The sequence below is a fragment of the Tiliqua scincoides genome, chromosome 1 (genome assembly GCF_035046505.1).
Source record: "Tiliqua scincoides isolate rTilSci1 chromosome 1, rTilSci1.hap2, whole genome shotgun sequence".
In the NCBI taxonomy this organism is placed as follows: domain Eukaryota; kingdom Metazoa; phylum Chordata; class Lepidosauria; order Squamata; family Scincidae; genus Tiliqua; species Tiliqua scincoides.
This window is the reverse complement of record NC_089821.1, coordinates 82,010,018-82,072,281: the sequence shown is the minus strand read 5'-3', so window position 1 is coordinate 82,072,281 and position 62,264 is coordinate 82,010,018. Positions and strand designations below refer to the sequence as shown.

General features: G+C 42.7%; 1 protein-coding gene across 1 annotated transcript; it reads left to right on the top strand.

The window, feature by feature from the left end:
• The first annotated feature begins 11,741 nt into the window (after positions 1-11,741).
• ESYT3 (extended synaptotagmin 3) lies at positions 11,742-61,600 on the top strand. The gene is made up of 23 exons (XM_066621469.1): positions 11,742-12,068; positions 24,951-24,992; positions 26,277-26,411; positions 27,762-27,838; positions 37,865-37,931; positions 38,046-38,135; positions 39,227-39,282; positions 40,976-41,096; positions 42,341-42,514; positions 43,009-43,091; positions 45,145-45,193; positions 46,459-46,548; positions 47,005-47,067; positions 47,909-47,977; positions 50,008-50,073; positions 54,294-54,380; positions 54,627-54,776; positions 56,423-56,880; positions 58,089-58,187; positions 58,963-59,094; positions 59,915-60,020; positions 60,470-60,519; positions 61,564-61,600. The coding sequence occupies exons 1-23, from the start codon at positions 11,742-11,744 to the stop codon at positions 61,598-61,600; spliced, it is 2,628 nt and encodes an 875-aa protein (XP_066477566.1).
• Positions 61,601-62,264: the final 664 nt, after the last annotated feature.

Sequence of the window (62,264 nt, the reverse complement as noted above, 5' to 3'; positions counted from 1 at the left end):
TCTGGGATCAGTTTTGCCCGTAAGCATAGAAAAAAGCATAGAAAAGGGGGTCCTCTGCCCAGGGGACAACAAGTGACGTTTATTACATGTAATGTTTACAGCCCCAAGAACATTTCTGTGCACCATTTGACTATTATAATTTTATTTTAAAATAATTATATACTACCTAAGTTGATGTGTGTGCGTATATAGATATAGATTTTTTAAATCCATGTACATGTTTTTATTTCCTAGGCCACTCATCCCTCACATCCAAATGCAATGCATTTTATTGGATTATTTCTTACTATATATATACACAGTATTGTGCATTTTGTGTGATTTTTCTGTTGCTTTCAAACAATATATGGAGAAATTGATTTATTCTATGTGTTTCTTGCTTTCAGCTATATTATGACAGCTGTAAATTGAGTCACTGTCCTTGAAAGGCCACTCAAAGTCTTTGGGCTCTCTGAGGTCTAAGAGTCAGAGCATTAATTGTTTCCTTCTGCAGTCCCGTATGGTTACCCCCACCACCACCAAACCAGGAGGCAGATAGGGCCCGAGAGGGGGTGGGACCGGCCATGGCAGTGCAAGCCAGATCCTAACCCCCATCCACAGCCCAACCAGCATTACATAGGCTGCTCAGATTTGCACCTGTGAAATTGCAGGCACAGATCCAATTACCCCCATAGCATGCAACATGGGATAAGAAGAATAAAATCCCCTTACTCCAAGTTGCACCCAAACCTGCTCCTACCTTGTGCTGGATTCAGTGCGGGCCAGTCGATCTTCCTGTTCCAGCATGAATTAAGATTGTGTCCATAATAAGAGAGGGTTCTCAAATAAAGGATGTTATAACTTTCCAATCTCATTTAGCTATTGTTAGAAGAAAGCACAAAGGGAAGCACAAGTGGTGGTGATGACAAGTATTGCAGGGTTAGTTCTGTGGGACTATTTGTGGTGATTTCCAGAATCCAACAATGTATGTGCTTTATGATATGGAATCCTGAAACATCTTACACTACCATCACATTCTTTGAGATTATTACTATGAATATTTATATACCACTTTTCAACAGACGTTGTTCACAGAGTGGTTTACATAGTAAAATAAATCAATAAATGGTTCCCTTTCCCCAAAGAGCTCACAATCTAAAGAAAGAGAGAGAGAAAAGAAGAGACATCAGCAACAGTCACTGGAAAAAACACCATGCTGGGGTGAAGTTGCCCTCCTGCTGCTAAATATGACATAACTTTGAAAGGTGCCTCTTCGCCTTGTTAGAAGGGAAATTAGCTTATTGTTCAGCGATTACTGCCTAAAAATTGAATATGACAGGTTATCACCATTTTATTGTATTGAGGATCTTATCTAAATTCAACAAATTAACAGAAGGCTTGCAGGAGTCAATCTGCCATATAGCTGTCTTTCTTGAGAATCCAGGATGTGGTGAACCAGAATACAGAAGAGGAATTTACAACAGGGCGTGGCAGACACCTGTACTTCTTTCCCAGTTTCCATACTGCTGAAATACTACTGAAACATTTCAAAGAAATCAACAGCATGAGTAATGATGACTTGCTGAATTTATTATACAGTTCTCTGAAATGTATATTGATAGTAATCCAGTCTGAACAAGGCATACTAGTATCTTGGTCTGACCTTTCCTCTCAGTATAGTTTTGAATTACACCTATGCATTTGCGAGTCGGGCATGATCAAAGACTTTCTACACAACCTGCAGAAAGGGGCTGTAGCCCAGTGGATCAGGGTCTACTGTGCATTCAAAAGGTCCTAAATTCAATCCCTACCATCTCTAGCAAGGACAAAGAAAGTTCCCTGTCTGATGTCTCTGAGAGCCATTGCCAGTCAATGTTGACAGTACTAAGCGCGATGGACTGCGCTGAGTCAGTACTAAAGCAGCTTCCTATGCTTGATTATCCAGTTTATGCCATAACAAGGAACAATGCATTGGTAAGACGAGCCTTCTTTTTAGTTCGTTTCACAATGTGCTGCAGCCATTGTGGATGTGCTGTAGCCATTGTGGATGTGCTGTAAGGGATTTATGGTCGAATCCTAGTGGGCCATAGTGCCAGTGCTGAGCTCCAGTGCTGTAGCTAGGTGTCATAAATGTGCCATAAAGCACATTTACCATACTGTGGGAAAAAGGAGTGCTGGCACTGGGTCAACACCAGTCAGCACTAGGCCTGGTGCTGGGTGGAGGATGCCACATGTCTGCTGGGAAAGGTAAGAGCACTGGGCAGCGGTGCGGCCTTTCAGGGTGGGCGGAGGCATCCAGTAGCAAGGAGGAGGGAGGAATGGGGGAGGGGGTCCTCTGCCGAATCCTATCCTCCATGTCAGTCTGAGAAGCCCAACACAGAGATTCTCAAAACCGCGCAGGCAAAATAGCCTCATTGCAAGCCTGTACCCTTACTCAGGGGAAGGGTACAAAATTCCCCTTCCCCCAAGGAGGCCTTTTTGGCGCCACTGTTCCTCCGGGTGCTGGGAAGCTTAGGTTTGGGCTGTCCAGTGGCAAACAAACAGCACACAATGTTGTGTAAATATATCCAGATTTTGCATCTTTTGTCACACAATTCTGCTCCAGTGTTGTGGAGACAGCACTTCCATGAGCGGAACGACTCTCTGCTGGCGGAAGAGCACTTTGATCCCAAGTTTATGTGTTTAATTCCTTTGCTCTTGCAGTGAGATTAACTAGAGCTCAGTTCATAAAGGTTAATTTGTAACTTGTGAATATTGAATTTATTCTCATTATATTGGAATAATAATAATAATAATAACTTTATTTTTACCCCGCCTTTCTCCCCGAAGGGACTCAAGGCGGCTTACAAAATATTAAAAACATAATTTAAAAACAAATAAAAACATATTAACACATCATAAAAAACAGCAGTCAGAGTAAAAAAAATAGGTAAAAAGAGCATAGAGCAGCAGCAAGTCATAAAAGAATCAGGCCTGTAAAAAATATTAAAAGATGTTAAAAAGATGTTAAAAGGCCGAGAACTCAGAAGGCCTGTTTAAACAGAAGGGTCTTCAGGCCTCGCCGAAAGGTCTCAAGAGAGGGAGCCATTCTCAAGTCAAGGGGAAGGGAGTTCCATAGCATTGGTGCCACTACTGAGAAGGCCCTATTTCTTGCAGCCGCCCCACGTACCTCCCTAGGCGGCGGCACTTGTAAAAAGGCCTTCTCTGATGACCTGAGAGGACGAGCCGGATTGTACGGGAGCAGGCGATCTCTAAGATACCCTGGTCCAGAGCAGTATAGGGCTTTAAAGGTCAATACCAGCACCTTGAATTGGGCCTGGAAACAAATGGGCAGCCAGTGCAGCCGCTGGAGAAGCGGACTGACAGAGTCAAACCGCCTACCTCCAGTAACCACACAGGCCGCCGCATTCTGCACTAGTTGCAGTTTCCGAACCGTCTTCAAGGGCAGCCCCACATAGAGCGCGGAATTGTATTCTATTTATATTTTCAGGTAGTGGCACTGTGCCCAAAGTACACTAGCTTTGTCTTATATATTCTGTCCTTTGAGTTGGTCAGATGGTACATCATTCAGTTTATAAGCCTTCAACCTATATCCTGATACTGATTGCCAAAGTCAATTTCCAGTATCTTTCTTTTTCAAATAAATTAACTGCTCTAAGTTACCACACATCTCAAAGCTCCTTTTAGAGCTATCTTTGCTGTGAATAACAGCTGCCACAATAAAACCATGTTTTGTCCAAAATGTTTGTTTTTGTTCATGATTTATATATTGCAGGAATGAGCGGATACAAAGTGCGTTGCCCCCCTGAACATTTTTTCCAAGTATATGAGAGTAGCATGTGAGCAAGGAATGACTTCGAATTTAGCTGTGTTCGCTCAGACATCAGCCATGATATATCAGTTGGACTCTTGAACTAAAACAAGGGACACTTGGCTTCAAATCCCCCCTCAACTATGGAGCTTCCTGGGTAATCCTGCACCAGCTGCTATCTTTCAGCCTAACCAACATTATAGGATTGTTGTGGGGATAAAAGGAAGTCATGGATTGCCCATGGATGCTACTCTGAGCTTTTTAGAGGATGAATGGAATATAAATGTGTAAAGCAGCAATAATGGAAAATGGAATAGAGGTGATACATCAGATGCTGATGGGGCCAAGCAACTGGGAGCAGTCATTAGCTTCATACCCTTGACTATGACTGTCAGAGGAATCTGGTTCACAGCACAAAAGTAGAGGTTGGTTTGATTCATCAAATCAGTCTTGTTCTTACTCCAAGGAGTTTAAACAATTCCTGTTTAAAATGCACATTTATTTACAAGCTTTAGCTATGCATTTTTTTCTGCAACTAAGAGCTAACTTGAAATTGTGAAATGCATAGTCAAAATCACACAAACATTCATTTTGGAACTGCCTGTGTTCTTCAAATAACAGAAAACCAGATAGCAGACTTTTAGAATCTCCGTAATTTAAACTACAAGTGGGGGGACACTTGGGGAATGCAACTTACAATCCAATCCTATGGTTTGCTAGTGTTTGCACAGTGGCTGCTGCACCAACTCTAGCTGTTGTAAAAGCACTGCAGAGCACTTTTTGATGACCCAGTTGTATGGAGCGCCAGCTGGATTTGATCCTGTGGCTGCAGAGGCAGGTATGTTCTGCACTGGGTGGGTGTGGGGAGAGTGGGGAAAGGGAGTGCAGAACAGGGGTTGATCAAACCTGGGAGGGGAGCTCAGTTATCATCAGAGGCCTTTGCCATATTCTCTCCCAGGCCTGAAAGCTCAACGTGGGGCTTCTCAGACTTCCATCAGCGATTTCGCTAGTGCAAATCCAAGTATCCCCACTGAGCAGGCTTGGGCTAGAAACAGAGGAGAATAATATTTGCTTTATGCAGTGCAAGCATTTTGGCATTCATATAAATGCAATATTTGTTTCACACAGCAGATGGCAGTAACAGAACACTAATTCTACAGTATTGCACTAGTGTGCAACAGTACACCAACTCTGTGTGTGTATGTATGTTTGTGTGTGTGTGTGTGTGTGTGTGTGTGTGTGAAAATGATAGGAGTCACATTAAGTACTGTATATACATTTCTATGGTTGAATCTGTTTGTAGCCAAGTACAGTTGATGTGAAAGTCTAACATCCTCATATAACACCTGCTGAATTTTTTTTTGTTATTGCAATGGAAGTATGCGTGGGCACTAGCCCAAATGGTTGGGTAGAACAAAATGATGGAACAAAATGTCAAATGTACAAATTCTAACTATATAAATAATAACACTGGAAAAGTCCTGCTGCTTCAGGCTGAAGATTCATCTAGTCCAGTATCCTGTGTCCCATCCATTGCTTCAGAAAAGCCTATGCATAGATGAGAAAGACATGATTAGCAGCCACTGATAGGCATATTCTCCGTGAGGCTGTCCAATCCTTTTTGAAAGCCACCAAAGGTAGTGACCATCACCACACTGTGGCAATCAATTCCATAAACTAAATATACATCCTATATACCTCCTTCTGTCCATCCGAAATTTGCCAATCAGTTTCACTGAATGACCCCAAGGTCTTGTGGTGTGACAGAGGAGAAAAACTTCTCTCTATCCACATGATGCATAATCTTCTAGGTCTCAGTCATGTCTCCATTAATCACTTTTTTCCAAATTAAAAATTCCCAAACACTGTAGCCTTATTTCATAAGGAAGGTGCTCCAGCCCTTTCTTCATTTTGGTTGCCCTCTTTTGCACCTTTTCCAGCTCTTCAATTTCCTTCCTGGGGTGTGACATGTAGAATAGACAATATTCCAAATGTGATCACAGCATAGATTTACACAGGGGGAATATAATAGTAGCAGTTTTACTCTTCATTGCTTTCCTAACGACTCCTAGAAAAGGAATTGTGAACAGTTTCTTTATCCAGTGTGTAATCAGTTTGTGGAACTCTTTGCCACAGGAAGTAGTGATGGCATCTTGCCTGAATGCCTTTAAGAAGGGATTGGACAAATTTCTGGAGGAAAAGTTCATTAGGGGTTACAAGTCATAGTAGGTATGTGCAAGCTCTTGGTTTCAGAGGCAGGCTGCCTCTGATTGCCAGATGCAGGGGAGGGCACCGGGACACAGATTATGTCTGTTGTCTTGAGTGCTCCCTGGGGCGTTTGGTGGGCCACTGTGAGATACAGGAAGCTGGACTAGATGGGCCTTTGGCCTGATCCAGCAGGGCTCTTCTTATGTTCTTAACAAGACTGCAAATTTTATATTTATATAAAGATATATTTTTGTATCACCTTTCCAACCAATGGGCACTCAATGAAAAAATAGTGCAACTTCATTATCAGTAAAAAGAAAACATCAGGAAATACAGTAAAAACAATCAATTAGAAAAGAACAAACAGCAAAAACAATTCAGCGCAGCAGATAGCATTAGCAGTAGCATATTGCCCCCTATATATGACGTGGCCAGCTTTGGAATAACATGTACAGAGCCCGAATCTGTAGGAAGGATCCAATTCTTTTCGAGTACTCCAAATGTGTCAAGACATTGGACAGTATTTCAGTGATGGAGTAGATGTCATTACAGGTTGGGCCTCATTATTCGCTCAAAAAAGGCAAAAAACGAACTATAGCAAATCAATTTAAAAAGCAAAGTTTCTGTGATTTAAAAACAGCCTTGCTGACCTTTGTGATGTAAGATAAGAATCATTAAGAAGACAATCCATCAATCAATCATCCTCCAAGAGCTTAGAAAGGAGCTACACTCAGCCCCTCCCTTCACCAATGCAAGGTGATCACCTTTCTTTCATGTGCTCAAGGGGAAGGGAGGGGTCCACTGGGGAGAGAAGGATTGATGGATTGTCAGCCAGCTGCCCTCCCTCCCTCACACACACATTAAGGAAGCCATTGTTAAAGGACTGTTCAGTTTTTTAAACTGATTTTAAAGGGATGCATTTTTCCCCTTCCCCAGGGATCAGCACATTCCTTCTCATTTGCAGGGCCATTCGTGTTGAGTTAAATCCTTGTATAAAAAATCTGTGTATAAATAGGCTGGACCTGTATTTATTTGCAAATTTATATCCAGCTTTATTTCCCCGAAAAATTCAAAGCAGCTTACAAATATAAAATCACATAAAAACAATCAAAATATTGAAATATAAAACAATGATGTTTGTCAAACTCTGCACACTAACATTACCACCTGACTAGTTTGTTCACAATGCAGGCATGTCAGTCTATGTTCTGCCATTCCCCAACCACTAAGCTTTCCATGTTACTTTTACCTCTCCATACTATATCCTTAAAAATGCATACGGAGAAGTGAGTAGGAAATGGACTAAGAATCCTGTGTTGGTAACATTCATGTAGACATACTCCCCACATGCAGAGACGAACATTGTCTTAGAGCTGAAAGTAGGTTTCAATACCATCCAGTTCTTCTAGATTGTCTTAAGTCAGATTTGGGGGCTGGAGTCATAGCTTTGCAGCGGTTCCATTCTTGTCTTCAGAGATCTTCAGAAGGGACAGAGTTGAGTGAATTCAGGTCTATCTGTGATTCAGTATGAGAGTACTTTAAGTTCCACTCTGTTTCTGATTCTGCTTATCTTCTGTGTACAGCAGCTGGGTGTGACTGTTTGTCTAACCCAGAAGCTGCAGTAAGTTCTCTGAATGTGTCTGGATGCTCTTCTAAATAGGAGGGCAAATAGACTCCATGCAAAAATTGAGTGATATTGGTGGGCAGTGTGGTTGTTTCTACACAGTTGGTTTCACTTCCACTAGGTGGGGTCCTGTGTCCCCTGCTGGCTGTCCCATTTTTGCTCCTCTTCCTGACTTTGCTTCTTCATTCTCAGGTGAATGTGGTGCTCCTATGTACTTTTTACCAGGGTGCATCAGGCAAGCCAGTTGTAACTTGTCCTGGAAGACAGGGATCTGGCAAAAGTAATCCATCCTCTTGAACTGATTGCTATAACACCGGGGTGCCCAAACTTTTTGGCAGGAGAGACAGATCATCTCTCTGTGACACTGTGTTGGGTGCCGGGGGTGGGGGGAAAGAATTAACTAACATTTAAAATTTGAATAAATTTACATAAATGAATACATTAGATAGAACCTATGTGAATGAATGCATTTTACTGAGGCAATGATGCACATGGGATAATCAGGGATGTACTTTTACCAAACATACAGACCAAGCCAGAAAAGGGGAGGGGGTTTGCGTAACTCCTGATCACACACCTCTAGTGAAGAAATAAAACACAGGGAGACATAAATTGTTCAGAGGCAATGATGCACATGGGACATGAGAGTAGTTGAAATAACACCAATCGGGACAATCAGGGATGTGTTTCGAGACTAGCGACACTCACGGTTCTTCTCCGTAGGTAGGGTTAAGGGTGGTGAGCATGTGGGTGACCCCAGAGAATCCAAAGTGGCAGCTGTGGAGCGCATGAGGCAGCAGCCGTGGTGGAGGGCTCACCCTTGCTGCTCTTGCACTCCTGTTCCCCTACTCATGGCACAAGGCAGCAATGAGCGGGAATCTGCAGCTGAAGGTCTGTGAAGCAGCAGTGGCAGCGAAGAAAAACTAGGCCTCACTTTGCACAAGGCCTTTTATAGGCCTTGAGCTATTGTAAGACCTGAAGGTGTATCACAGATGTGAAGCAGCAAGCAGCAAAGAGAAAACTTGGCCTGCAGCTAGCATCAAGTAGTTGCATCAGGCCAGTGCAGGCTCCAGCAAGTCTCCAACAATCCAGAGGTTCGGTGGGAGCTCCTGTGGGCAGGATTTGGGGTCCCTGAGAGCCGCAAATGGCCTCTGGGCCAGGTTTTGGGCACCCCTGCTATAACACACTCTACAAGGGGCTACACTTGAAGACAGCTTGAAAGTCCAGTTAAGACAAATTCCAGAGGTTACATATAGCACTGCAATCTTATACACACACATGTGGGAGTACTCCATTCAACTCAATTGGGTTTACTTCTGAGTAGATATGCATAGCATGGGCTTGTGCTAGAGGTATTTGAAAACTGTTGTTTATTTTACTCGGAAGTAAGCCCACTGTGTTCAGTAAGACTAAAGCTGTAATCTGATCTTATTCACCAGAAACAAACACCTCCAGCTATGTCTGAATGCAGGAAAATCAACAAAGATTATGTGGCACCTGAGAGCTTACTATGCAACATAAGGTTTTGTGGGCCACATTCCTATTTCATCAGATGTGTCACCTGGTTCCTGACTACTTATGGATGAATTCAGTTAATTGCCAGTGGAAGTCTTGCAATGCTATAGGCTTCTGACTCACAACTAGTTCCTGATGACTTCTTAAGTGGATCATAGGAACCATTTTCTCTTCTCTTAAAAGATTTTTAAGAAGGGAATGAGAGAAAACTATTAAATGCAGACAAGGTAAATTAAAAGGCAAGGTTTTAAAGCAGTGATTTTCAACTAGTGTGCCATGGTAAACAGTCCGTAAGTGTACTGTGGAAGTATGGGGGAGGGTCAGTTATTATTAGGGCCAGTGGGAGATGGGTACTCCCACTAGCAGTGTGGTGTGCCTTGAAGTACTGCAGGGGCTGTAATGCACAGTGTAAGCAGCCCCTCCCACTCACTGTCAGAACCATTCAGGGTAGCAGTAGCAACCTGCAGGAGAGGCTGTTTTGTTCAGTGAACACCTGCATGTTGCCATCATGGCTTAGAATGGCTCTGGTGGTGGGTGGGAGGGGCCACTTACATGGTGCATTGTAGCGCCTGCAGTACTTGTTGTTTTGCCCCCTCCTCTAGCTACGCTACTGAATCACAAACATATTGAACATTAGAAATCTTAGCCCATAATAAAACAGGGAAACAAGATCCTTCAAGAAGCCATATAGTAGGCTAGTAGTCCTCTACCTCATATACAAAACACTCTTGCCTTAGTTTACAATAAAGGCAAGAAAAACATTTATAGATAAATACTTATGACTATTTATACCCAAGAGGTCCTATATACCATCTCAGTTTTGTTGATGCCTTGAAAACATGCAGTCTCATGTCACTCACCTTTTCTTTTGCTAAACTTCCTTGGCTAAAGCAGGCACAAGGTTATAGTTCCCTAAGAGGTTTCATCATGGCTCATTCCATCACTCCCAAGCAAGACCTGTGATTATGGCTGATCCCCTTGTCTAGGAAGATGGTTTTCCAGTGCCTTCTTTCAGAATACCAATTCAAAAATTTGGAATCCTTTTGTAACTCGTATCAGTCCTATATTATGACAATATTATACATAGCATATCATTTTTTTAAAGTTGGTGTTCTGTCACCTTTCCCAGGAAACGGTTTATCAGCCAGACTGCATAGTACAATGTAGAATTTAAGTTTTGTGGTTTCCCAGATCATTTCCAGTTAGTCCAATAGGACTGATAATTTTGGTAGATCTCACAAATAGCTTGGAATTGGCATTTTCACCCCCCCCCCAAATACCTTCTTTTTTGTAGCCTAGAACACATAGCAGAAGATGGAATTAGAGTTTGAGGTTGTTATATTAGACTAGTTAGTTCAATTTTTGTTGCTCTGCCTAGCTCAGAAGTGACTTTTCCATAAAATATTTTACAGCCCAGTATGGATACTACTGGAACCCTGGACCCATGGGGGTGTCTATGACTTCCTTTATCAGTCCAAATTATTCCTACTTTGAAAGCTCATGATCATGTCTCTTTTATTGAAAAAGTGTTACTGACCAGATCAGGTATGGGAATGTGGGGTCTTATTCTGTCCCTTCCACCCAGTGTGTGGTGGTATGTGAGTCTTGCTTTGTGTGGTGCTTGAAGATGAGTCATTCACAGCTCTTGTTTGCTTAAAAAAATACATACACACAGGTGTTGGCTGCGAAGGGATTAATGCTATTTCCATTCTGCATAGACGTCATTTCCAAAAGACTGTTCTCATGTATCTCTAATTCACATATTCTACTATGTCTTGTATTATCCTGAGTTAGGAAAAGTCCACTCTGGCTTGTTCCGTCCTGTTCTGGAAAGGGTTTTGGCCTGGAAGAGGTTCATAAGAACTACTGGAACGGTTTCAGGTTGAAAATAGTGCTCTCAAGTGGAGGGGCAGGCGGTGGGTGGTGAGGCAGAGCCTCCCCACTGGAGTCCTTCAACAAGTGCAGCCACCCTGTGAGGTGCCCAAGGGTTTTGACCTGGAAAGGATTCATAAGAGCTATTGGAACAGTTTCATGTCGAAAATAGTGCTCTCAAGTGGAGAGACGTGCGATGGCTGGGGAGGCAGGAGAGGCAGAGCCTCCCCACCGGAGCCCTTCGAAAAGCGCCGCAGCCGAGTGAGGCGCTGAGCGTGCGGGTTGTGGGTGCTGAGTTGGGCACCGCACACGGCTGCAGCGCTTTTGGAAGGACTCCGGTGGGGAGGCTCTGCCTCACCTGCCTCCCTGCCCGCGGCACGTCCCTGCTCAAGCGCACCTCGAGCACTTTCACACCGTGCCACAAGAAGTCCTGCTGCTCGCATTCAACACGCGAGGCAACCGGGACAGGACTTCTGCCTCCTTGCCAGCCAGCAGGCGTGCGCTCCGGTCTCCGCCCACCAGCCCACACCCTATCCCGTCCCTCGAAGGAAGCCGAGGAGGGCGGAGCCGAGAGCCACAACAACATCTCAGCCTGTGCCCGGCGAGCCCAGTGGTCAGTCGGAGCAGTGGGGCTGCGGGAGGAAGGGTCGCCTTTTGGAACGCACCGCGGGGACCCAGGCAGGCAGAGCTCAGACCTGAGTTCGAGAGAGAAGCTGCCCAGCCACCCGGGCGATGCCTGCCCGTGGGGAGCAGCCCGGCGCCGGTCAAGTAGAGCCCAGCGAGGAGGAGCGCGCCCAGGCGCAGCTGAAGCCCGCGTCGCCTCTGCTCCGAGAGCTGGGCTCCTTCGTGGCGCGGGCGCTGCTGTGCCTGGCGCCGGTGTACCTGGCGGGCTACCTGGGGCTGAGCACCAGCTGGGTGCTGATCGGCTTGCTGCTCTGGATGTGGTGGAGGAGGAACCGGCGAGATAAGCGCTCCCGGCTCTTGGCCGCCTTCGGGCTCGTCGAGGATGAGAAGCAAGCCATCGCGCAGGGCATCGCCTTGCAGCAGCTGCCTGCCTGGGTAAGTGCGGGCGGGGCGGCGGGGACCCACCGCTGGCCCGATCGCGCTGCCACTTTTGTTGGCCCGACGAGGGAGCTTGCTTGGATGCTAGCACGCTTCTACCCCGGGTGAAAGGAAAGACTGCGGGTGGTCCCCTGGGAATCCTATCCAACAAGGATGATTCTCAGCGCCCTCTCCGAGAATGAGGTGCTTGAGCAGCCCTGGGGTCCAACTGAAGCTTGCACGCCTCTGTGGCTAAGAAATGTCACCTCAAACCAAACCACACACACCTCTTTTCACCACTGAGGAACCGATTTTGGAATGAACAAGGTGATGGCTTGTATGACTGTTGGAGTTATGCAACTCCAGCAGCTCTTCGATTTGTGGACTGAGGCATCACATTTAAAACAGTGGTATTAAATCCAGAGGAATAAATTGTAGCTAAACTGAAAGATGCAAATTAAGCTTGTTGTAAAGCAGTGTTTCTCAACCTGTGGTATGGGTACCCCCAGTGGTACTTGAGGTGGTGTCTGGTGGTACTCACAGGACACCTGGCAGCAACACCAGGAACGTGACACAACAAACAGCGGTAGGAGGTCCAAAGCATGCTTTTCCATTCTCAGAAAAGCCCTCCTGTCCACCCTGAGCCTTGTACTGGTATTGGTTGTGTCACACCTGGCCTCCCAACCCTGAATTAACTGGTGAAATGTCATCACCAGTTACAGTGGTAACTGGTAAATAAATAGACCATGTAAAGTGGTACAGTGGAGGACAAACACTGTGGAAAGACACTGTTGTAAGCAAAACAAAACCTCTTAGCATCAAACTAAAAAATGTCATAAGAAATTTTTTTCTCAGCAGCTAAATCAAAGTTCCTTGTTCGCTTTTTATTTTAACATCTCTTGTAAGTTTCCAAGATTTGATTTTAAAGGATCGCTACTTCTGTAGTTGAATGTAGATTTTTGACATCTTGATTCATAGGGCCCTTTTATTTGTGTCACCCAGATTATGGGATGCTCTGTCCTGGCCTCCTCTTTGTTATCTGTTTGCTGCCTGGTGAAAACTTCTTTTCATTCTGATAGGCATTTAATTTAGGGTGCTGGTTTTACCCCTTCACTGGCACTCGTTTTTGAATCTGTAGTTGTTTTGATTTATTGTCTGAGTTTTCAAGTCACCTTGGGGCTTGCTATGGCCAAAGGTTGTAATAAACCTATAATATAAACACCTTTTCCCCCCAATTCATCCACTGAAGCTGTTCTCTGGATTCCAGTTCAATAGGAAGTTGTGTCTGGAGCAATGTGTCGATTGTAGCAACACCAGGAACGTGACACAACAAACAGCGGTAGGAGGTCCAAAGCATGCTTTTCCATTCTCAGAAAAGCCCTCCTGTCCACCCTGAGCCTTGTACTGGTATTGGTTGTGTCACACCTGGCCTCCCAACCCTGAATTAACTGGTGAAATGTCATCACCAGTTACAGTGGTAACTGGTAAATAAATAGACCATGTAAAGTGGTACAGTGGAGGACAAACACTGTGGAAAGACACTGTTGTAAGCAAAACAAAACCTCTTAGCATCAAACTAAAAAATGTCATAAGAAATTTTTTTCTCAGCAGCTAAATCAAAGTTCCTTGTTCGCTTTTTATTTTAACATCTCTTGTAAGTTTCCAAGATTTGATTTTAAAGGATCGCTACTTCTGTAGTTGAATGTAGATTTTTGACATCTTGATTCATAGGGCCCTTTTATTTGTGTCACCCAGATTATGGGATGCTCTGTCCTGGCCTCCTCTTTGTTATCTGTTTGCTGCCTGGTGAAAACTTCTTTTCATTCTGATAGGCATTTAATTTAGGGTGCTGGTTTTACCCCTTCACTGGCACTCGTTTTTGAATCTGTAGTTGTTTTGATTTATTGTCTGAGTTTTCAAGTCACCTTGGGGCTTGCTATGGCCAAAGGTTGTAATAAACCTATAATATAAACACCTTTTCCCCCCAATTCATCCACTGAAGCTGTTCTCTGGATTCCAGTTCAATAGGAAGTTGTGTCTGGAGCAATGTGTCGATTGTAGCAACACCAGGAACGTGACACAACAAACAGCGGTAGGAGGTCCAAAGCATGCTTTTCCATTCTCAGAAAAGCCCTCCTGTCCACCCTGAGCCTTGTACTGGTATTGGTTGTGTCACACCTGGCCTCCCAACCCTGAATTAACTGGTGAAATGTCATCACCAGTTACAGTGGTAACTGGTAAATAAATAGACCATGTAAAGTGGTACAGTGGAGGACAAACACTGTGGAAAGACACTGTTGTAAGCAAAACAAAACCTCTTAGCATCAAACTAAAAAATGTCATAAGAAATTTTTTTCTCAGCAGCTAAATCAAAGTTCCTTGTTCGCTTTTTATTTTAACATCTCTTGTAAGTTTCCAAGATTTGATTTTAAAGGATCGCTACTTCTGTAGTTGAATGTAGATTTTTGACATCTTGATTCATAGGGCCCTTTTATTTGTGTCACCCAGATTATGGGATGCTCTGTCCTGGCCTCCTCTTTGTTATCTGTTTGCTGCCTGGTGAAAACTTCTTTTCATTCTGATAGGCATTTAATTTAGGGTGCTGGTTTTACCCCTTCACTGGCACTCGTTTTTGAATCTGTAGTTGTTTTGATTTATTGTCTGAGTTTTCAAGTCACCTTGGGGCTTGCTATGGCCAAAGGTTGTAATAAACCTATAATATAAACACCTTTTCCCCCCAATTCATCCACTGAAGCTGTTCTCTGGATTCCAGTTCAATAGGAAGTTGTGTCTGGAGCAATGTGTCGATTGTAGTGGAGCTACTGCACTAGAAATCCCTTCCTGATGAGACCCTCCCAAGTTGAATCTGTACCTAGCTTTAGGGTTTGCGTCTTGTATGGCTATCTTATATGGTTAAACTGGTTGAGGTTAAATGTCTTCTGAAACATTTGTCCTATTTAAAACATTTAGAGCCCAATCTTATGTGTGTCTACTCAGAAGTAAGTCCCATTAGAGTCAATGGGGCTTACTCCCAGGAAATTGGTTAGGATTGGGCTGTCATATGTCATCTTTCCAAGATGAGATTGTTAAAACATATTTAACTATGATATACAAATACTGTATTAAAATGCAAAGGAACAAGAGGTTGTGCCTTGTTACCTACTGGGGTTCTGTTCTGGAACCCTCAGTGGATTAAAAAAAAATAAGTGGCTACCAAATCAGTGCAAAAATGGCTTTAAAGACCCACTTCCAGGTTTCTTGCAACTCTATTGTCGCCCCACACTATACTGCCTTTAGGTACTAGTTGGGATGAGTAATAGAATCTAATGGAATGAAATTATAGTTATTTAACAGCAAAAAGGTAGGAAGTAGGATTTTGATGCTTTTTTCCTTGTTACAAGGCATTTAAAGGTGGACCCCAGTATCAGTGGTGAGTCAAATCAGTGGATACTGTAGTAATCTAGCAAGAAAACTAACAACACTTTGCTGCTGCCTATAACAGGCTGTGATCCTGAGAGACAGGATGGTACAGTGGTTCTGGGGTTGGACTTAGACCAAGTTCAAAACTTCACTTGCCCATGAAGCTGGGTGACCTTGGGCCGGTCACTATCTCTCAGCCTTACCTACCTCACAGCGATGTTGTGAGGCCAGATGGAGGGAAGAAACTCTGTATATCACCCTGAGCTCCTTGAAGGATGAGTGCCATAAAAATGTGAAAAATAAATGCCTTCTTGTATACTTTTTTAAAATTTTTCCTTTTTTTATGAACTGCCTTGGGTTCACTTATAACACAAAGATGATACAGAAAACTCAAACTGTCCTGTGGGAAAGGAAATCTATGATGTACAGACTAAATGAGATTTTAAAGTATGGCAACAATAATTACTATGAACTACATGCAATTAAAGGCTTCAGGAACAATGCAAGTAAATTAATATGTTAATAAGAAATGCCAATAAAGTAACTATGCGATGTCAGAAGGTTTTAAAAAGGCCTCTGATGCAGATTCAGTTTAAAGTCTTATTTCACTTTGATGGCTGCTCTGATGGCTGGCTGTGTTGGAAACAGAATACTTGGATAGATGGATGGACTTTGTCTTATCAAGCAAGACAATGTTTATATTCTTATGTCTTCAGTTTATTCACTTGACCTGACCTTACTATATGAGCTGACTGATGCATTTCAATGAACAATTGGATTAGCTGAACTGAGAAGTTAATTTTATCTGTACCTTTACTACAAGATGAGTGAAAGTTCCTTGTTCACTTAAAAAAAAAAATACTGTAAGTGTCCCACTGTATGTGTTCCACACTGTATTGTGTATCAAAGGATTTTCAGTTCTATAACCAGATACAAATTTTCAGCTGGATTATACAGTATCTGTAAGAATAGAATTACTTTTGGGTAAGAGTTTAAGACACTCTGGCCTTTAGAAGGAACTCTGGGCGTTGGAGCTGGTTTAAACCAGTATGAAAACATTTTCTTTGCTTTTATTCATTTATTACAGTCTATCTATATACCATCTTTCTTATAGACTCAGAGTGGTTTACATAGGTGGGTTGAACATAAACTCCATTTTTCAGTGAGATTTTTACAAGTATAGTTCCCTGAGAAATCTCGTTGTTGTTGTTAATTATTAAGTAGTGTCTGACTCCTCGTGACCCATTTGACCACAGCATGCCAGGCCTCCCTGTCTACCACTAACTTCTGAAATTTGTTCAAATTCATGTTCATTACCTCGGTGATACAACAACAACAACAACAACAACAACAACAGTATTTATATACTGCTTTTCAACAAAATGTTCACAAAGCGGTTTACAGAGAAAATCAAATATCTAATGGCTCCCTGTCCCCAAAGGGCTCACAATCTAAAAAGATGCAACACCAGCAGACAGCCACTAGAAAAGACACTGCTGGGGTGAGGTGGGCCCATCCTATCTAACCATCTCATCCTTTGATGTCCCCTTCTTCTTTTGCCTTCAATTTTTCCCAGCATCAGGGTCTTTTCTAAAGAGTCCTCATGAGATGACCAAAGTATTTAATCTTTAGCTTCATCATCTGTCCTTCAATGAACAGTCAGTGTTGATTTCTTGTAGGATTAACTGATTTGATCTCCTTGCAGTCCAGGGGACTCTCAAAAGTCTTCTCCAGCACCATAATTCAAAAGCATCTATTCGGCGCTCAGCCCTCCTTATGGTCCAGCTCTCATAGCCGTACATTACTACTGGGAAAACCATAACTTTGACTCTACAGACCTTTGTCGACAAGGTGATATAGAAATCTCATAGAACCCTCCATTTCTCCTTATCTTTCCCTTCACCCTCCATTTCTCCAGATCTTTCCCTTCACAGTGCAGTCATCATCCTAGTTGCTAAATCTTGTGCCCTTTGAGCTCTCTCAGGCAGCTGCAAACCAAGCCTCAGATAGGTTCTCAAGATGTAATTTGTTTTTTGCCTACTGACCTCTATACTTCCCACAGAGACATTGCTAGGTCTTTGGGACAAAGTCATGCACTGAGCCCCCCATGGCACTCTCAATCAGCTCCTGTAGTGCATTGGATGCTACTGCTGCCATCAGTACTGAACATTCAGGGGTTGTCCTGGCCGGATTGGCCCTCTGATGGGCATGGGCCCTTGAGAAGTACCCAACCTGGTAAGCCCCTGATACTACCTTGATAAAGAGTTCTGAATTCATATTTATCGTATTCAGTGCGTGAGTCTGTTCCATGCTTTTTTTGTAAATTCAGTGAGTTCATTTTTTGTTTCAAAAGTGTCCGAACAGTACTTTTGTTCAAGACTTATCTTCAGAAATGAACTTCTCTTTAGTTTAGTACAGTCCATTATTTTTGGTGACTACAAGTGCCATTTCCACTATGATTTCCCTTTTTGGTTATCCCAAGTGTATTATTTGTAAACTGCTTTGTGAACTTTCCATTGAAAAGCGGTATATAAATACCAGTGGCCACGTGACCAATTTACCACCTGACCAGTGATCAATTTTCAGTGACCACCTGAAAATTGCTAGTAGAATGCATGTTGTCCTGTTTAGCTTGAAGAGATTGGGAGATATAAAGCCGATGTAAGTTTTTTGGGGTGAATGTCTGGTAGTCATTTTAAAAGGGTCTGCTTTGGTAAACCTTTTATTGTATGTTAACAAGCTACAAGTGAATTTTAATTTTACAATTGTATGTGCTGTTCTCTTTCTCTATCTCAAAGTCAGTCTCTCTCTCTCTCTCTCTTTCTCTCTCTTTGGAAGTCATTCACTGTAAAAGGACAGTTACAACCAGGAAGAGCACTTATAACTTGCCACACCTGCCTCTGAGGAATTCTGACATTTGAACTGCATTGCAGAATCTTGAGCTATGAGAAAATTGCTACCTGCAGGGAGTCCTCCTGGCATCTAAGCATTTGTGTTGGCATACCTACCCTCTTGTAACCCTTTAATGATGCCCTAGCAATGTCAACTTGGCAGCATGGTTTGAAGCTGCATAGATGTAACAGCTAGTACATTATCCCCTAAGCTTTCGTTTTTAACGCCATGGTGGAAAAGCAAGAATACTCATTGGCGCAAATATCACATATTTAGGGGCCAGCTTTACCTAGAACAACCCCACCCCCTATGTATTTTGATGTTTCATATTTTTGGGTCCCTGACTCTCCAGTTTTACAAGTGTTCTTTTTTTACAATTGAAAGCAGTGTGCTCTGTTTCTGGTTGGAAGACATGCCAAATCCTCTGAGATGTTACTAATTCAATCACAGCTTTGACTACCTAAATATCAAAATACAAGGGGCTGCTAGTAAATATATATCTGCATGGTGATTCCTACTGATGAATCCTATGTTTATGACCACCGCACTGTGACCTGATTTGTAACAACTGTACCCAGTGTCAGGGCCATTCCTCACACAAAGAAAAACAAACCTATTGAGGAAATTTGAGGCCTATCAAGCCCTGAATGTGAAATGCATTATAAGCTGCCACTGACAGGGCATAAACTGAGTAAGAGTTGAGTACTGAAACTTGTTTTTAGTGCTGAGACTTCTTGGAAAGTATAGCATAAAACAGCCGCTTTGGGCCCATGTGGAGTGTGTTTTCTTAACTTTTGAGTAAGTTAAAACAAAGACACAAAGCATCAAGGAATGGGGCAAGGGGCTCTTAAAGGATTAATTACTTTCAGGGCCTAGTTTTCTCTCAACATGAAGTAGTGAGCACTGGGCAGCTTGCAACTGGCATTTAAAATGCGTTGTTCTAGGTCTCACAAAATTGGAAATGCAGCATTCAAGCCTGAAAAAATATCTCCAGTTTCTTTCCTTCCCAAATGTCCTTCAAACCTTCCTTTGTTTCTGTGAGCACAATGGTGGAAGGTTAAGGAACAGGTTTTTGGTTTTCTTCACTGAAAAATCTCTTGTGTAGTAAAGATTGAAAAATCTTGTCAGAGATAAACAACTGAGAACAAGATCATAGGAATGTTATATTTTGAGGAAAGAGCATTTAAAATGACTTTGTCAACCTTTTGTCATTCAACATGGAACTATCAGGCATAATTGCCTCAAGGTAATCAGGGGGGGAAAAACACCAACCTCTGGTAAACAGCAGGTGTTGCCTCAGTCAGGCCCATCTAGAGTCCAACCTCACTACTAGGATCTGGCTTCCTCATTGTGGAATTTTGTGCTTGTTTTGAATTTTTTGGTGTGTTTAGTGCCTTCCTGCAGTGGGAGGGACCCTTCTTCTGGGAATGAAATGAAAACACTTGTACCAGCTCTTTCAGTCACTGAACCTCTTTATGAGCCCACTGCTTTGTGTACAGTAGACTGGCAGTTGTAAATCCTTGGCCAGCCTCTGTTATGCACTAGCCAAGGTCATGATAGGGAGAGTCGTCTAACTTACCTGTGGAGCCTTGAAAAGTATGCCTAACAGCACAGCCCTATGCATGTTTACTCAAAACAAAATCCTACCGAGTTCAATGGCGCTTCCTCCCAGGTAAGTGGGCTTAAAGGACTGCAGGCTGAATACAGTGGGACTGATTTCTGGATAAATGTGCATAGGATTGGGCTGCAGTTTTCTTACTTCGGAATTCTGGGATATTTTATTTTCCTTCCAATGGTAAAATTTGACTTTACTTTCTGCCACTCGTCCAGCCTGCTTGTTTGCGTGTCGTGGTAGCTGCTGCCAAGTAACAAAGAGGGAGCTGTAAAGCTGAAGAGTGTTTGTTCTTCATCAGAGAGCAGTGCTGCTTTTTCTTTTAGCACCTATACATTTGAGGTGCTACTAATATGTTCATACAGTGCACAAGAAAGACCTCGTTAGCCCTGCAGAGCTTGCTGCACTCTAAACTGGTGCATGGCAGATGGACTGCAAGCAAAGTACCAATCAGGTGCGCACAAGCTAACAAAGACCCAAATTTATTCCAAGAAGGCTGTGACTTTTTAGTGCATGATACAGAAGCTATAGGTACATTAAACTTGTATTGAATTTGGGCCAGTTCCGTTGGCCATGATGTACCTCACAAAATCCTGTGAATGATAGTTTGGTGAGTGTAATACTTGCTGTTGCCAATTCAACATGATGCCACATGAGACTAGAATGTGGAACAAACTTGATATGGTGCAACTCTTACAGCAGTGATTCTATGGCGACTGCCCTCGGTTTCGACTCTCTCCTTGTGCTCCTTGGAACTGCTTCTTTCCATGCACATGCTTTCATAATGCTTTGCTTCATATGACTCTTACCATGAGAATTGCTGAGAATTACCTTAGAGGTATTCAGGCCCCTTTACAGGACTACAGGTATCAAGGTTTTCCATCACTTCTGCAACATGCAGGTCAAGTTTAATTTCTGGGAGGATATATTAATCTGTATACTTCATTTAATTTTTGTAATGGTTGTTGTCCCTCTCTTTAATACCTTGGGATCTGGTGGGACATGGTTGCTAGGGAAAAAGAGTTTTGTGTCAGAGCTAAATGGAAACTTAGAGACATTTGCCTGAAACATCATGAAACCTATATGCTGAAACCTATATGCTCTTACATCATTTATAGTCCAATCCTATCTTGTGCTGGAACAGGCAGGCCAGGAGACCTGTGTTGTATCCAGCGCAAGATAGTTGCCCAAAATGGCTCAGCTGGAGGTAAGGAGAAACTCTTTCCCTTACCCCTGGGTAAGTCACTGCAGTCCCAATGGGTCTCCTCTGACTTGTGCCACCTCCAGAGGTGGCATGAGTCCAAGGAGAGCAGAGCAACTTGCAGCCACTCCACACAGCTCAGGAATGGGGGTTGGGATTTGGCATAACTGCTGAGTCTCAGCCCTGTCTCCTGCTCCCCGCCTGCCCTCCCCCGGGACTGCCCTCCTCCCCACCCTCCCTAGAGCCTTTCATTGGCTGACACAAGGCTTGTCCATGAAGTCAGCGCAGAGGCTGGATTCTGCCTCTGCAGGTCAGTGCACGTCCCTGTTCCGGCCATGCCAACTCCCAAGGAGGCACAAAGATGCCTTACAGCATGTTTGCAATACTGCTGGGCCCAAGGGTGCCTTAGGATTGCACCCTTACTCTCTTTCACAACAGTCTACCCAGAACACTTTAGGAAGTGGGACTTGCTAATCATGTATTATCAAATCATTAGTATATTATACTGATTTCTCTGAAACCCAAGATTCAGTAAAACGTATTTTTCTCTATAAGCATGCCTCAAATTCAAATCTAAAACAAACCCTCCATTAGGCCCAGATGATTTTCATCCATTTACTTGTCTCCTTAGTTGAGATGTTTGATCAGGGACATTAAATAGAAGTCATTCTCCTAAAATTGTTATAGCATGTTCTCAGATGTATATTGAGGATGTAATTCAGGATGCTATATTTTGCTATGATCACTTATCTTAAAAATTCAAGATAAGCAGACTCTTATTGATAAGAATATAACCTTATTCACTCCAAAGACCTTTTCAACTCCTGTTGAGAACCAAGATGAGTGCCACTTAGTAACTATGGTATTTGTCACTGTTACTGCTAAGTGTTAGCTATATCTTTGCCACTTCAGATGCCAGAGGTGGTCTTAGGTCAGATCAGACCCTGTGTGCCTGGGTCCCTGCACCTGCCTGGAAAAATCTATGCCAAGGTGCCGCAAGCAGAGTGTTTCATCTCAAACACTTGCCCCTATATTTGCAAGGCCTGAAATGGGCCTCCTGGAAGCAGATGGTGACCTCATCACCGCCAACTATTTATGGGTGCCATGTTTCATGTGTATTGCAATCAGCCCTGGGATTGCCTCAGCTGCTTGTTGTTTAGGGACACACGGAGGTGGCACCTCCACACACATGGTCTTCATTGGGCCTTGCCACTCCTTGGGTCGGTCCTGTATGATGCTACACAGTTAATATGCACGTTGGGGTGACCAAGTGGCCCTCCTTTCTTACTAAAGAACAGTAGATGATTCAAAAATCATGTATGCTGACTTCTAGACGTATGCAGCAAAGGGCTGGGAAAAAGTGTTCTAGAGAATTTATGTGTTTCAATTCATGGATACTATATATCCAAAGAGCTGTGCTTAGCTGAAATTTTCTTGCTTCAAACTAGTTATGTAGTATGGTGAATAGTAAAGAAGCTTTGCTATACTGCAGGGGTTTCCAAAGTTTTTGGCAGGAGGGCCACATCATCTCTCTGACACTGTGTTGGGGGCCAGGGAGGGGGAAAGAATTAATTTACATTTAAAATTTGAATAAATTTACATCAGTTTGCATAAATGAATATATTAAAGATGAACTTATATGAATGAATGAAGGTCTTGCAATAGCTCAAGGCCTATAAAAGGCCTTGTACAAAGCAAGGCTGGCCTTTCCTTTTGCTGCCTCTGCTGCATCACAGACGTGAAACTGTAAGCAGTTGCAGGAGACCTCATCTCACAGCTCACGCAAGAGGTCAAACAGTTGCCCTCACAATAAGAGCAGCTGCGTTGGGCCAGTGGGGGCTCCAACAAATCTCCGGAGGGCCAGAGGCTCATTGGAGACTGGGGGCTCCCTGAGGGCCGCATTGAGAATCCTCAAGGGCCGCAAGTGGCCCCAGGGCTGGGGTTTGGGCACCCCTGCTATACTGGGTTGGAACATTCATCTGGCGAACCCAGGATTGTCTGTTCTGATGTGCAGTGGTTTTCGCAGCTTGAAATCCTTGTAACTGGAGATGCCTGGGGCAAACTGATGATCTTCAGCATCTGTTGCAGAGTTAAGTCCCTCTCCAAGTAAGGGCATAATAAATAATGAAAGACAATATTCAGTAGCCTTGCTTTTTGACACTTCCACTCTTGCTTCTGTTCTGTAGGATCAGAAAGCTAAATACTTGAATCCATGAGCAATTGTCTCCAACGCAAATGTACATATGAACTTGTTTAGTGGAAATTTGTGTGTAACTAAGGGCTGATTCCTTAGTTGCTGTTGAAGTAATATTAGTAGTAGTGTGCTTGATCTGAACTTCTGATTCCTGAGTGTTATATAGTGGGTCCATGCGAATCAAGGAAGGCATAGTGATAAAAGCTCAATACGTTTATTCCATCTTCAGAACAGAACCTAGCAAAATACAAGGCAAACCCCATAAGTCTGGGCCAATCAGTTATGCAGGATTTCGATCCTGCATAACTTACATACATAATATGAGTCTGATGCAGCCTTCATTTGGGCTATTCATAGATATTGGAGTCAACTGAAATATGTTATAGTCCTTCCTTGACTGTACAATTTCAGAAAAATGTTCCTTCACTTTCTAAACTCCCCCCCCCCCAAACCTTATATTGGGGAGAAGGCTCGGTTAAAACCTATTCTCCTCATGGCATGTTTGCTTTTCATAGGTGGGGAATTTGTGCAACAATAGGGCTTCAAAATGCATTTCTCTGTTCTGCAGTTTGAAGTGGTACGGTACAGGAAGAGCTGTACCATCTGTGGTTTATGCCTGTTTTTAATTGCCCTCTGTGATCTCTTTAGTTGAATGCTGAAAGAGTAACTACTAGTAGAATATGAATTAGATAAGGGATTTTAGTAACCATGGAATGAGCACATGTGGTTTCAAGCCAGAAACAACTTGAACTGCTTCAAGAACTGGAATATCAGTTTCTTCACTGGTTGAACTCCTGCTGAACAAGCAACCTGTGAAACCACAAATTGAAGGTGCGTCTGTTGTGAGGGATGTCCAGTGTGACATGCTTTCCAATTTGCTTTCCCAGTATTAGTGATCAAATTTCCCTTGTTGGCAGCCTTGACCAATCTTCTTGTTCTGGTCTGTGCTGCTATATTATTCAAAAAAAACAAAAACAGGTCTTAGACTTTTATACGCCCTAGTCATTGATGGGAGAACAATTTAGAATCCTAATGGTCAGTTCCAAGCAGCTGAAATGGGAAACGTACCCACTTGTAAGAGATTCAGAATGAGTGTGAATGTGTTACTGAGAACATTAGTCTGGAATTTAGGCTTTGGGGGACTGGTCTATTGTTGCTGAGAGATGGCATGACTGTCTGCTTGTTTCTATAGCCTTATAATATTTGCTCAGAGGGTGTACACTTGTAGATTATTGCAAAGATTCCATCGCCCTCCAATGCTCTGTTCTCCAGAAGATACTGAATGAGTAAACATGCTGTCTTCAGCTTGTACTGTGTGTGGAAAGGGAACACAAACCAATATTGTTTCTTCAGTATATTGTAATTCTACTCACACAAGCTTGCCTAGTTACTAAATATATACAAATGCACCAGTATCCACAGAATGTATCCTCATCTTGAAAAGGCCTATGCAAATAGACTATCAACCACAGCTTCTCTGTTATTTCCTTAATTTTAGCCCTGCCTTCACAATTGTATTTTGTCTATTAATTCATTTAGCAAAATGAGTTCACACTATTTTTGTTTGCCTTTCTTTTCTAGGTTCACTTTCCTGATGTTGAACGGGTAGAATGGCTGAACAAGGTAAGGACCTTGGATACCAAAATGAACTTTTCTAGAAAAATGCCTTTAAATTGTCACTGCACAACTAGTTTTTGAGCAATTAGGTTCTCAAAAATCCAGTGAATAATACATCTTTGCTCTAGTGAGCTGTTAGGTTGAATGCTTTGTTGGGCATGGCTGGTTGAGCTTTAGGCCTTGGTTTGAAGGTTGTTGACCTAACAGCCCAATCCTAACCGACTTTGTAGCACTGATGCAACCCCAAAGTAAGACAACATTCCCTTTCCTTGAAGAGGCCTCCCCATCACAGAATACAGTGCGTGCCCTTTTGGCACAGCTGAATGAGCGCTGGAAAGTTGATTAGAATTGAGCTGCAAGTCTTTTTGGTTTGTTAAAAGGAGATGCTAACGCTTGCTGTCAGTCTTCCTCTGCAATGCCTCATTACTGGGAGTTCTGTTCTTTTTTCATCATCTGTGATACTTCACATTTATAGAGTACTTTCTGGGAGTTCAAAGAGTTTCATATGCATATCTCAGTAATCTTTCCAACCACAGTATAAGGAAGTTCAATATTATTATTATTTCCCCTATTGCAGACTACAGACTGAGAGAGAAGCATTGTTTAGTTGACCAAATCTATAGCTGGTGAACATGGGAATGATAATATGTTCTCTGAGCTCTCCATCTTCAGGAGGTCATCCAGTTTTCTGCACAGAGCCTATGTAGGTGCAAGCATGTGGCTCAGGGGCAGGGCTGGTTCGTGTCAGCCATACATACAGGCATACGTACACTAACCCAAATCCATATTAATTGATCATGGACTTGAATCAAGGCTGAAGTGGGTTATGTAAGCTAGGGAGTTCACAGCAAAGGCAAGAACAAAACAGGATATTTAACTCTGAACAGACAACAATATTTATTTATTTAGAAGATTTCTCTATCACTTTTCCCTGGGCTACGAGCCCATTGCTCAAGGTGGGTTATGTGAACTTCAGGTCACATTTACTGAAAATCTTCTGTCTTCAATGCTGTTTTAGTGTAGCCTTGTTGAAAAATTTCTTACCTATCTCTATTCTACAAACTGAGAATCTTTTTGAGAAACACAAGACCTATTTGCCTTGAGTATAAGATCCTGGGCTGTAGTAACAATTCTGCTTTATGACATTAAGGGCACAATCCCAACCAGGTCTGCTCAGAAGTAAGTCCTGTTTTGTTCAGTGGGGCTTACTCTCAAGAGAGTGTGGTTAGGATTGCAGCCTATGCTTCTAAGTCTATACAAAAGATAGCAAATGTTTTATGTTGTGTTTAGGTTGTGGAACAGGCCTGGCCATATTTTGGGGCAATAATGGAAAAAAAATTTAAGGATGTCATTGAACCAAAAATCAGAGCGAAGAACGTGCATTTGAAAACATGTACATTCACCAAAGTCCATTTTGGAGACAAGGTAAGATAATTACTCTGGTAGCAAAAACAACAGCTATTTGATGTTTGGGCATGTGACTTGTTGTGGTAAAGCCATGTATTGGTTCTCAAACATTTTTGCATCGAGACCCACCTTAAAAAAAAAAAAAGTTTCATTTTACCAGCCACTCAGTACCCTGTGGCTATAATGGTAATTGGGCAGCAGTGCTGCTCTCAAGTAGCAGGTTGATCAAACCCTTGGTGCATGTAGCCTGATCTACACAAACCACCAAAAATAGGGCCGTGACCCACCGGTAGGCCATGAACCCTCTCAAATGTAGTTTGAGAACTACAGTGATCAATGTAGTGTTTGTTGAGTTGGAAGTATATTATAATTAGAGATGTGATTTTTCAGTGATAATGAAACAAACACATAATGCCTTGAAATCTGTGAAAAATAAATCTAGGAAAATCAGTGAAAAAATAATGGGCTGGATGGGGAGTTGCATGGGTAATGACTATAGTGGCATCTGCTGACACTATACCACCTATATCACCTTCAAAGTACACTTTTAAAGCTATTATAAATTATAATTTATAAAAATGCACTCTGAATGAAAGCACATAACACCACTTTCTGCGTTCCTCCAGGGGGGGGCGGGGCGGGACGAAATCTGCAAAAAATTAAAATGTTTAAGAACAGCTCTAGTTATAACTAATTTCTGTGAACTTTTCTTGTGAGACATTTCTCCCCTTCCCCATTCCAAAAATAGCAATTGTTCTTAAGTACTCTGTGTTTACAAGGCAAAAGGGGCCAAAACGTAAGAGGACAACCAGTTTTACATAAATTGATCCATTTGTGCAAAGTGTACAAACTGCTTAATTAAGTTTTTTAGAGTTATAAAAATATAAATGCGTTAACAATATAAAATAAATATAAATGCCCTAGCTACCAAATTTCTTTTTTAGGCCCCACCCCCCCAAAAAACACCCTTAGCTTTACACTGTTGAAGAATATGCTTTGTGTCTTTTAATTTGCTTTACCTTTTACAATGAACTGACAGGGACTGCTACTAAAGTAGTCCTGTCTGGAAATCAGAATTCCATTTTACTCTGATAGATTTACAGTCTAGCAAGGTCTTGATCCATTCTGATTCAGAAGTTAGTATTTATAGCAGGGTAAGATTTAAAGGAGAATCGCACCCATGATCTTTTTGCATATTTTTTTTTAATGAGAAAGAGAAAAACAGTAGTATGAGGTGTCTTAGACTTATATAAGAAGGAATGTAGGAAGGTTATTTGAATATTCTTATGTTCTGTGAGGCATTTGGAACATTCTAGGTATACAGGTTGTCATAATAGCAAATAACACTGTTGTGTTCTTTGTTTTCAGTGCCCTAAAATCAAAGGAGTAAAGACCTATACCAAAGAAGTTGATAGAAGACAAGTGATCCTGGATGTACAAATATGGTACTGCATTGTCTCATATTCTCCATGTAGCTGGTCACTGGAAACTCTTTGGTTCAACTACATTGACCTTTTGTCAGGTCAAGGGGCTAATTCATAAACCTGGCTGAATTGTTTTTCAAGAAATTGTGTTATCAAAACGGAAACATAAGAGTTCCAATATACTACAATGTTTTCTACTGCCTGCAGTACTCTGGCCTATTGGAAGCTAATTATACCCATTTTGATCCTGAGGCCATTAGAAAATTGTTGGGGAAATACTGCATTCATTACCCACTGTCTTTTATTATGATTTTACTTTATGAAGGCAAGATGCCCAATTGTGTTGATGACACCAGTGTCCATGTTTGCATATGGCCTTGTTCTTATTGGGCTAAAATATTTTTTCTAGAAGGAACAGGCAGCTACAAATGTCTGTTTATTTGTATGTGAACTTACTGGAGTTGGCCTGAAGTCAGTCCTAGTTACAGCATCCAACCACATGAGTCACATTTTGCCACTCATCTGTTCTCAACACTTCAGATCAGAAATTTCCATTAAATATATGCTCAATGCAGCTTACAATAGTAAATCCCAGCAATAACATATATTGCTTGGAACTGTTCTCGTTAAGTCAGAACAAATAACAATAATGCAGATCAACTGAACAGACATTTCAAAATGATAATGCAGCTCAGGATTAATTTTAACAATTGACCCTGAAACATCAAAATGAATGCATCTGAGAGAGGGCTCTACAAATAAGCTACATCTTTAGAAACAACAATAAAATGCATATATTTTGCATTGTTGGTATGGAGAAAACCAGCTTCCTGACCCCAGGCAATATGAAGTAGCATGTTATCTGGGGTCAGGAAGCTGGATTGCTTCTTATCCACATTGTAGACCTTTTCATGCCAAAGGAATTCCAGGCTATTAACATACAATGGGATATAAATACTGTTAATAATAATAATATAATATAGTGTGCTACACATGGTGAGATGCTGAGAAGGTACCATCAGTTTCCAAGCAACAATCACAGTAGTCATTTGTAGCCACTTTGTGCAGGCTACATTCAGAAGAACCTGAAGATGTGTGGGTACTGCCTAGTGAAAGCTCATAAGCAGGTTTTGGGTATATTCTGCTCGAGTAGATAACTTGATGTTGGTGGAAGAATTCAGCATCATGACAATCCCCGCTTTTTTGTTTTTATTAATGCATTGAACAGTATGAAATGCAAAAATGTGCTTCCCGGTTCTCTTTCCAGAGCAAAGTTAGCCATTGCTGCACTATTGGTAACACGCTTTTGCTCTGGTTGATTTAGGACAATTTTTCTTCACAGAACACTTGGGCCTCTGTAGTGTTCTCTATGTGGGTGCCAAGCAGCATGTGTGCAAAACACCACAGATTCCAACAGTGCTGAATCTATGTGAATGTCGGCTTGTTCCAATTGACTCTTTATAGGATATGCTGTGGAGATACCTTTGGAGCCCTAGAAGAATGCACTGGAAGCTCTTAGCCCTTGGCCTTTTTTCACATGATAAAGAGAACGGATGAAATGCATCTCTTCTCTTCTGTAGGTTTGAGTTAAGAGGTAGCTTTTCCAGCTACCAGTCTTGCTCAGCTTGTATCTAGTCTACAATCCTCCTTATGACTCACAGAAGATACTGGGGTGACCTCACTTGCTAAAGCTATACGAGGAATCGTCCCAACAGAGAGGGAGGCTTCAAGTGGACTGAAAAACCAGCCCATCCAGTTAAGCTTCTTGAGGAATGCTGCCTTGCAAACTGGGAGTAGCTGCCAAATCCTCTCTACAGTTCAAAGGAAAAGTGGAAGCAGCTGGCATTTTCATTTGCGCCTGTAAAATGTATAAAGCTTCAACGTGGTTAAAGCTGACCAAACAGGTTAAATGTGGGGGAAAGTGCTTTGCTGCCCAAATATGTGTGTGGTTGGGGAAGAGACCAGTAGGTGCTGTGCAGTGTTAAGTTTGTTCAATGCAAAAGTTGTTTTGGGGGGAAAAGAGAGGTCTGCGGGAGATGGGAAGAAATTCCACTCCTACTCTGTGCATTTTTCCTACATGTTTGCAGCCTTTGTTTCCCCGATCTCCTGCTGCTTTGGTTCAATTTTTCTTTTATTTGAAAGGACTTCTTTTACTGCATGAGCTCAGTCAATTAGGGATCTTATGGTGTCTATGATGATGTCATGAGCACCATATAGCCAGTGCAATAATCGCTTCATTATGGACCTCACTAGGATCTAGCCAGGCCATCTCTCTAAATGGCGGAAGGCAAAAGTTAAACACCCTAGTTTCTTTTAGACATATGCTTGTCTTGTTGATTTTCACTGGTAGTTCCGTTGCCCATTAGTGCTGGAAGGCTAGACTTTCACCCTGCTGCAGTCCTAATAGTTAGGATTAGTTGGGGCAAAATGGGAATAGGGATGCCATTTCATGCATGTCAGAAAAGGGATCCATGTGCCACTTCACCCGAGCTGATCAGCTCTGCTTAGCTAGGTTGAGTGAAAGGAATCGTGCAGCGCAATCCTATCTTGTGCCAGGTGGCTTGTGCTATATCCAGGTTGAGATAGGGTGCCAAAGTGGCTCAGCCAAAGGTAAGGGGAAACTCTTCCTTACCCCTGGTTAAGCCACTGCAGCCCCTATGGGTCTCCTTAGACTTGTGCCACCTCTTGAGGCATAACAGCCAGATCCCAGCCCCTCCTCCTCCCCACCCTCCCCCCAACTTGGAACGCCTCTCTCCTGCCTCCTCCTCCCTGCCCTTCCCAGACCCCTGCATTGGCCAATATCAGCTGATGCAACTTACCTGGGGGAAGCTGCCACCGAGGCTGGATGGAGCCTCCATGCGCTGGCGCAGCTTCCTCCTGAGGAAGCGCAAACATACTTTACGGCACATTTGAAACCCTCCTAGGGTAGCACAAGGGACTTGTGCCAGCCTAACGTGAAGTTAGGATTGCACCCTTAGGGCACAATCCAAACCCATGTTTCAGTGCCAAGTCTCTTGCGCCAGCCAAGGAGGGTCGCCAACGCGCTGTAAGGCACATTTGTGCCTCCTCAAGAGGAAGTCAGGCCGACACTCCAAGAAGCTCCGGCCTGCAGAGGCTGACATAAGCCTCTGTGCCAGCTTCTTAGATGCTCCAGTTGACTCATCTGGGCCAACGCAAGCAGAGAAGGTAGACGGGGGGGAGGTGAGGAGGAGGCAGGAGGGAGGCATTCCTGGCTGGGGGGAGGGTGGGCATTGGGTGGCCCTGGGGGCAGGTGGGCAGGGAGTGAGAGGCAGGGCTGGGATCCGGCAGTTATGCCGGATTCCAACCCCTGTTCCTGGGGAGAACAGAGTGGCTTCAGGCCACTTCCCTCAGACTTGTTCCATGTTAAGAGGTGGCGTAAGTCTGAGGAGATCCATAGGGGCCAGCAGCCCTTACCTGGAGGTAAGGAGAAATATTTCCCCTTACCTCTGCCTGAACTGCTTATGGCCACTATCCTGCACTGGATACAGCGCAAGCCTCCTGGCTTGCCGAACAGGATATAATTGCGCAGGTTAGGATTGCGCCCTTAGCCACCTATGTGACTGTATTTCCACTTTCAACCTTTGCAATAGATTGCTCTTTTGCTAATGACTGAAAAATGGCTAAAAAAGGAATGCATTTTTAAGGGGGTGAAAATGTTCCAAAATGTTTGTGCACATGACATGCATGTCATTTTAACTTAGTACCAGTAAGTTTCTCTGGTCCATGATCATACTGCAGTTCTTCTTATGGTCAATTTAGCATAGGTGAGTCTGATAGTGGAATGCAGAGCGAGATAATTGTATTGCTGCTGCTCGTGACCGATTTGTATTTAATTGCTTCATTATTGTACGTATGTTGCCCTGTTAACTAACTCTTGTGAAGACTGCATTCCTATTCGCAACAGTTGGTGTAAGTATCAGTTGCATTACATTTTGTGACCTGGTAACTGGCACGTGGCTACATAATTCGTTTCCTAGATCTCCTAGTTTATTGCTTACATGATCATAGATAAGACACAAGCTGCACGAAAAATTTCCAGATGGTCTGGTAATATATAAGATATAGTTACCTGCTCAGGATAATTTACTTTTAAAGCCGTGAGTGATGAAATACACAGTTGTTAGTATACACACAGTTCAGGGACAATAACTGTAGCAATAATTACTACAATATCTTCCCTCCTGCCAGCAAAACTTTGGTGCAGGGGAAGGCTTTTTTCCCTGCTTAATGGATATACATTGCAGTCTTTTCAAATTAGTTAGGAGCAGAGATGATAGTTAGCTTAGTACACTTGGGTATCAAAGCCACTAAGCATTCCTGAAGTGACTCATACTTGTGTGCAGCCAGACTACAAGGTGTGAGTGAACCATGATGAACTTAATAGTCTGTGTCTTGTGCTGGGACATCGGAAGTCATTTGAGAAACTGGGATCAAATTAAGTCTATTAATAGACTAATTTACCTAGTCATGCTCCTGTGAAAATCACATTGCAGAAATCTTTCTCCTTGAGGGGAGATCGACTAAAGCAATATTCATACCAGGCTCCCCCTTCCTCTCCCTATTTCATTGCGCAAATCTGTTTGATTTAGGTTTTGCTTCTGCTGTTGTCACTTCTATTCATTCATTTTCATCCCATCTTTCACAAAGTAGTTCCAAAGCATTGTACAAAGCCTTACAGCCCAATTCTGTGCATGCCCACTCAGAAGAAAGTCTTGTTATGCTCAATGGGGCTTTCTCTCAGGAAAGTATGTATAGGATTGTAGCCTAAACCCCCCCAAAAATGTTTACAGTCAAATCAGATTTAAAATGGTGGTAAAACAGACAAAAATTAGAATGTGTCAACAGCAGCTTAGTATTTTATTAACATAACTAATATGCTAGCTAATAAAGCCTTAATCTACTTTATTTGTGGGGAGTATGAAGCATTCATAGCTTTCTCAAATGTTGTGGCAAGTGGACCTGGAAAATGTCACTGTGAACTGCTAGCATCATGATGTTCGGTGCGTAAGCGCACTGCAGAGATTGAAGGCTAATTTCCATACCATGTTTATACACATTAGACCAGGATGGTCTTAACATGCAGCCTGCAGGTTCTTTTTGGTGGCCCCTGAATGCCTGGCTGCAAACGTCCCCCCATTTCTCCTTCCACTCCAGAAGCTTTTCAGTCTCCCTGCTGTGATGTTCCAGCTTCTTCTTTGGAGATGGAGAAGCTGGAACGGTATGGCAGGGATCAAAAAGCCCCACTGTACCTATCTCTGCCTCCACTGCCTCCATTCCGGGCCTACCAAATGGCTCAGAACATGGAAGTAATTGGCAATGAAGTCATCATGCCACCACCAATTACTTCCAGGTCATCCCAGCCGGGTGTCATGTAAGGGTCATGCGGCCTCTGGCTGCTGAAAGTTGGGCCGTCCTGAACTAGTCATTATTGGGGGAGCGGAAGATGCAGGGCTGTTTATTGGAAGGCAGCCATACGTTCCCATAACATTGTAGCATGCATCCAAAAGGCAAGAATGTGCAGACTCTCTGACTCGAAACAATAATTTAACTACTGGTGTAGTATAGTAATACCTCCTGTAGTGTTGTTTCCTATGACACTGTTTCATTACACAGCACTCTTTGTCTAAGGTGTAATTTTTACAGCATTATGAAAAAAGGTTTAAATCCATAAAGCCATTCAGAAGTTTGGTGCAGAAAAGTATAGTTGTCTGTGCTGCGCAGATAGGAGATGCATATTCACAGAAGCTGTGTCAGTGGAAGAAGTGATTACGGTTATCACAGGCCCAATCACTTGTCACAAGAAAATGTTTTGGGAGGGTAAATGGGGGGCTAGGCAATTTGCTTTATATACTTTCTTCAGCAAGAAGCCTATAGTTCCTAAGGATGCAATTACAGGTGGGACCTGGGTGTCCATGGAGGTTCTGTTCCAGAAACTCCCCTGCAGATAACGGGGTCCCAGTTTAAATGCCTTGAAAAAACAAAAAAGGTGCAAAAATGGTGGTTTCTACCTTGTCCCTGCAAACCGTGCCATTTCCAAGGATGAGGAGCTTTTTTTAGCACTGAAGGACCCACTTCCAGGTCATGTGGAGGTTTCTTGCTCCTCCCAGCCTTGCCCCAAAATACATCACAATTGTGAGTGTGAGGTAGCCTAACTAAGGGCTTGATCCTATTGGGTGCAGTGCCAGTGGTATGCTAGCACTACTGGCGCTGAGTGTTGTAAACTACTGTAAGGACCTTTTTGCCAGTGCTTGACACTCTGTGCTGGTGGAGAGGCCAGCACCAGTCAGCGCTGGGCCTCTGTGCCAGGATGACACGTCGCTGGAGCGGCTGGCAGCAAGTTTCCCTGCCAGTCAGCAGAGAGGCTTTTCGGGGCAGGGGGAGGGTGGACTGAGGGGAGGATCAGGCCTGGGAGGGAATTGGGGATGGGGATAGACTCTGCCACTGAATCCTATGGCCCCCCCCCCCATGCCCAGAAACCTGACACGGACTTCCTCAGTTCTGGCTCCTTGGACACAAATCTGAGGAGACCCATTGTTGACCACAGGGCTCGACACAGGACAAGCAAGCATTTGTTCCCTTCCTCCAAGGGGACTCCGGTGGCTGGCCTAACCCCACAGAATACAGCAATGGCCATTTCTGCTCTGCTGTTTCACGCAGCGCTGGGGCAGTTTAGAATTGGGCTGCAATATTGGTAGTTGACGGTGTGTGTGTGTGTGAGAGAGAGAGAGAGATCAAATGCCTCAAAGCATGAAGGAGCTATGAAATCTCTGGCCAGTGGAAAGGCAGGCCATGCAAATCTTCCATTGGCCCATTTTGGTCAGTATTGTCAACACAGACTGACAGTGGCTCCGTAGGGTTTCAGGTAGGAATGTTTTTTCTGACCAGCCTGGAGATGCCAGTAATTGAACCAGAAGATCTCCTGCATGCATAGCATGTGCTCTTCCACTGTGCCACAACCCTTCTCTAACTGAATGTTAGTGAATGACAGAGTTGCAGGATTTTAACATGAATAAGCATGTTAAAAAACCAGTTTGGCATGGAGCAGGATGTGACGTCTCGCTGAAGCTTTTGAAACCAGGGGAAGAGATGCACATGGATGCAGCACAGACAGGAAACGCAGGTTCAGTTTAAACCCTCTGGAGATTCACGTGATCTTCATCTAAACTGAGTTCACCTTAATTGATTTGCTGGTGGCATGCTAATGTAGGTGAACCTCATGAGTAGCTGGCTTTGTGCTTACTAATTCACAAGAGTGACAGGTAAAGTTGAGAGCCTTTCCATGGCCATGGAGCAAAGGCTGAAAATGCTAAATTGGTGTGACTTGAAGGATACCAAAATTAACACCAAATGTCATTATATACGTTATTCTGGGTTCTGTTACCCAATCTGAAGTCTGACTCATATCTTTAACAATCTAGGGTAGCCTCACACACATGTGTAGGGAAAATACTGTAGCAAAAGCAGCTGCCTTATGTAACCATTGTGCAGGTGTCCCTTGCCTTTTGTTTGGAATGATGATAGGTATTTTGTTTGTCATGTGGTAGGAGATCTGGCACACTTCTCAGAAGGCATAGTGCTATTTCCTACAGTGGCTCTCTCCGTGTGTGAGAGGTATAAATATACAAGCAAGCATGTGTAATCTTGGCTTTGATCTAAAGTTAAGAGACTTGTGCTAGGTGACTGCCTTCAAAACCAGCTTCTGAAGGCTCTGTGTCTGAAGTATGGCTTTGGCATAAATAGAATTTTTTTTAAATGATAGCATACATCATTGGCTGCAATAGTCTATCACCACAGTTGTACTATAATGCAGAAGTTAAATGCTAGGGCCCCTTTAAATGCTGAACATAAAATCTGAACAGTTCTTTGTTTTGTCTTTTGTAGTTGTGGTTTTTCATACCTGCACTGGAAAATGCAGAAGAGAGATTTGTAGCTCAGTCCTGTACATCAGTGGTTCCCAACCTTTAGAAGCCCACAGACCACTGAGGCAAAAATTGGAATTCTCATGGACCACTTGTGCCTGTGGAGAGTCTGGTCTCCACCCTCTCTGGTGGTCTGAATCCCATGGACTATCAGAGAGAATGGTCTGCCCACAGCCACAGTTGACACTTCAATGGTTGTGGCTGTGGGCAGTCACAGAGCTATGACTGGACTCCACTCTCTTTGGTAGTCCATGAGAGATTGCTTGCATGGCAAGACACTGGAAGTGATCAAAGGTGATTTTTTTTTCCTGAGACCTTTCCGACCACTTCTCAGAGTCTTGAGCAGGGGTGCCCAAATCCCGGCCCAGGGGCCACTTGCGGCCCACTGCGGGTCCCCATCCGGCCCCCAGGGGGTCCCCCCACTTCCAATGGGCACCTGGCCCTCCCCCGGCCCGCGCTGGCCCGCTGCACGAGCTCCGCACCTTGCTCTCCCTCGCTGCCACTGAGCTCAGTGGTAGCAAAGGAAAGACGAGTCCAGCCGGCATGCAGGGTCTTTTATAGTGGGAAGGTAACGTGAGACTTGCAGGTCTCACGTTACTTCCCACTATAAAAGACCCTGCGCACTTGCCTGCTAGTCTCTTCTTCCTTACCCATGGGCTGGGCTGGGAACAGCTCCGTTTGGCTCTGCTCGGCTCCCCTCTCCTTCTGCAGCCTGAGCCAGGGGGGAGAGAGAGAGAGATCATGAGGGAGGGGAGCCCAGCCCAGCTCGCAGCACGTTTCCCTGTGGAGGGAGGGAGGGAGGGCTGGTTGGTTGGCCACCCAGCTAGCTGGCCGGCCGGCCAGGCAGGCAGGCAGGCAACAGCACCAGCACATGGGCAGGCAGGTAGGCAGGCAGCTGGGCAAGCAGGCAGGCAGCCCAAGTGAGGGAATGAGGGAGGGCAAGGGGGCAGGTGAGCAGGCGGGTATGTGAAAGTGTGAAAGATCCCCCCCTCCATTTGTGTGTGTGGGTGAACGGGATCGTAAACTGGCTTGAAGATCCCCCCCCTTCTTAGGGTGAATGTGAGCATAAACTGGCATGAAGATCCCCCCCTTCTTAGGGTGAATGTGAGCATAAACTGGCATGAAGATCCCCCCCCCTTCTTAGGGTGAATGTGAGCATAAACTGGCATGAAGATCCCCCCCTTCTTAGGGTGAATGTGAGCATAAACTGGCTTGAAGATCCCCCCCCTTTCTTAGGGTGAATGTGAGCATAAACTGGCATGAAGATCCCCCCCTTCTTAGGGTGAATGTGATCATAAACTGGATTGAGTTCATTAATTCATTTTCCATCTCTAATATATTCATTTATGTAAATTTATTCAAATCTGAAATGTAAATTAATTCTCTTTTTTTTCTGGCCCCCGACACAGTGTCAGAGAGATGTTGTGGCCCTCCTGCCAAAAACTTTGAGCACCCCTGGTCTTGAGTACTGCCTGTGGTCCCTGAACCACAGGCTGGGAACCAGTGCTGTACATGATTACTCTTGTAATACCCATCAAGTTCAATGGGATTTGGCCACCTTTAAATTAAGAGATGTCTAATATCCCACATATATATCATTTATCAGATCTAAACCCACATTTCCTGGTTAATAGCAAAAGTAAAACAGAGGCTAGATATACCTGTATTTATTTATACAATAGATACCTTTTTTTTATTTAAACTATTTATAACTAATTATTTGCAGATGTGTTTGCTAAGCTTTTAAGGCCGAACCATGAATAAGATTTCATGGCTTTATGAAGTGAACTAAAGTGTACTTCAATGTACCAGGCAGTAGAAACTATTTCTAATTGGTAGCAAGGTCAATCCATCTGATTATCAAGTTGCCCATTTCCCAAAACCAAAAGGGTGAGCAAATAGTTCTTAGTGTTCTGTTTAGAAACCTTACAAATTTGCTGCATGCCAAGTATCCTATCTGAACCCTCCTGCCAAAAAGGATGGGTCACAGTTTCTTCTTGATTTTATGACTTTGTGCTGATTGACTTGTCTTTTGGGTAAGCCCTTAGGAGATGAAGAAGAACATTAGCCATTTTGTGTGTCCGTGCTCACTTTCTCTCTCTCTCAGTTATATAGGCGACTGTGAAATTCAAATGGAATTGTCAAAGTTGAATGTAGGAGTAAAAGGAGTTCAGGTGGGTACATTGCAGTTTTTCAAACATCTTCTACCACTCCCTATATTTTACTCTTTGTTTCCCCTCTGTCATGACTATTGAGTTAAATACTTTTTTCTCATATCTTGTTTGCAGTTTTATGGAACACTACGGGTGATATTGGAGCCACTTATGACTGATGCACCTTTCTTTGGAGCTGTAACCTTGTTTTTCATCCAAAAACCTGTGAGTGTTGTGAATTTTAGTCTGAAACCAGGGTCCTGCTTATCACCTATGCAGGGGTTGACCAAGTCAAGGACTGCCCAAAGGTCCATGAGCACTGGAGGACCCTTCAGCCTGGGCCAGCCACTGAACCATCAGTGAGCACCAGTGGCAATGAGCAACAGCGCTATTGGGGGTCTAGTGCAAGGCTTTGCCCTGGTGCTTCAAGCAGCCTGGCATCTGCACTGGTTCTGTGGTCCAGTTTTATTTATTAGCAGTGTCCTCGAAAGAATATTGTCCTTCTAAAATGTGTATAGGAGCTGCCTCAGTGACACAGAACTCAAAATGCAGGGCCTCACCCATCCCACTCTTTAGCTTTTTAAAAAAAGAGCCTCCAAACTTCATAGCACAATAATGATGCATCTTCAGAAGATGCTGAAATTATGTTAGTCTTGTCTTCTGTTAAACCTATATTGTTTCCGCTGGGGTAATAAAGGTAAAATGCCTCTGACTATTTCATGTGGATTCCAAAGAAATTACAATAATCCTGAAACCAGCAGTGTGAGGTCTGGAACTGGTAATTGCTTAAGTACTTAAGCATATCTAGAAAGTTATGTGTGTGGAGAAAATTCAGGTGGTAAGTCAGTCCCCACAGCAAAGGAAATGCATAGAAAGACTTGGCTTACTCATCTCCTTGTGATCATGCAAGCCATCCCTCACACTGTTGCCTGAGGCTGCCATGTTGTATCTGGTTAATCCATGATGGCAAGTCTGCCATTAAGTCTCCATAATGGGATACAAGTTGCCGATGGCTGCCTGACTCTTCAAAGTTGGTGACTAACCTGAGTTCATTTGGTATGACAGTTGTGTGGTCATTCCAAACTAAAATGCCATATACATTACTGGCAAGTGGAAAGAATGTTGATCGGCATATTTCAGATGTTTGACAAATCTGAGACCATGGGGAATTCAGAAGCTACTAGATTTGTTTCTACATTTTTTTTGTTTATAATTTTGTTTCAGTGGTTAAACTTCTCTCTCTCTCTCTCTCTCTCTCTCTCTCTCTCTCTCTCTCTCTCTCTGTATATCTTTAAAAAAACACACACACAATATAGCACTTAGAAATCATTTGGGCCGGACTGACCAACCTATTAGATGCTCCAGGCATTAGGTAAGTGTTAATTTAAGTGTTAACTTTTTGAAACACGCCTTCCTTTTTTCTTCCATTAATCACAAAAACAAGTGATTAATATCCTAGAGGGGATCACACCCATTATCTGGAGTTTTCTCTGTGTTCTTAGCAGCTTGTGGTGATGTGAAAACTCTCCCCAAAATGTGCATGGATAGGGTGAAGTGTGACTCATCATGTCCAGGCCATAATTACTAGTGTCACAATTGTGACAATTCATTAGTTTATTCTCTAATTGTGGCTTGACTTCATCCTGTGGTCATCCAACTGCTTGACTTGGTAAGAAAGGTTTTACTTGCTGTTACCATTGCAGCTGAGTGTCCTCGGGTTGAGCCAAAGTAATGTCACATTAAGCACAGGAAAATCTAAATTGCATGGGAAATGTAATCTATTAAACCTCCCTTAGGAGAATGTTTTTGTTTGGTCCTGTGGCTTTATACAATTGTTTTGGCTTTTATTTTAACCATTTATTTTGGCTAGCTGTAAATGATACCTTTGGGCATTTGGTGTGTTCTCCTCTGTTGTAAAATAAATATATATATTTAATATTTCTGGTGATCTGACCATGAAAATCTTACACAGTAATTTTCAAAGTATGAAAGGAACTAAAAAACTGAACTAAAATTACAGACAGTCCCTGATATCTGTGGTCCACTTATCTGTGGTTCCCTGCCCCCACATGCTCGTTACCTTTGTTTAGGTTAGTAATAGTTGTGTGAAACAGCTCTTGCTTTAACCAAGCGAACAGGCACACAACCTCTTGCAATTACTAAATGCCTCTTGCTTTATTAGACAAGCAAGTTGGCAGCCTAGAAGGGACAGGGAACATTAACAGGAAGCAGGAAGTTAACATTCACTGTCCTTTCTAGCCTGTCTGCTTGCTTGTCTGTTAAAGCAAGAAGCATACAGTAATTGCAAGAGGCTATATGTCTGCTTGCCTGCTTGATTAATGCAAGAGCCATTTCACGCAACTGTTACAAACATAAACAAAGGTTATTGGCCATGGGGGTTCCCCCCTACCCACAGTTTTCAATATGCTCCTCACCGCAGGCCCCAGTATTTGCGAGGGGTGCACAAGAAAGAGCGAGTTCACAAAAGCAGCTTAATCTGGAAGCGTTGTGAAACAAGGAAATTTGGGGGCAGAAATGTACATTCTGAAGACACCCAGCATGTGAAAGATGATGGTCTTGGTAACTGCAATTGACATCATGAAATGCAAGGTGAAGCACATCCCCTTACCTTGAACGAACACTCTCGCTTTTGTCTGTCACTTGTAATCGATAAGCAAAATTAGCTTAGGAATATCTATGCATCAGTAAGTACTTCAAGCTGAAGTACCTGCTGAGTTATTCTTTTGCCACAGAGATGCCCCAGCATCCGTCTGTGTGATCTCTCCCACTGAACTGAAAGCTCCCAAACCTGTTGGATTTGATCAGTATACACATATATCTATATGCACTTTTTCTTCTCTCCTAAGGTGTTTGTAGCAGCAACCCTACCTGGTGCTTGACTTTAAAACTTTTGTTCCTCGTCATGTCCTGGGCTTCATGGGCTGCTGTATGTGAGGAGTGTGCCACAAATAATCCCAGCAATGCAAACGTAATGAATTGACCTTAAATGCATCCACAGTGTGATGTATTTTTAAATTATGAAATGTGTGTGTTCCTCCTTCCAGTTCTTTGTCAGAGTCATTACTGCAGGACCTCATAGCTTCCCGCTTGGTGTTGCCAAACAGAATCACTATCCCCCTGAAAAAGAACATTGACATTTCTCGCTTGCGTTTTCCTATTCCATACGTGAGTATTGTTCTGCAGTATTCCCAGATTTACCAGGCTGAAAGTATGCAATGGTACAGCCAGGAGCTGAGAGAACCAGCTTGCAATGTGCTCTGAACTGAAACAGTGCAGTGGAGAATGATAATATTCACTCAGTTGTATTGGCTAATAGTGGGAGTTTGTTTCTCTCTACCAAATAGCCAAGATTTTATACTAATCAAGCCCTTAGTAATAACCTATTTATTGTACCAATTCTCAGTTTGAGTGGCCAGTACTTTTGTTTTCTTTTACTTGGTTTCATTTTAAATATCCCTAGTTTTGAGTAGCAGATTAATCTGCTGAAGATGAACTTGTGTTTGGGCTGAGCAGAGTATGTAAAAGCAATGGCATAACACACTGATGCGACCTTGAGTTTGCTGCCTCTGCGCAACTACAAAAAACAAAACAAAAACCTGCTGACCCCTCTTCTTGTGCAGTTTCTTCATTTGCAGAAGAAAAGGACTTCTGGTTTAATGTTACCACACAAATGAAGGAGCTCCTTCCTCATGCACTCCCTGTAGATCAAACCAGAAGTCCTGCTCTTCCGTTTGACTGAAGGAACTGTGCCTGGAGCAAGGTAAGGAAGCAGATGATCCACTCCCTACTTGCTCTTGGCTGGCACAAAGTTGATACTGCAGGCTGCATCTGTGGAAGGCTGGAGGGATGTGGCAGTGGCAGCAGATTCAGGGCAAATGGCACCCCCAATCTACTGTCCCCCACAGTCTGCCACTGATGCAGTGTGCATCACCTCGCCTAATTGCTGGCTGCCCCAAGTATGTAAAAGTCTTAATCTAGACTGTGGTTCACCTAGGTTTTAGTTTCCTAGGATTGCAACAGCACACTTGTAAGCATGAGCATCCTGTTGCCTCCCCAACTATGCACTAGTAAGTGTTATTCATGGCATAAGACATCTCCCTGTAACACTTTCTTCTCCAACAATATAGTAGTTTGCTTTTACCCCCCCCCCCCACTAGGTTCTGTCCAGTTGGGTGTTTGAGATACAAAGAAGACAGTGCCAGTTTGTGAATGAATCCACAATAAATGCCTTTGATAGTTGATCTTAGTGTACCATGGTCAAATATTATAAAGCTGCTCCTGTATATGTACTTAGTGGAAATACATATTTTTGTATTTGCTTTTGTATTTATAATGCTTTCCAGAGAGAATAGATGCTTTCTAAAGATTACTAGAAAGGTTTTTGATATTTGTGTGTTGTTTTTTTTAAGGGAGTAGTAAGAGTTTACCTACTAGAAGCAGAAAATCTTGTCCAAAAAGACAACTTTCTTGGGGCAATCAGGGGGAAGTCGGACCCATACGCTGTTCTTCGGGTTGGCCTGACACAGTTTCGAAGCAAGACAATTCAAAGAGATCTGAATCCCATCTGGAATGAAATGTTTGAGGTAGTACTAATTGCTTTGCATTCGTTTTAGCAAAAACAAGGTGCTGATAGAGGAGGTAGTCTCTCTTTTTGGTCTTGGAATCTTACTTTGTTAAGTTTATTTTTTTAATGCCTTAAAAAATGTCTTATCACTTCTTATAACTGAAGTGCAGTGAACTGAAGATGATAACAGTTTAGTGTCGTAGAGAGAATTTTTAGTCCCTTGTTAAACTATGTGATGGAACTCAGCAGCTGTCTTGCACCTTCATGTTAAGCTGATCATTACAAGTGGAGAAAGTGCATGAAAGGCATTATTACTTTGTACACTTCTGTAGGGTTATATATAGCAGATGGGAAAGAGTTATTTCTGCTGAGCTGGTAGCTTCAGAAGGGTTGCCATCACACAAAGTTCTGTATTTTTAACGTATATGTTACAATTTAACGTATGCAGTTGGCAGTTTAAGAAGTGTAGGTTTGGAGTTTTATTTATTTAAATTCTTCTTTCTCTCCCTGAAGTTTGTTGTTTATGAAATACCTGGTCAAGATCTAGAGGTGGACCTGTATGATGAAGACCCAGATAAAGATGACTTTTTGGGCAGGTGATGGATGCAGATTTCCTCATTTTCTGTGCTTTTCTCTCTGTACTGTACCCTTTTCTGTTCTTGCTGCAGTGTGCAGGCAGTGCAATTACTAGGCATCACCCTGTGAATTCAGAAGAAGCAGAAGGTGAGGTCCTACTGGGACTGTATCAGCGCAGAGCACAGGTAGTGATATGCATGTGTGGATACTTTCCTGCATCAATTCCCTGTCTAACAAAAGCCAGCACATGAAGTGGCGGGGGGGGGGAGGGGAGTTATAGCTGGTGTGCTAGTTTATGTGCAAGGAACTTTTGACATGGGAGAGCATTCAAACATGCAGTTTTCTCAGCTGTATTCTGCATGATGTAGTCCCATGGGGCCATGTATCATGTTTAAAAATTTAAATCCGTTAAATTAACAGATTAAATATTAGACTCAAGAGTCCAGTGGTGAATGTATATGTGGACTAGTACAGTGCAGAAATGTGCCATTTGAAATCCAGTGGCTGAACTGGTTCCAGAATTCTGTGGTGCAAGCACAACCAATGTCTATTGCTTACCACCCCCACCCCCATCTTGCCTAATATTTACAAATGTGGAGCATGTTGGTCTGTTGCAGTGACGTATCCCAACAGCCTCCACAGATTGGCTCATTCTGTGACTGAGCTTCATGTTTTGTAACCCTATGACCGTCCCAGTATAAAGCAGAACTCTCTGAAAACAGCCAGTCAGTGCTTTGCAGTTCACACATTTACAATGAAAGTGAAAGGACTTTTCCCCAGTTCTTGTCCCTCCAGTTCCTAAATTTAATAATAATAATAATAATAAAACTTTATTTTTATCCCGCCCTTCTCCCTAACGGGACCCAGGGTGGCTAACAACATATTAAAAAAACAATAGATTTTAAAAACATTAATACAAGCAGATAAAAACATTTAAAAACACACTACAGGGCCATAAAAACAGTAGTCAGATTAAAAGAGTAAAAGAGCAGATCACCGAGGAATCAAGCCTGTAAAACTAAAAGATGTATAAAAAAGTTAAGAAGGCCAGAAATCAGAAGGCTTGTTTAAACAACAGTGTTTTCAGGCCTCGCCGAAAGCTCTCAAGAGAGGGAGCCATTCTCAAGTCAAGGGGAAGGGAGTTCCATAATGTTGGTGCCACTACTGAGAAGGCCCTATTTCTTGCAGCCGCCCCCCGGACCTCCTTGGGTGGCGGCACTTGCAAAAAGGCCTTCTCTGATGACCTGAGATGGCGAGCCAGATTGTACGGGAGTAGGCGGTCTCTAAGATATCCTGGCCCAGAGCATTATAGGGCTTTAAAGGTCAAAACCAGCACCTTGAATTCGGCCCGGAAACAAATGGGCAGCCAATGTAGCCCCCGGAGAAGCGGGCTGACAGAGTCAAACCGCCTGGCTCCGGTGACCACATGGGCCGCCGCATTCTGTACTAATTGTAGTTTCCGAACCGTCTTCAGGGGCAGCCCCACAGAGAGCGCGTTACAGTAATCTAACATCGATGTCACCGTGGCATGGATCACCGTGGCCAGGTCTGCACAATCCATTTAACCTCAAATTAATTTAAATTTAACCTCAAAAAGGAAAGCTCTGTCTTCTATGTAAAGCATCATGTTAAAAAAAAAAAAAAAACTAGACCCAAGGACAACAAATTACATTTTCTGAGCCAGTCTAAAAGTTGCTTGGTCTGGGGAATATGGCAGAGGGCTCAGCATTATATGCAGTGGGTAGCTATCTCAGTTTGCTCTTCATTGATTAGTGGGTTTCTTCAATCTTTGCCATTGAGTTAGGCTTAGAGACTGCAAAGCTTCCACATGGACAATAGAGTCTTGGAATCTGAAAGCAAGACCCCTAAGATTTTCTAAAGAAATTTGCCACAGAGTTGCAGGGGAGGGGGAATGGCAGAACATTCCATAGAACTACAGGGATAAGTTTCAGACATGTTTTTCTGCATGCCACTGTATTTTATTAAACTGGGGTAGGGGTGGGGGTTTCTTTTGTTGATCCTTCCAAGCAACCAGAAAGCCCATTTAATTCAACATCGTTCCTTTTTTTTCAGCTTGCTTATAAACCTTGCCGATGTGATGAAAGACAGAATTGTTGATGAGGTAAAACCTGTTTCTAGCTTGTTACAGACCAACCCTGTCTTGCGCTGGAGTAGGCAGGCCAGCGTGCCTGCACTGTATCCTGCGCAAGTATCGGCATCCAGAGACCCAGCCCAGGGCAAGGGGAAACATTTCCCCTGACCCAGGGGAGAGCTACTGCAGTCCCAATGGGGCTACTTGGATCTGCGCCACCTCCAGAGGTCGTGCAAATCCGAGCAGCCTGGGACTGCCCTGGGCCACCCAGGAATGGGATCAGGATCCGGCATAACTGCTCCCTGTCCCTGCCCTCCCTGTCCCTGCCCTGAAACACCTCCATCCCGCCTCCTCTGCCCTTCCCATGTCCCTCCCAGACTTCTGCATAGGCCAAGCTTGGCTGACACAAACCAACCGTCCCCCGAGGCTCGCATTGGCGGGGGAGGCCAGTGTGCATCCTTGCACCAGCCTGTCCCGGTGGTGCAAAAGTGCTTTGCAGTGTTTTTGCAACACTGGTGGGCCAGCACAAGGGACTTGCTTCAGTCCATCTCCTTTTTAGGATTGCCTCCTTAGTGGCTTTTCCTGCATGTTTTATAGCAATACTTAAAAACATCTGGATTTGTGAGTGGTTTTAAGGATGTTCTAAAACTTTAATTGTCACTTTGAGTTCTCACTACCACTGCTGAAAATTAAAGCTGTTGATTAATATTACAAGAGTTTTGTGGCACTTTGGGACCAACTGATTTATTGTAGCATAACCTTTTGTAGGCAAGACTACTTCACCAGATACATGGATGTGTATGTATGGATACACTGAAGAAGTGTGTGCCTCTGCGTCCGGTTTGGGGACAGGAAAAATTGTCCTGTAGTTAAATAAGCAAATGTATACTGAAGTATTGCAAAAGTTATCCACTAGGAGCAATACCCTATCTGGAGATGTATAATCTTGAGGGTATTTAGATTGGAAGCACTTTGTTTATGTTTAAAGGCTGTCCTGCTGCAGGAAGGAAGGCCAAAGCAAAAAAAATAAAATCCATAGGTGCTGGTAAGAATTTATTGAGAAATGAACTCCCTCTGCATTTCTACCTGGGATTTTTGTATTGGGCAGGTGCAAGCATTCCCTCTTCTAGGGAAAGAAGTGCAGTTTAAACTTGTCCTCTGAAAAGTATAATAGACTTGGCCCCAGTTATGCTGCTTAAACTGTTCCTTCAATTTCCTCTGTGTACCCAATTCACAACACCCTTGCTGCTGAATGTGCGTTTATGTCACTGATGTGCTTTTCTTTCTTGATAAAGTGGTTCCCCTTAAGCAAGATAGCAAGTGGACACCTGCATTTGAAGCTTGAGTGGTTTTCTTTGGTGACCAATCAAGAGAAATTATGTGAGGTGAGTGCTGCAGTTGCAGGCTGACACTGTACAATAAGTCTGAAATGGAGCAAAAGGCAGTCACTGTTCTGTTTACTTTGATTACAACTTTGTACTTTAACTATCGTAATTTACTATAACTATGTAATAGCACTGTTTATCACAGTGGCTGTATTTAAAGTGTTTCCATAGCTTAATGGTGTGCATACACAGATTGTGCCAGTTGTTCAAGAGTCCTCTTTCCTTGGGATTTGGAAGGGACTCAGGCATTCATATATTGCAGTGCAGGGCTGTCACCTGCAGTCAATTTCTGTTGGGCTATGTTCAGATTGCATACCCTACCCAGACTCATGGTAGACATGCAAAAAATGCGTCTAGCATGTGGGTACAGTCTGCAAAATCAACTTTGGGGAATGGATGTGAGGATGATAGAATGATTCGCATTAACCGTTTTAATTTTCGTTTAACATTTTTCAGGACAAGAATGGCCTTGCCACAGCTATTGTCATAGTGTATTTGGACAGTGCTTTCAATCTTCCTGTGAGTAAACTGAAGGAGCAACATTGTCATGTGCTCTAGTTGCATCTGGCTGACGTTTCACAGTGTCTGTATGCTCATTAATATGAACAGGTTCAGGAATGCTTTCCTGACAAACATTCTTGTTTGGCTGGTACAAGACAATTGTATCTGGAGACAAGATCCTGCAACCTTGCTAGTGCCTGCCACATTCTGAAGACCGAGTGTTTGGGGAATGAGCTGTATAACAGATTAAGAACATCTAAAATGGAAAGCATGCTTATAAAAAAAATGAATTTATAGTTCAAATACTTTGGAATAATTTTGAGGAGGGCATGCCATGCAAATCCACACAAAAGGATTTTACTCCTCTGGGAAAAGAGAAGCAGCAAGGGAATCTAGAAACACTAATAAACTGCTGCCACATTTCCTCTCCTTGATGTTCATTAATTTGTTCAAAAGATTTGTAGACAGCTTTTCCAGAAGCTCACATGGAACTGTAGTACAAGATTTTAAACTAGGAAATCTATACTGAAGCATTACAGAAATTATGTTTTACCATCTGTGAGTTAATCTCATGAACAATGTTGCAACTCTTGCTGCTGTCCCCTCCTGCTACTTTCAAGAAAATTGGTTTCTGCTACTTGTTAGTCCTCAAATTCCAGAAGAGCTTGCTTGTTGAGTCGAAAGATATGAGAATATTCTTTCTTGCAAGGTGTTTGTCAGTTTATCCCTTTGTTGGCAGCTAGTCGCTCCTGTGTGGCCTGTCCCTTTTTCCTGCAGACTGTAGGCTTGGTCTCTCAGTGTAATGACGTTTTATACCTGGATCACTCTTTGATTTTAAATATCATTTTCTCTAATGCAGAAAAATCAGTATGAATATTCTAATGGGGAATATGATGCAAGGAAGTATAGAAAAGACAGATACCTCAAGGTAAATATATCTTATTTTTCCAGAGTGTCAAAAGGATCACACGTACTAAACAAAATACCAGGTGGACATTGTGATGGATAAAGATTGAGAAAATATTTTGAATCAGTGGGGTTGATCAGTTTCTCTGCTATATCTCTAATAGAAGGGAGGAACAGAAGGATTCATTGGTAGAAATAATAATATAGGTGAAGGAAGTGGTAAGCAGCACATGGGGACAATGCATAAACTGTATGCTTCCCAGTCATGAGTTATTTCATGCTTCTACGATCCGTGGTTTTTAGTGAAAATGTTTACAATTTCTGCTTTATTTTCAAATTCATGTGTGCGGCTCTCATCATGGTAGAACCAAGCATGAATAAGTTTGGTTCAAATAATTATTTTCATAGCTCATGAGTTCTGTGCCAGCTGCTGATCTTTGAATGTTTTGAAGAAATAGCAGTTCTAGATTGCCACGATTTTAAAATACATAAAATTAAGTTTGCTTTTTTTGACCAAAAAAGACCCCAAAATGACATACAAATGTTAAAAAAAAAATAGCAGCAACAAAAACACACTACAGAGCCAGAAGGAATATAAATCAGGAAACAAAGGAGCTAAGAGTGAAGGTCTATCATTACAAGAAGGTCTTCACTAACATTCTACAAGCTAACAGGATAGAGGACCAGATGGACCTTCCAAGGGAGGGAGTTGTGGAGGGTCTGTGCACTGCAGCCAAAAAAGTCTGTTAGTCATGGTGGTGCAGTGCAGAACAGAACCTCACCTAAAGATTTTAAGTTAAGTCAGTGTGACTTTTTGGGATGTCTTTTGACTTAAACCACATAACCGGTGTAACTCCAAAGATTGTGTGCTTGAAGAATAGCAGTATTAGCTACTGTACTGACTTTTTCAGTGTAGGTTACCTAGCTAAACATTTACTATACGCTAGCTCAAAACTTTATGTACACCACTCCTTGACACAAAAAAAGTTATCAAACTAGTTTACATAGCAAAATAAATGAAAACAGTTTTTCATTTTCCTTACCTGTCCCAGAAGGACTCATGGTCTAAAAACAGACACAAAAAAGATACCAGCAAAGTAGCACTGAAAAAAAGATATCATGCTCAGATAAATAGCAGCTACTTTTCTCCTTTATATATAAGAGAACCACTTAAAAGGTGCTTCTTTGCTGTCAGCAGGAGGTCTTGAATGATGCAGTGGTGTAGCTAACGATTGTGTAGCCTGGTGCCAGGCTCAAAATGATGACCCGGAAGTGAAGTCATGCCTGGGCTTTTAAAAAAAAATGTGAAAATGGGGGAAAATCCATCCCCTTCCCCAGCAGGTCACCACCCATTTGCTCTGCCACCTCCCCCCCGGCCCCTCCCCATAGTAACACATTATTGGTTCCCTGCTGTATCATCATAACAACACGTAATTGGCTCTTAGAGCAATCAGTCTCATTAGTCAGTTTTGCATTAAGAAAATCCAGTTTTTGTTACATAACGTAGTTGTGTTTCTATTTTCTGGTTATTTGGCTATAACATTTGATAGAATACAAATATTTCAATGTGGTTTGTTTCATTGCATTCAGCATTAAATTCTGCATCAAATAGTATAGAACATGATGACATTATTAAAAAATACCAAGGTTTTCACAGTTTTGGCCACGAGTGTCAAGCTCAAGTTGTTGCCCCTCTAAGCTTGTTGCCCAGTGCAGTTGCTGCCCCCTGCACCCCCTTAGCTACACCACTGGAATGATGTAAATTAATAACAGTAATTGTAACTTACGTAACAACTCCACTAGATCTAAGAATTAATAGTGCATGTAGTCGTTTGTTTAATTATATACAAATATGCTCTGTAGTGCATTAAGTGGTCAAAGTGCAGTATTAAAAATGCCAAACCTTAGAGTTCCCCTTCCCAAATCCTACAGGGGCCTAATTTCCCTGTTGCGTATTGGCAGCGTTGGGCAGAAATGGCTTGAGTCATTATCTTCCCTGTGGAATTTCTTGTTACTAACACTGTCATTTATTCCAAACTGCGAAAAATGAAGAAGGCAGAACGAGAACCTTGTTCCTTTGTCCTGCTCACGGTTGGCAGCAAAACTCAGAAAAGCAAGGTAAGAGGGATGCTGCCTTTTATTTTTTCTTAAGCATTAACAACCCAATCCTATCTAATGTTGGTGCAGTGGGGTTGCTGGGCCCATGCTGTATCCAGTGCCGGAATCGAGCAGGTGGGAAGTCTCCTCAGAGTAACGGAACATTTGTTTCCTGTGCTGAGCCCCAGGTTGCTCATTAGGGCTACTCGGGTCAGGGCCAGCTAAATTGCTGGTGCACAACTGAGTAGCCCCACTAGGTCTGACAGGCCGAGAATGGGGGTAGGATACGGTGGAGGCCTCCTCTGACACCCGCACCCCTTCTCAGGCCGAAACTACTCCTTTGCTGCCCTCCCCCCACCCTGAAAAACCCTTCCCTACCTCCATTCCACCCTTTTCCATTTGCCCAGTGCAGCATTTATCTGCCCCAGTGACCATTGGGCAGGATGCAGGCCTTCCTGTTGGCGCTGCATACAGTGCTTTTACGACACTCAGCGCTGGCACTGTGTCCACAGCGCCCATGGTGCTTACTTAACATTGGATTGGGCTGTCAGCTGACATTCACGTGTCTTTTGTTTGTGAGTATGCTTCCAGTAGCAAAGGGACAATAAATGACTTGTCCAGACCATCTCAGGACTGACAATGATAAAACCAGAATCGGTCTTTGATACTATATGGATGCTGGTTTCAATCCAGTATTGATGAGGTAATGCCTTGTCATGGATGGAGTTAACGGAACTGTTGCCAAGAGAATAGTCATACTGTTGATTTGTAACTATTTTTTTTGTTATATGAAGTGGGATGAGCGCTCCAGTATAGGTTTTGTACAGCAGAAGAACATACAGCCAGAAGGGAAATGTTAAGTGAAGTACACACATTCACTAAAAAATGGTGGACACTTCTGAAATGGTAGAGCAGCGTGTAGGGGTTCCTGCACTTGAACTAAAACTCATATTCTAATCTGCTCAGTGCTGTGCTGACGCACTAGGGAATCTGCATCCTTGGAGAACATTTTAATAAACAGGGTATGAAAATGAGGGTTACTAATAGCATTGGTTCACAGTAGCCAGTAGATACCTGTGGCATTTGTGCAATCGTATTCTGCATAGCATTTGCAACCGAGATGCCAGTTGTGGGAAGAATTGGTGTTTTCCCAGGCATATTCAGCACTAGGAAGATTGGTGATGGCTGGAACTGAAAGGTGAAATTCCCCATTTGTTAAATAGGGAAGAACTATATGTATATTTGCGTCAAAAACTCTCTGGAAATGCCTTGAATACAGTGCTACTGTAGGGAATTCATATAGCTGTGCACTGTGTTTGGTTACACAGTGATACTCTTGGAAACAAACAAAGCAAGCACTATGGCAGTCATGTCTAAATGTGTCTGTGCCCCAGCTGTTTTTCTTGGGAACAGGTTGTGCAATCAAGTTCTAATGAATATCTCATTAAAGAGCAGCTTGCTTTTCCCACAGTGTTCTTGTTGTGTGTAAATGTGCACTGCACTAGAAAGCTTGCCCTGCACAGGGTTGATGCCTAAAATGTTATTTATTTTTTGTGGTGTTTAGTCAGCCCCAAAGTGGCTTACAATACATAGTATACAAAAACAACAATATAATTCATTAAAGAGTATAAATAGATATGTCCGCCGCGCCCCCCCCCCCATATCTGCAGGAGGTAGGTTCCCGCTGCTACCATGGATACTGGAAACCACAGAATAGCAATGAACTCTACAAGAAGCTGTTTCACAAATTCCCCCATCACACAAATGACTCACTGTCTCCTCTGTCTCTGTGCTGCCTGGAAACACTAACAGGAAGCGGGTTGGAGGGCTGAAAACATTGTTGCATTGCATGTATTGCATTGTTTTCAGTCCTCCAACCTGCTTCCTGTCTGGTGTACCCATTTTTTTTAATGGAGTAGGAACTACTGTTGTACTTCTGATGGAGTAGGACTGTGAAACAGAGTCTCTCCAGCAGACCTCAAAGCCTGGGTAAGATAATTGAAGAACAGATTATCTTTCAGGTATTTGGATCCCTGTGTATTCTGGGCTTTAAAGGCTGGACATCATGGGTAGACCTGCTCAAGGATAACCTGAGCCCTGCTGCCGAGAGCGCCAGTCAGCCTGGAGTGCCAACCAGTGGATCTGCTTCAGGGAGAATCTCAACTTGTCTTTTCAAGTTCCTTCATAAACACCTTAGGACAGAGTTCATGATTATTACTTTCAATAGGTGGGAGAAACGTGCCATTGCTCCAAATTGAATTTGGTACTAATCACTCCAGACTGACTAGATCAGCTGCTACCCTGTTGTGGTGTTTTAAAATCTACCGCAACAAGTGGGAAATAACTCCCTTTTCCCACAGGTGCAAACTGTAGCAGCTTGTTTGAAAATGGTAGTTAACAACCAATTATACCTCAGTAGGCACATTTCAGTATATTAGTACCTAGCAGATTTTCTTCAGTGTTTTGAAGGAACAGAGCAACTGTTCAATGTAAATATCTGAGAATGGCATTGAACTGGTGTTTTGTTAAGGCTAGGGTCTTTTGCTATTTACACAAGACATGATACATGAGAGCCAAGATAGTGTAGTGCTTCTGGTGTTGGACTGAAACTTGTAGGATCCAGTTCAATTCCCCAGATCTGCTGGGGCTTCCCTAGGCCTCCCTATGCTTTATAAGGCATTTAAAACATCATTTCCAGTTTTGATGAAAAACCGGAAGTCACTTTTTTGTTTTAAACAATAATTCTGAGACCCGCAGAGTCCATGGGCAGACATGCTTGCCTCTGTGGGGCTCAGGATACCATCCAGAGACAAGGGAGCACAGCTGCCCTCACCCTCAGAGGGTGGGGGGAGGTGTCCCCCATACCTGCAGATTCACATATGCACAGGGAGTTCTGGAATGGAACCCCCATGGATACGGGGGCACGCCTGTAATGTGTTGAATTGCATGTTGCATGGGAATGGATGAGATACACAGATACCAAAAAAAAAATCCAGGAGAAGGGAGAAGGCTAAATATAAGTTCAGCCATTTCCAAGAAAAGATTAAATAATAGAGTTTGCATTATTTTTGTTTTATTTTATTTTTGCCAACAACACAAACTTGCTAGTACAAGCTACCAGGGAAGAATCCTGTTTAAATCCCACTGAAATGAACTGGAGCAGTGCAAAAACGCAGTCATAATTCTTCTGCAGTACAACCTCCTAGTTGCCAATGCAAACCTCCATAGCTGCTGTTTTTCTAGAATTCTAGAAAACATGTATACTTAGAAAACAGAGAATGATCTGAAAGGTGATGGGTATTTGGAGAATGTTGCTTAGTTTGCAAACCATCTGGAAACTTTTCATTGCTTTGTATGTTCGAAAAAGATCATGCAAATCTATTTGGGTCTGAATGCTACTTGTGACTTTTTTCTAGCTTGTATACTTAAATACAATACCATCTTATTTACAATTGCTCTTTATACTAGCTATAAAAGGACCAGGGTAATTACTTGAAGCAAATATTATTGAATTGATGAGTACCGGGGGGGGCCCATATCTGCAGATTCAGTTATCTGCGGTTTGAGTCCAGGCCCCCCCCCACGCCCTCTCTGGAGACGAGGGGAGCTCCGCTTATAAGGCATTATTAAAAACATCATTTCCAGTTTCTCCATGAAACCAGAAGTCACATGATTTGAGCTCTAAAGAACAGACTGAGCTTGGCAGAGGCTGGAGACGGACATCCTCATCCTCTGCTGAACTCAAACTCTCTTCAGGAGGCAAGGGCAGCCCCCCTGGACAACAGAGATGGGCATTTGCACATCTCTGCGGTTTCAGCTCTCCGCAGGGGGTTCCAGAACTGCTGCTGTCAGACACAATTATTGAGGGAAGCCAAGGAAAACTCCACCCACCAGCAGAGAGGAGAGAGTGGTACGAGTCTCATGACAAAGGCAGGCAGTAAAAACAGTACACTCCTGTCTTGGTAGCAGGTAGAGTGCCCCCCTCCCTGTGCTTCCACCCAGCTGCACAGATATACATGTGCACATTCTACACCTAGCAACATGTGTATGGGCAGGGCAGGTAGCTCTCTCCAGCAAGAGTATGGTCCATCTGAGAGGCAGGTGGGTGTTTCTTCATTATGCTGTGAAGTACTGCATGTAATTATATTAACCACTGTACCCAGTTTTCTGGGTAACCCACTGTTTCTGAATGTTCAGTGAATAATGTATGTATCTTTTTGTTTCCCTTTTCTCATAAACAGACCTGCAAGTTCACCAAGGATCCTGTCTGGGGTCAAGCATTCACATTCTTTGTCCACAGTGCTCCATCACAGTCTCTACATCTGGAGGTAAGTTAATTTCATCTCACTTCCCAGGAGCGTAACACAGCTTTTGTTTTTGTCTTTGTATAGTCATGTTCTGTGCATAAGCTGTGGCTGCTGCAGAAAGTAATTGCAAAGTTGGATCACTTTTTTCATGAGTTGGGTGCTACTGGATAACAAATTACTGTAGTATGTTTGGTTTGGAGATAAAGGAAGTTGAGATTCGCTTGTCATGCCGCTCTTAACTTATCTTTATTTTCTCGTTCTCTCTAGGTCAAAGACAAAGAGCGAGAGAATGCCCTAGGGACCTTGGTGATTTCTTTTGCCCACTTGCTAAAAAATCCTGAGATGGCAGTTGAGCAGAACTTTCAACTGGATCATTCTGGCTCAGACAGCTATATTAAGATGAAAGTTGTGTTGAGAGTAAGTGTGGAGATAGTGTGCATCCTTTATTCCACCTTTTCTAGATTTGTGGTTGAAATTTATTGTGCATCTTGAAACTAGTTTTCTTTTGAGACTTGTTTCTTTATATCCCAAGACAAATGGCACTGTAATGGTTGAGCATTAATGATGCTTTGTGAGAATTTCTTCAAGGCATGATGATCCTGAGGTTTAGTGCTTCTTCTGTTGGGTGTCATTCCCTTCTGTCACTGATAATTTAATATTTGCTGTCCAACAGGGTGTGTGCTTGTGTGGCCTGGATTACCAGACTTGAGGAAAGTATAACAAGCACAGTGATAGGAAAGGTGATGGAAATAGTATCTTATTCAGTTGTCCTTAGCACAGGAAATATTTCCTAAGGCTAAATTACCAAAGTTCTAAACTCCCACCAACAGAAAAATACAGCCCAAATCTATATTTCCAAAAACCAAGTTACTTGCTCTTTGCAAAGAGACTGTTGGGGAGCATGCAGCATAACTGTCTGAACGACTTCTATGACTGCTGGGTGGGTTTCAGACCAGGCAAGCCGTTATCGAAAAGCTTGAGATCTTCCTGTCCTGAACAGACAAGTCTATGCTTATCAACAACTGATTTAAAATTTCCATGAGCACAAAGATACAGACTCCAGTTGCTTAGACTTTCAAAAGAAAGCTCCCAAGTTAGTGCCAAAGATGCGGAAGTGTAGCCATCATGATTTGCATGGGGCCTCGGTGTCTGCAAGGGATTTGTTCTCGGACCCCTTGCTGATACAGAAAATCATGGATAATCAAATCCACGATTTTCCGCCCCCTTCTCCCTCTGAAGGGGACCAGAGCTGTGCTCCAATCACCTCCGGAGGGCTTTCTCAAGTGCGGTCTGCGGACTTCAGAATGGCTCAGAGCAGTGAAAACTTCCAGTTTCTGTCAGGGTTTCCCCCCAGGGGCTTCCCTGGGCCTCAGAATGCCTTATATGGCTAAAGATAAGTTTCCTGAGGAAAACCAGAAGTGGCGTCTTTTCACCTCTCCAGGTGATTCTGAAGCCTGCAGGAGCAGTGGGTGGGCATGCGCTGCCTCTGCGGGCTTCAGAAAGGGCTCAGGTGGAGCTAAGTCTGGTTTAATGTGGGTCCAGGGGACCCTAGTTGAGCCAGATCCGTGGATGAAAAATCCACGGATGAACAGGCTGCACCTGTGTTTTTCAAGAGAAAAGTAATTGGAGAATCAACTTGAGGGCACATAGCCCTTCATTCATCTGGGTTCACTTTCTTCATCGAGCCACTGTCAGGGGCCTCATGCAGTCTTTTAAAAAGCTCAGTTTTGCCTTAATATGAAGACCAATTTTTGTGTTGGGATGAATGAAAAGGATTGTTAAAATTAGGGTGCTTAAGGTCATAACCCTACTTTTCTTGACTCTCAATCAGCTAACAGAAAGAAATGCTGCACTATAGAGAACTTTTTCTTAAACTTTCCTTTTGTGGAACTCCTCTTTGGAGCTCTTGTATTTAATATGCAGTTTTAAAAAAAATCATTTGGCAACAGAAGATGAGCTATATAGTATCGCCTTGAACTGTTCAGTGCTTCTTAATGATAGATCTGGTCATGTTACTGGTTATGGTTATTGAATCTCTAATTTTTTTGTCTTTTTGTGTTTAGGCTTTGGGCATAGAAGAACCTGATCCAGATACCAGCCATAAGGGGATTAAGACCTTAAAGCAAGTTCCTATTCCTGCCACAGAGGAAGATGGAAATCAAGGCAAGACGCACCTGCCACCACCTCCACCTCCACCACTTCCATCAAAAATTGAAGTATCCAAAGCACCACAAGTGCCCCAAGACTCTAGTGTACCTGAATCCCAAGGCAACAGACAGGAGAGCCATGCTAACCTTAATGTAAATGAGAACTGGACAGGACCTGTTGTGAAGGAGGCAGCTGCTAGAATAAACGAACAAACAGGCCCAGGCTATGTGGATCCCAAATTCTTGGCACCTCATCAGGCTGTTCCATCACCCCGTACATCACCAGCCCTGCGGAGAGCCCAGCTTGCCCCCAGCATTGCATCTCTGGCCTCTTCACACTTTGATATAACTTGCAGCAATCTGGACCTCATCAAGTAAGTCTCTTTGTCTGAAACTTATCTAGTCTGAGCATTAGCTATGTCTTTCTGTGGCGCAGAGGAGCAGCACAAGGGTGAATTGACTTCAGGCTTCAGTCACAGTTACTATCCTTTCAAACAAGCACCACATGATGCTGTATTGAGTCAACTGCCTCTGCCCAATAACATTTTTTAAAAGGCAGCCACTGCAGCACTCCTTACAGTTTCTTCACTCACAGGTTTCCAATTTGATTTACAGGGACTGCGCAAATGAAGGAGCTCCTTCATTTGTGAGCTCCCTGTAAATCAAACTTGAAGTCCTGAACTTCTGTGTTTGCAGAAACTGCACCTGGGGCAAGGTATGGAGGCAGGTGATTCACTTTCTGTGAGATTTTAGCAGGCAGAGATAAGTGCCTTGCATTTATGGCAGGCTGGAGGGAGGTGGCAGCAGCAGACTTGAGGTGAGGAGCACCCCGAATCTACCACCCTCTTGTCCCACCCTGCAACCTGCATCAGCTTGCCTAATGGGTGGGCTGAGCATTACTGATACTGTTTGTTTTGGATTGTTAGTCGTATTTGAAAATGGGGAAGATTAACTCTGTAAGCCAGGACAGAACATGTGTGTTTGAAATATCTGTGCAGGTTTGAGAACTGAATCAATTACTTAATCTAGGCAGGGTTCCTATCTATGCTTGCGACATCAAAGTCTGTAGGAGTGAGGATTACGTATCTCAAGGTCTGCATTTAGAACTGAGCAATACTATACTGCACTGTAAAACACTGCTTTCGGTTTTATATTTCAGAAATAGCAGAAGAGGACAAAATTAGAAAAGCCATTGAGCCAGTGCAGATTTCTGTTGCAATACAACCATAGATAATGCCACTGTGACCCACTGTCTGCTAGGATGGTAGGCCTTTCAGAGAGTGCTCTTTGAAATTCTTGATAAGCACTTATACCTGATGACTCTTAAAAATGATGAAGATGATGTTCTGGTCATAAATACTGCTGTTGCAGCACGCAGCAGAGTTGAAATAGGATGCTGAGAGATGCTGCATTCCAATACATTTGCTTAGTTCTTCTTGGGAATTGCTTACCTTCAAAGCTTGTTTATCTTATGGGGGAGGAGGTACTTTTCATTCATGGAATTTTAGTTTCTGGTTATGCAGCATTTCACCCAGAAACTGGGTGACAAACTTGAACAAAACAAACATCAATTATCTTGCAGTGGGACTCTTCCTGCTGGAATGCCCATGGGAGAAATTCACCTCACTGTGCGCTATGCTTCCCTAAGGCAGTCTCTTGTTGTGCTAGTCAACGCGTGCAGGTAATGTTTTGATAGAACTATTTCTGTTCCATCTTCTGAAACACATATTTACATTGTTTTAATTCTTAAATGCAATGTTTGCTGTAGCACAACTAGAAGTGCTACATAAATATACCAACATCTTTGTATTTAAAACTTTTATCCTACCCTTCTTCCAAGGAGCCAAGGGTGATAATTTTAGAACTGATTGTTTCTCCAGCCCCCCCCCCCCAACAACCCAGTGAGCTATATTAGATAGCAAGATAATAGCTGGCCCGTGGTCATCTAGTGAACTTCATGGCTGAGAAAGCATTGGAGTCTTATCCAGTCCTAGTCACTTCAGTTTCAAGCATCTGGCTAAGTATATTTTCTTTGATCTGCATATCAGGTGCATCTATTGCCCAGATTATGTGTTCTCCCCCTCTGCCTGCAATTTAGCAGATGTCCCTAGTGGACTTTTCGTGACTGTACTACTGGCCAGATCCAGGTAATTCCCAAATGGCTGCTTGGAAGCTGCCTTGGTTTGTCACTCCAGAAGTCAAAAACACCTTTATCTCCAGATGTCAAGGTTGCACAATACTGCACGTAAATTTTGCATGATCACCTTGAGGCCTCCGCAGCAACCCTACCACCAGGATAGCCTTTGCACAATGACTCTTGCTAGTTAACCTGCTTTCCCCAGTTCTTCAGATGTAAGGAAGAACAAAAGGTATTTGTGCAGCACCTCTGTATAGAAATGTTTTGTGAGTTTTTAAAATCTCATAGGGAATTATATCCCCTTTTTCCATTCCAAAAGAAACTTAATGCCATGCTCTCTGCAAGGGGCACATCCATACGTCCGCGTCTACCTGCTCCCAGACAAAAGATGGGCAGCTCGAAGGAGGACTACTGTCAAGAAAAGAACTCTGAATCCCCACTATGATGAGAAGTAAGTAAATCCTGTAAGGATTGTTTGTAGTTTTAACCCATTTTAGTAAGGCATGCTACACCTGCTCTATGTGCATGGATACCAACCAGCAATGTGCTTACCTACGCTGATCTTAAACTGCACAGTCATGGAATCTAAGCTTAGTTGGAGGAACAGCTTTGTAGAAGAATTGTATTCATTACATACAGACTATTGTATGTCTGTGATGTGCCCCCATTCCTTCTGAGTGTTTGCTCCATCTTTTAAAGAATTAAAAATCTCTACATTTATAGGTCTTGTGGGATAGTATATATTTGCTGGCATGGAATCTGCCATTATTTTTCATAGCATATCCACCAGCTTCACCCTTTATGGGTTTTGTATGGTGAGGAACACTATGTATACAACATTTTGCAGATGATACACTCTAGGCTGTTGAGCTCATATATAAAAAAATCGGATCTACTCTCTCCCTACCTTCCAGTTGCTAATGAGAAGATATTCAAGATCACAGTCCCCCATCAGTTCTCTGACAAGCACAGAGGAATCTAGTTAACTGCCTGTCCATCCATCTTCCTGCATCAAAAATGTTGCATTAAAATATCACAATCCCCCAACATGGGGATAACATTTGAGAAGGGTCTAATGTAGTGAAAGTTCCTAACTATATTTAATTTTACCATCCAGTGGTAGAAAGGTTATATAATTTATAAAGGTTATATAATTTATACAATGAAGAATTATTCCCATGATTACAAGAACAGTATTTCTGATTAGCTTTTGTAAAGCTTTCTCTTCTGCTTTATTTAAACATATACACCTTTCCTGTATCTATTTTTAGGTTTGAATTTTTTGAAACTTTGGAAGGTGTTAAGAAACGAGCCTTGGATGTTGCTGTGAAAAACAGAAGGTCTTTTATTTCAAATGAAAGAAAAGAACTTGGAAAGGTATGGTGTTCAGATTCAGCATGTGAAAAATGAGCTAGTAAGAGTTGATTGCCTTGCAGATCAACAGTCTCCTGTTCTTGTCTTTGAAATATCATAAGTCCCTTACACAAACTGATGAGTTGTCCACAAAGTAATTTACCACTCTGTTAAACTCTGCTGCAATCACAACAGCCTGTCTGAAAGAGCTAACTGTTTAGATGAAAAAAATGGGCAGGAGGTAGGGTTATAACCTGTGTTCCAATATTGTTCATAATTCAGTATGAAAATGTTACTAGAGCTGTAGTTCTGTATCTGGTTATAGCTGTTCTATTATCTTTTTCTCAGACAGTACATCTATAAACTCTGAAAATTAAAAGTGCTGTATGTACTTGCTCTTAAACCAAAAGCCCGCTTTTGAAATGCTGCTTTTAATTCTGGCTTGCTGCTGCTTTTCTTTTTTTACTTAAAAGGTGCTGATTGACTTGTCAAAGGAAGACTTAAACAGGGGCTTCTCACAATGGTATGTTTTACTTTTCATGTGTTACAAATTTTAACAGCTACAACTGAAGTATAAAGTTATATATTAGATGATTTTGTTGACATGTTTAGACTTTAGCTAGATAAGATGGTGGAGGGCATTAACAGTGCAGTGTAGGTAGAGCCAAATCCCTTTCTGCCAATGGGAAACCTTCTCCCAGTAAGGATAACTTGCAGGCTGAATGCATGGATGGCTTAAAAAAAGAGTATGTGTCGGAAATAGTTCCCCTCACATAAATCTGGTAGCAGACTTCTATGCACACACATTTGCCTCCACCTTGTCTACTTTGGTCCTTAACATCGAGATGTTGATGAACATCTAGAATTGTAGTGACCAAGTACGAAATAGAAGTATGAACTACTCAGGTGAGAGGAATCTGTCCTGCATGTTTTCTACTATGAGTATAGCAGTAAGAAATTGAAGTACAAAAACATGGCTAGTAATTCCACCTGAATTACTAGGTAGCGTTTTCAGGACACTCTGACAAACTGTGGCCTGACTGACTAGCATTAGTGACTGTTCTTCTGACCTAGTTCTGTTACTGAAATGGTGCTACTAGCACCATCATTAGGGGTGTTGAAGAGAACCCCTTGTTAGAAATCTTACTTTCAGATTTGGTTTAATTCCTGCTTTAGATATTGTTACAAAGCTGAAATTTGGAAAGAGGCAATATTACAGACCATTTATCAACACACCTCAAGTGTGGTGCTTAACTACTGGATGGTATTTGGGTGTTGGAATAAATTTAAGAAAACAATCCAATCTTTAATTGTTCTGGTGAAAATGGAAAGCACACTACTCTCTCAGTAGTGGAGGCAATGGGCATTAATATGTTCCGTGTGGTTTTTGGAGAAATCTGGTCTATAGACACTGGAAAGATGTGGGGGAGACATTGTGCTACATTATAAAAGTATTCCATTTTAAGCTTGCTGTTTGCCTGTCCAGAAATCAAAAATCAGCTAAGAGATAAATTCAGCTAGGCAACCATTTACCTAAACTAAGCCAATGACCCAATCTTTTTTATAGGTTCCAGCTGACAGTAAATGGACCACCTCAAAGCTGATTCTTGCCGCCATGTGAACTGCTTAACCAAATGTAAATATGTATATTTTGAAGACAGTTTCAGAAGTTTTGTTTATGTAGATATTTGTCACATTGTTAAATTATACTGTACTAGCAACTTTCCAAATACCTGTATCTTTACTGTAGTGCTCCATTATGTTTTGGCAATAGCCCAACATGAATTGCACTTTAAAAACATTCATTAATTTCCTATACCTGTAGACAAGATATAGGTCTACACTATAAATTGTTTCCAGATTTTAGTTTAATGTGTTTTGCACATTTAAGAGGAAGCAACTCACTGAGAGTGCTATACACCATAGGTGTGAGTTCACAACCCCTTCTAGGCATATTAGCTGTGATGCAGAGACCTCGGGCATTTTCTAGACTGTTTGGATGTATATGCCCTCATACCAAAGATGAATAGGTAACTAGCTCTTTTTTTTTAACATAATGCAGATGTTTACAATAGCCAAGATCCAATCTCTGAACAAGCACAGGGGACTAGTAATGATGATTTTCATTAAGCATCCCAGGTTTAAGGGGGTTGGGGGTTGGGTATTGAGTCTCTTAGGAGTAGCTACAATAAGAAGTGTGGCTAGAAAACCCCCATGGACATGCAGCTTTCTAGAACCCAGCTGTTGCCTTAAAGTTCACAGCCCAAA

Excerpts from the sequence above, each read along its gene's own strand:
- ESYT3 (XM_066621469.1), top strand. The coding sequence starts at position 11,742 with ATGCCTGCCCGTGGGGAGCAGCCCGGCGCCGGTCAAGTAGAGCCCAGC. Across the intron at positions 46,549-47,004 it reads ATCAAGAGAAATTATGTGAG|GACAAGAATGGCCTTGCCAC; the intron begins GTGAGTGCTGCA and ends AACATTTTTCAG. Across the intron at positions 50,074-54,293 it reads GCAAAACTCAGAAAAGCAAG|ACCTGCAAGTTCACCAAGGA; the intron begins GTAAGAGGGATG and ends TCTCATAAACAG.